The 72,089-nt window shown below is 41.5% G+C and overlaps 3 protein-coding genes across 3 annotated transcripts; 1 reads left to right on the top strand and 2 right to left on the bottom strand.

Moving 5' to 3' along the window:
- The first annotated feature begins 24,813 nt into the window (after window positions 1-24,813).
- Window positions 24,814-25,710, top strand: LOC148140429 (putative G protein-coupled receptor 139). Its single transcript, XM_087978721.1, has one exon. The coding sequence runs from the start codon at window positions 24,814-24,816 to the stop codon at window positions 25,708-25,710; it is 897 nt and encodes a 298-aa protein (XP_087834847.1).
- A 20,239-nt stretch (window positions 25,711-45,949) lies between these two features.
- On the bottom strand, window positions 45,950-48,846 carry LOC148140428 (uncharacterized). The gene is made up of 2 exons (XM_087978868.1): window positions 48,783-48,846; window positions 45,950-46,815 (listed from the first exon to the last, which is right to left on the bottom strand). Exons 1-2 carry the CDS (start codon window positions 48,844-48,846, stop codon window positions 45,950-45,952), a joined length of 930 nt encoding a protein of 309 aa, XP_087834994.1.
- Window positions 48,847-59,602: 10,756 nt separating this feature from the next.
- Window positions 59,603-62,537, bottom strand: LOC148140427 (uncharacterized). Its single transcript, XM_087978867.1, has 2 exons — window positions 62,474-62,537; window positions 59,603-60,468 (listed from the first exon to the last, which is right to left on the bottom strand). Exons 1-2 carry the CDS (start codon window positions 62,535-62,537, stop codon window positions 59,603-59,605), a joined length of 930 nt encoding a protein of 309 aa, XP_087834993.1.
- Window positions 62,538-72,089: the final 9,552 nt, after the last annotated feature.

Below are 72,089 nucleotides of genomic sequence, written 5' to 3'. Positions count from 1 at the left end.
CATGTACTTTAACTTTCAGTGAGAACTTATTTTCCTTTTGTAATTCTAGGTCTCTTATCTACAACAATTACTACTCTCTTTGTATTTTGTTTTGACGCAAAAGATCTCCAAACTTCCCCAGATAGTCTATTCCAATTGCCCACTCTCATTTCAACAAAGTAAACCTCATGACTTTCCCCCTGTCCCTTAGATCTGAAGAACAGTTTGCAACATCAACCTGTCAATGGCACTGAGAACCATTTGTTAACTCCAAAGTGAGCTGATCGGAACGTTCTGGCACAGAATAACTGGATAATTGTCCCCAAAGATTTTGTTTAAGTAAAGAAGTGCAATGTTTGAACAAGTTCCTGCTTTTCTACAGTGGACAGGTTCCTGTGTGTGCAAGTATATTGATTTTTTTTCAAAAGAAGTTGTAATGGCAGTGGTGCCATATTGTCTAAATTAAGAAAGGCAGGGGTTTGGCCAGTTCTCCCATTTCAGGTTTTTTTTCTAGTTTGGTTTAGTTGCAGCAGAGAAGCTGATGGTAGGTGCAGCAGAAGCTAGTACATGTTAAAGTTTCCATGCTGCAGCAGGTGATTCTTTACTGGCTTCTCTCTCAGAAATCTCTCCAGCCTGTAAGAATGTGTGTTTGATGATGGCTTTTACCAAAGGATGTGTCTATACGATGTAGTGGGAATTGGAACACCTGCTTGGATAAATAGTTATGTCAAGTCAGTTGGATTTTCAAACCTGATACTTCATCCGTTTCCAAATGCAGGGCTCCTGCCCGAAACGTCGATTTTGCTGCTCCTCGGATGCTGCCTGACCCACTCTAATCTTGACTCTAATCTCCAGCATCTGCAGTCCTCACTTGACACCTAGTGGAAAAATTTATTTTTCATTTATTTCCAATTAACATAATTGCAATTATCGCTTGCTAATATGTAAATAACAGTACAGCTGTAAAAAGGCACATCTCGTCAAAAACGTTTATCTGAAACCCATCAAAATAAGTGCACGATGAACTGGACCATTCAAATCATTGCGAAGTCAGCATATTGCCAATCCCTCGTTCGAGACAGAGAGAGATAGAAATAGAGACAACTGATGTTGAGCTTGATTTGAGGATCACCATACCTCAGGCAAGAGCAGAGAATGAGGAGTAGAAGTCTTTTATGGTAATCTCACTGGTTGTGTGAATTGAACTGACATGATAAGCCACATGTCCCAGTTATCCAGCCAACTGACCACCACTGAAGTTGCAAAACAACCAGTGAAACATTTTCACTTACTCCTTCCTATATTGACATTGGGCATTCTTGATTATTATTCAGCTCCAGGACATTTAAATAAATACTTTCCAGTCGACATTCAAAACTTCATAGAAATTGCAGCACAGAGGCGGGACCATTTGAACATATTGCGTGTGTTGAAGCTCTTGAAAATGTTGCCATGTTCAATCTCTCATCACTGTAGCCAAGTCTCTCCTTTCCAGATATTTGACCTTCTGAAAATTATTGTTCAATCAGCATCCACTGCCCTTTCCATGAAAACGTTCGCAATCACTACGTCAGCATCAGACACATTCAGCATTAAATAATAATAAAATACTGACACTATCCTGAGGAATTCCTGCAAAAATGTCCTGGAGCTGAGGTGCCCAATCTCTGGACACAAGAACTGCCTTCCTATTTGCCAGGTAGGACTTCAACTAACCGAGTGTTTCCCCCCTCTGCATCCTATTTAGTCAAGTTTAGATTGGGATGATCTGTGCAGAATACACAGGGAGTAGTGAGAGTTTATGTACATGTACATTATTTTCCCATCAAAGATGTAGAAGTCTTACAAAGATTACAGCAGTCATTCCAATTTGTTAAAAATTCTTTATTAAATTTCCAGAAGGAATCTCTAGCCTGCTGAAATGTACAACTTCCGATAAAATCCGTTCATGTCAACATTTCACAGAATTATGTGATTTCTCTTTGGTACAAGTACAACTGTAAGCCTTTAACCCATTATTAATGAAAAGATCTGTCTTCCCTCTCCTTAAATTGACTCAGGATCTAACACATATTCCACAGACTTAAGACCCTTTGGGGGAAGAAAATTCTTGTCATCTCAGTTTTAAATCTACTATCACTCAAACTAAAACAGTGACTTTTCATTCTACATTGCCCCACACGAAGAAAACATCCTCACTGTCTGTTTTCTGAATTATCAAGTCAACTATCAAAGATCAAAGAACTCACAGTTTTGGCAGATGCCTATGATGACCGTAACAAGTGGGGACTTGGTCATGTGGGAATTCACAAAGAGATTTGAGGGACAGAGAATATGGGGATGGAACAAGTTCTAGGGAGCAAATGGAAGGATGCAAAAGCCATAAATCTGGAAGTCCTGCACTTAGGATAATAAAAATAAAATAACACATCGGTTGAATTAATGCTAGACATACAAAAACTCATTGTTGGACTTTCAGTGGGACACTTATTGAAGTGCTGGAAAATCGAAGTAATCCTCAGGTAAAAGCGAATCTGAAAAGGAAATGGATATTTAATGAATACACGTGTTATATAGGGCACATTCTTCCTCACCCACTGATAAAATGATTCAGAAGAATGAAAGCTTTGTGTCTTTTATTTCAATGGAAGGCAACTTTCTTCATTCCTCAAACCAGGAGCACCTGAAACGATTGGAAAATATCAGACATGGGATGGCACAGTCCAGGAGTGATCCCACAACTGAAAAAGGAATGACCTGGAGTTTGGTGAAAAGAGGATGAAGAAGTAGAGAGGAGGAGCGATAAGGTGATTGTCACTGCTTCGGTTTTATACAGAAACGTGTTGATTTGAAGAGCTTTCAGGGTACAGGGCTGTTACTGAAATGTCAGAAAAAGGTGACTCATAAAGATGATATTAAAATTCTCATGGACAATGCTGAGGCGGTTCCACAGTGTCTGTTTGGGGCAGCTGGGACTGGCTTGCTTGGAAGCTGCTCTAAAATGAGGTTTGGTGACTAAATCATCAAATCTTAAGTCCTCAAAGATAAGACCGAGAATTGTACTGGACACAGTTCGGCAAGACTTTGTCCCTGAAATTTGTGTACCTCATGCTGAGTGGTTTGTCTGGCAGCTGTGACCGGTTAATGTGTTAGGTCAATCACTGCTGTATCTGTTTATTCATGTGTTAGCATACTTATGTTCACCACGATTTGCATGTGAATTTATATTGGATTTTGGTTTCGTTATGATTGTATTCATTTCATATTGTGTTCTTCAGTAACTTCAAATCTTTTCATTTTTTTGACGTCTGATTCATTTGTAATATTCGGTGATACTGGAGCTCTCTAGATTAGATTTATGATCATTTTGAATTCTGGGATTCAGTCTTTCATCAAACTCAGCCTATCTTTCTTGCTGATACCCATTGCTCCCTTCAGCCCATCTTGAAAACATTCAATGTTTTAGTCTCACACTCTTCCTGTGGCAGAGAGTTCCAGAGGCTCACCACTCTAGGTGAAGGATCTTCCCTTCATCTCAGTCCTAAATATTTTACTCTGTGTGCTCAGAGTGTGACCACAGGTTCATAACTCTCCTTTAATAGGAACATTCTTCTTATTCTTGCACTGTATGGTCTTTTAAGAACTGATGAGTTTTAAGTATAATTTTGGTGAATTATATAGATATAACACACTCTGTCATTGTTGTTACCTTTCATTAAGTGATCTAGTGTGTCTTCATAAGTTAGTACTGCCATCCTAGGAGTCAATCTAGTAAATTCTGATTATATTTCCTACATTTCCAAAGCATCCCTCATGAGATAAGGAGACCAGAACTGCACTTACTATTCCAGACGTGGTCTTACCAAAGTGCAAAATAATTGCAACACATTTTCCCTTCTGCACCAGTTCCAGTTTAATAACAGACGACATACAGCAGGGCTAACCAAATTGTATTCAGTACTCCAAATGTACCCTTGATAACGACCTGTTCAGCCTCAACAAACTGTCTCCACTCCAATACTTAATTTCTGAAAAATTAATGCAAACATGTGAAAATTCTTCTTCATCATCCAGTCGAGCGATGGTGCAACTTTGAAGAAATATGCACCTGGACCCATAGGACACTCTTTTCGACACCAATCGCCAGTTCCTTGCCATTAACCCTGCAAGTCCTTTCAAAGTCTGTGGCACAGACTGTGCACAAAGCTGCACAGATGCTCTGTTCGTTCTCAACTTTCCAATTGAATATTATCCTGCTCCAGTTCTCTAACTTGATGCACCAGTTCTCTAACTTAGTGCCCTGGCACCAATTATCCAATTATTGATGCCCTGTATCAATTCTCTCATTTCGCGGTTCCCTGGTACAATTTCCTTTTGCGTTAGTGGTGAGCTGAACGGAATCTCCAATTTACAAATATTAGTGATGCCCCAGCCCAATTGTCCCATCTAGCGGTGACCTACTCTAACTCTCCCATTCACTATTGACCTACCACAATTCTCCTTCTTAGTGCCACACTGCACCAATTCTCCCAATTCATCCTACTCTGCACCAATTCTCCACTTACTGCGACAATGCCCCATTTCTCCCATTAAGTGCGACACCACCCGAATTCTCCCACTTACTGCTTCACCAGCCCAATTCTCCCATTTATGGCTACATGGCTACAAGTCTCCCATTTAGTGCAACATGCCCCAATTTTACCATTTAGTGGTACCACTATAAATGCTGGAGGAAACATCACAGAAGCACTTCACAGGAGGATCCCAAGCACTGAGGATGTCACCTAGACAGGGGATGAAACGTCTGCAACACAAATTCCCAGCTCAGCGAACAGAACTGTCCCATTCAGTATTGACCTGCACCAATTCTCCTATTAACGCTACACTTCATCCATTCTATGATTTCATTCTATTCTGCTCCAATTTTTCCAGTTCGGGCTAAACTGCCCCAATTTTTACATTTAGTGCGAAACTGCCACAATTCTCCAACTCAGTGCCTCACCACCCCAGTTTCCCCACTTAGGGCTACACGCCCGAAGTACCGCTTTTAGTGCAACACTGCGCCAATTTTCACACTTAATGCTACATTGTTCAATTCTCCCATTCAGCGCAACACTGCCCCAACACTCCCATTCAGCGCAACACTGCCCCAAATCTTCCATTCAGTGCAACTCTGCCCCAACTCTCCCATTCAGTGCAACACTGCCCCAATTCTCCCATTCAGTGCTACTCTGCCCAAAGAGTCCCATTTAGAGTGAAACTGTACTAATTATCCCATTTAATGCTACACTGACCCACCTACCCCATTTAGTGCGACACTGCCCCACTTCTCCCATTTAGTGCTACACTACCACAATTTTCCCACTTAGCGTGACACTGTCTTAATTCTGCCATTTCGCGGGACAATGTCCCAGTTCTCCCATTCAGTTGCTACATTGAACCAAATCTCAGTATTGAGTATTGTCTTGCACAAATTCTGTCTTTTACTCTGATACACATCTTCAACACAATGGTGCTCAGCTCAATGATTTATTTTTCCATTTTGTGGTGCCCTACGTAGAGTAAAATTGTGCAAATTTCAAACATTCCTCCGGCTTACGGATTCTCAGACTGTATTCTCCCATTTACGTGTGCTGGTATTGTCACTCTGCAAGAATTCTCTTATTTACTGATGCCACGCACTAATTCTCCAATTCCCCGTTGTCCAACACCAACTCCCCCATTTCCTGATGTCATGAACCGGTTCTCCACTCAGTGTTGTCCTACACCAAATATTAGTGATGCCCGAGCACAATTGTCCCGTTTAGGGATGCCCTACTCTAAATCTCGCATTCAGTAATGACCTTCCTCAATTCTCCCATTTCGTGCTGCACTGCACCCATTCTCCCATTTCAACCTATTCTGAGCCAATTCTCCCATTTAATGCTGCACGACCCAATTATCCCTATGAGTTCTACTTTGCCCCAATTCCCGCATTTAGTGTCAGAATTCTCTAATTTTGGCGTCACCTATATCGAATTCCGAAAATTGATCCTGCACAAATCCCGCCTTTTGTGGTGAACTGTATCAACTGTCCCATTTACTTATTCCATGACACACACTTTCCACATAATGGTTCATTGCTCAATTTGTTTTCATTTCGTGGTGCCCTGCATCGAATCTCGACTTTACTGCTCCTTTGCAAAATGTCTCCGTCTTACGGATTCCATGCGTGAGTTCTCCCATTTCCGTGTGTTCTTATTACTACCCTGCACCAATTCTCTTATTTACTGATGCCATGAACCAATTCTCCAATTCACTTTTTCTCAACATCAATTTCACCGTTTCCTGATGTCCTGAACAAGTTCTCCACTCAGTGTTGCCCTGCACTAAATGCTAGTAATGGCCCAGCCCATTGTCCCATTTAGGGGTGCGCTACTCCAATTCTCCCATTCAGTATTTACCTGACCCAATTTTCCTGTTTAGTGCTACATTGCAGTCATTCTCCCCATCCACCCTATTCTGCACCAATGCTGCAATTTAGGGCTGGACTGCCTCAATTCCCCCATTTAGTGCCACAATGCCCAAATTCTCCCATTTAGAGCTAAACTGCACCATTTCTCCCAGTTATTGCTACACTGCCACACATCCTCTATTTAGTGCGACATTGCTCCAATTTTCCCATTTAGAGTGACACTGTTCTAATTCTCCTATTTTGTGCGCCTCTTAGACTCCACAATCGAAGTCTCCCATTTAATGCGACACTGGCCCAATTCTCCCATTTTGTGCTGTAATGCACCAATTCTCCCATTTGGGTGATACTGCCCCAGTTATCCCTTTTAGTGAGACACTGCGAAAATGTCCCGATTGAGTGCGAAATGGCAACAACCGTCAGTATTAAGTATTGTCTTGCTGATGTGTTCTCTGTTACTCTGGTATCCATCCTCAACGTTTCTTTTTTCATTTAATGGTGCCCTACATGGAGTGCTCATTTGCAACATTTCTCCGACTTACGGATACTATGCCTGTGTTCTTCCATTTATCTGTGCTGTTATTACCACCCTGCACACAATTTTTCTCATTTACTGATGCCATGTACCAGTTCTCCAATTTTCCAAAATGCAACAAAGTGGAGACTCAATACAGGGCACCACCAAATGAAAACAATTTCAGCAGGGCACCATTACGTGGAAAATGTGTGTCAGGGAATACCCAAATGGAAGAGCTGGTACAGTTCACCTCAAAAGATGGAATTTGTGCAGGATTATTATTGGGAATTTTATATATGTAACATTAAAATGAGAAAATTCTGACACTAACTGCGAGAATTGATGTAGATTAGGTTAAATTGGGAGAATGGGTGCAGTGTAGCACTAAATGGGAGAATTGGGGAATGTCAATCATGAATGTGAGAATGAGAGTAAGCCACACCGAAATGAAGCAATTGGGCTGGGGCATCACTAATATATGATGTAGGGCAACACTGAGTCAAAAACTTGTTCAGGACATCAGGAAATTGGGGAATTGGTGTTGGGCAACAGGGATTTGGAGAATTAGTGCATGGCATCAGTCAATGAGAAAATTGGTGCAGGGTGGTAATAAGAGCACAGATAAATTGGAGAACACAGGCATGGATTCCGTGAGATGGAGAAATCTTGCAAAGAAGCACCACTTTACTCCACGTAGCGCACCACTGAATGAAAAAAAAACATTGAGCAGGGCACCATTGTGTTGAAGATGTGTATCAGAGTAAAAGAGACAATGTGGGTAAAACAATATTGAATACTGAGACTTGATGCAATGTAGCACTAAATGGGATAATTGGGGCAGTGTCATGCAAAATGGGAGAATTGGAGCAATGTGGCACGAAATGGGAGACTTTGAACATGTCGCTATCAATGGGAGAATTGGGGTGGCGTAGCACGAAGTGGGTGAAGTCGGGTGTTATCGCACTAAATGGGAGAAATAGGGCAGTGTTGCACTAAATGGGACAATTGTTGCTGTCTCGCCCTACATGGGAGAATTGATGCAGAGTAGGATGAATTGGGAGAATTAGTGCAGTGTGGCACTAAATAGGAGAATTGGGGTAGGTTGATACTGAATGGGAGAATTAGACTAGGGCACCGCTAAATGGGACAATTGGGCTGGGGCATCACTAATATTCGGTATAGGACAACACTGAGTGGAGAACTTGTTCAGGACATCAGGAAATGAGGGAATTGGTGTAGAGCAACAGTGAATTGGAGAATTGATGTATGGTGTCAGTAAATAAGAGAATTGGTGCAGGGTGGTAATAAGAGCACATGTAAATAGGAGTACACATGCATGGTTTCCGTGAGTCAGAGAAATGTTGCAAAGGATCAGTAAAGTGGAGATTCGATGCAGGGCACCACTAAATGAGGCAATTTGTGCAGGGCACCATTATACAGAAAATGTGTGACAGGGAATAACTAAATGGGAGAGTTGGTACAATTCACCAAAAAAAGGAAGGATTTGTAGGTTCCATTATTTGCAAATTTGATATAGGTGACGCTAAAATTAGAGAATTCTGGCACTATACCACTAAGTGGGAGAATTGCTGGAGGGAAATACGAATTGGAAAAACTGGCACACAATGGAACTAAACTGGAGAGTTGGGACATGCCACCAGTAAATGGGAGAAATAGAGTAGGGCACTCCCAAGTTGCAGAATTGTTCTAGGCATCAGTAAATGGAAGAATAGGGGTATGAATAAATGGGAGAATTATTGGGCATCAGTAAATGGGAGATTTTGAACATTGTTCACATTCGAAGATTGCTGGGTTTGATAATATATGAAAGAATTGGATCAGAGCGTGGGAGGATGGGAGCACAGAATCAATGCAAAGGAGAAATGTTGGAACCATCTTTAAATTGGAGATTCTGTTCAGCTCACCACTAAAGGAAAAAAGGACATGCATTGTATCAGGGAACAACTAAATGAGAGAATTGATGCAGGGTATCAATAATTGATACCAGTGCCAGTAAATTAGAGAATTGGTGCATCAAGTTAGAGAACTGGAGCAGGATAATATTCAGTAGGAGAGTTGAGAACGAAAAGAGGATCTGTGCAAGAGTGGTAAATGGAGAAATGATGCAGGATGTGGAGCCCTAAATGGGAGAACAGGAGATGCCCGCACTACCAGCCCCAGGCTCCTCGCCTTAATTACTGTCTGTGTTCGAATTTGTGTGTTTAGTGATATCTGTTCACACTCTCCCTGAGGATGGAGACTTGTGTATAAATTGAGTGTATTTAAATGCGTTGCCTCATTTTGACTGTTTCTGCTTTCACCAAAAAATGGGACCACAGGCGCTTCCACTTGAAATTCTCTTTCCCATTCTTGCCGTCTTTGGAATTCCTGGTAAGTGATTCGATGCCGCTATGACATTTTTCTTGTGTGTTCTGATTTAATTTGGGTGTCTGCAATTTTCTCCAGTGTCCCCCAAATGGAACTCCTGCTTATTGCTGAGTTTTCCATCTCTTCATTACCATTGGTTTCAGCCTCAGTTGATCAGTCCAGTCCCAGATGACTGAGGGTTGGAAACAACTGTGTTTCACTTAAATAAATAAAACAACAAATGGCAAATGATTTAAATCAACGTTTTGCATCAATGTTTACGGTGGAGAATATTTCGAACATCTCATGAATGCTCAAGGATATGGTAGAGCAATCATGTCATTGCATCATCACTGGGAGAGGAGTATTCGAAAAACTAATGGGGCTCAAGGCAAAAAAGGTTTCTGACATTGACGACTTGCATCCCAGCAACCTAAAAGAGTTAGCTACAGAGATAGTAGATGCAAAGAACAAAGGCAATTTACAGCCCCCAGGCCCTCCAAGCTCTCCAAGCCTGTCGAAAGCTGTCAGTCCATTTCTGAGCATCTGTATCTCTCTGCTCCCCACATACTCATGAATTTGTCCTGACGCATCGTAAATGGATCTACCGTGCCTGCCTCTGCCACCTCTGCTGGCAACACGTTTCAAATGCCCACCACCCTCTGTGTGAAGCACGTACCTCATGTATCCCTCTTAAACTTTCCACCTCTCACCTTGAAAGTGTGACCTCTCCTTAGTGAATCCTTCACCCTGGGAAAAAGCTTGTCTCTATCCACTCTGTCTATGTCCTTCATGATTTCGTAAACCTCAACGTTACCTGTAATTCGCAAAAACATCTTGGCGTGTCCAGAAATGCCAGAGATTTAGAAAACTGACAACGTGACTCTCGTGTTGAAAAAGTTGAGGGAGGCAGAAAGTGAGTAAACATATGTATCGTTGAAAAAATATTGGAATGAATTAATAAGGTTGGGATAACAGCACATTTGTAAAACAAATATTTTATCAAGCAGAGTCAGCACAGCTTCATGAAAGGGAACTCGTGTCTAATGCATTGCTTGAAATTTCTGAGGATGTCTCAACCAGATTGGAAGGAGTGGAAACAGGAGATGCGTTGGATTTGGACAATGAAACAGCACTCAATGAAGTACCTCACAAACGGTTAAGTTATAAGATAACATTATACTGTATTGAAGGCAGCATAATAGTATGGATAGAGAAATGGCTGAGGGAAAGGAAACAATGAATGGGGTAAAGGATTCGTCGGGTTCTGCAGGGTTAGGAATTATACAAATATATTAAGTATGTGCAGGAAGGAAGTGAATGTTCTATGGCCAAATTTGCAGGCGATACCGAACATAAGTGAAAAAGGCAGATTAAGAGAAGAATACAAGCAGTTTACAGAAAAATGTTGATCAGTTAAGTAAGTGGGGAATATGTCAGAAACTGGAGTATAACGTAGATCAAAGTGAAGTTGATCATTTTGGAAGGGAGAACAAAGAACACAATTTTATTTAAACGGAGAAGAGTTCAAAGCATCTTGGTTTTACTTCAGAATACACAGGTAAAGCTTAGTGTGGAAGTCTACTCACTGGAATCTAGAAGAATTAAAGTTGATCTCATTGAGACATATCGGATTTCTAAGGCAATTGACAGGGTGAATGGTGAGAGAATGCTTTCCTCTCATCGGAGTGTGCTTTGGCTTCACCAGAAATTAGGACAACAAACATTTCGAATAGAGATGTTCAATTCCATCCTGAAAATCCTTGAAATTTTTGGGAAGTGCTTGAAAGATGTTGCGACATTTTCCTTGCCTGTTCTATTTTGAAATGTCCCAGAGGGGACAGTCTCAGCATAAAGGAGTGTCAACTTCATTCGGAGAGGAGGAGAAATTTCTTCTCGTGAGAGGATTGTGAATGTTTGGAACCCCTTGCCATAGCGAGAGGTGTGGGGGCAGAGTCCACATGTACTTTTCAGGCCTGACATAGAGATATTCTTGATGATAATTCCATACATATAAGACACCTCAGAAATACAACTTCTTTGACGAACGTTAGCCAAAGGAGAGGAATACAGATACCTATGATTTCGGAACAGAAATAGGCAATGTGGCCCTTTGACACCTTTCCAAATTTCAGTAGGAGTACTATTGATGAGAATAAGATCCAGACTTCTGCCTGCATTCCATAGCCTTTGAATGCCTTGTGTGATCAAAACAATTCAACTCAGTCCTTCCGACACAGTCCCACTACCTTCAGAGGAAGAGCATTCCAAATACGAAACACCCTCTAAGAGAATAGAAGTGTCCTTATCTCTATTTGATAAGTGGAACTACTTATTACTAAACTGTATCCCCAAGTGTCCCATGAAGAGGAGTATATTTCCAGTGATCTACATTATCCTGTCTGCTTAATAACTTACATGGATGAAGCATAACCTTTCTTCACAGCAACATATTTTAATCCCTGGAATAAGGTAAATGAACCTTCTCCAAGCTTCTAAAGCAGCAATATTTATTTGCTTGGAATAGGCAGGCCAAGGGGTGCAAAGTGACAGTGAGTTCTATTCTACTCCAGAATTCACCTTCAGAATACTTCTATGAGAGAGATAATGTATTGCCACTAAGATGTCAGTTTTGTTCATTGATGTACAAGTCTAGCATCAACAGGAAGCAGCCCACAATCTTGAAGAACCCTCCTTCTGAAATTCCAGGCCTTGTCTTTGCCCATTTCTGATCGGCATTTTGATACATGTGATAATTGGGATTCTATTTTTTCAGCAAACATGATGACAGTGTTGATTCTTTCACAAGGGAAGTGTGGCGTTTCCAAAGGAATAATTCACTACATGACTGCTATGGCAACAGGAGATCTGATGGTCCTTGTCTTCAATGTGATTGTGAGCCAGATCTTCAGGTATAATTTCCCGAGCTGGCTGCTGAACTGCACTCCTGCGTGCCGACTCAGTGCTCTCCTGCAACGTCTGAGCCTCCAGCTCACCATCTGGTTTACCATCGCCTTCACCTTTGAGCGTTTTGTAGCAATTTGCTGCAACAAGTTGAAGGCGAGATGTTGCACTGAACGAATAGCCAGCGTAGTCATGTCCATTGTGAGCACTCTTAACATTATGGTCAACATTCCCTTGCCTTTTCGCTATGAGCCCACTCACGCTCTGAAGAATGTACAGTGGGGCTGCCGCACAGTCACTGGTTATCTCAATTCACCGGCCTGGCCAGCTCATCGGTGCCTCATCAACATCTCAAACATGTTTCTTCCAATTCCCCTGATGCTGCTGTTGAATTCTCTCACTGCCCGGCAAGAGTGAGTGTCAATTGTCATCGAAGAATTAATGTCCTTTTGGGAAAAAAAATTCTTAATGCCAACATAGCCAGTGATGCCCATTTACCCCACTGAACAAAATACGAGATGCCAATTTTAATAGAGCGACTGACGTTGAACATTGTCCCTTTTTCTTGAAATTTTCGGTGCAATCCACAAAGGATTTGAATAAATTGAAGTGAGGTGGGGGAGGCGATGTACAGGGTATGCAGTAAATATGAAGATCAGGGTCAAGTGGTGCACTGGTAGTGCCCCTGACTCTGATCAATAAAATTTGTGCCAAGACCTATCTGTTTCAGAAGTGTGTTATAACACATGTGACCATCATGGTTCAAATATCAAAAATGGTGGGACTAATAGTGAACCAGTCATTAGTGAGACCACAACTGTAGAGTTTTCTATGGATTTCGGAGTCACATTGGCAGGTTAGGTTTAATTCTGACGGTGCAGAAGACATGCATTCAGATAATGCCAGGTAAAAAAAAATCCATGTAACTATGAACCAGAAACGGAAACAATGAGGTCATTTTCATTGTGTGCTGATAGAGGCAGTTAGAATGATAAAGGATTTGCGCAGAATGTACTGTAACAATTTTTGATGGTTCGAGATGTGGAAGAAATCGACTTAGAGATGTTCTGCTGAAAACAGAGGCAATTGATGACCTTTCACTATCCAAAAGTGCGGGATGGTTTTTCAGAATCACTGAAGGAAGCAGCGACCAGACCAGTTTTGAAGAATAGGCTGAGACAAACGAAATTCTTGACGAAGTGACATTGAAGGAATAGCAGTACATTTCCAGGTCAGGAAGGCATGTGCTTTGAAAAGAAATTTGCACTGATGGTATTCCCATGTATATGCTAGTGGAGTTCACAGGTTTGGCAAATGCTGCCCAAGGGGACTTACTAAGTTGTTGCGACCTATCTTATAGAGATTACACATAGCTGCATGTGCGTTTTGTTTTGTGTTTTATTCCTTTAGCAGCAAATTCCAAAATTCCATTTGGTTTCCTTGTTAAAACAAGGGAGATGCTCTGAACAGACCAATATCTGTGTCCCATTAAGCTACAGTTTCAAGAGAAAGAGCTTCATAACTTGCTTGATTATTGTCGGTCCTAAATGGCTTTCCCTTACTCTGAAACTCTATCCCTTGGTTCTGCGAGTGGTAACCTCTATCCTGTGAGAGTTCATAGAATTTTGTAAGCTGAAACAAGATTCCCTGTCATTTTCCCAAGCTTTAGAGGACGCAAGATTAGTGTCTTCAACGGGAGGGTTTTTGCCTGAAACGTTAATTTTCCCACTCCTCGGATGCTGCCTGACCTTCCGTGCTTTACCAGCACCACTCCAATCGAGACTCTGATCTCTGACATTTGCAGTACTCACTTTCGCCTATTGTGGAGGATACAATCCTGGTTTTTGCAAATCCTCCACACAGGAATTTGTAATATTCCAGAAAACAGTCTGGGGAATCAACCTGCGACCCTCTTTGGGAAGATATGTTATTTCTCCTTTGTTGAGAGTACCAAAATGGTACAAAGTATTCCAAGTGGTCTCGCCAATGTTCGACATTACTGATGCACAACTTCCTTATTCCTGCACGTCCATCATCTTATGTTAAAGTCCAACAAACCATTTGCCTTCCAAATTGTTTGTGGTGCCTGCATGCTAGTTTTCGGTGACTTACAAACAAGAGCACCTATTGCCCTTTAGACATCAGACTTTTGTAACCTTTGCCCTTTTTATAAATAATCCACACCTCGATCATTGCTAACAAAGTGGACAACCTCACACGAACTGAAATGACATTCTCTTCGGATATTGTTAGCTATTCATTCAGTCTGTGGAATTCCTTTCGCAGCCTCTTGATTATCCTGACAGCACACATCCCCACCTCGTATTCTGTGATCCACACAACTGTAAATATTAGGTCTGTTCCCAAATTGTGATGCAGAGATTATGAACAGCTCAGGCTCAAGCAATGGTACTTGTTATGCTCAACCAGTCACGGCCTGCTAACCTGAGAATGTCTGTGTTGTTTCTGCTGACCATTCCTAAATCCACCTCCTTCAACCAAGTGCTTCAATTTAGTTTAATTACCTCATCTGCGCAACTATAATCAAGTGCCTTTTTAAAATCAGAGGACATGTCAATTACTTTTTTAAAATTCATTCATTCTCAGGATATGAGTGTGACTGTCTAGGCCAGCATTTATTCTCCATCCCTAATTGCCCAGAGGACACTTATGCATCAACCCCATCTGGAATTGCATGTAGGCAGGAGACAGGTAAACCAGTCAGGTACTTCCCTAAAGGCCATTAGTGAATCACACAGCATCTTCTCACTATTGGCAAAGGATTCAATGTCATCAGTAGACTCCTAATTTCAGATTTTTAAATTCTCTCATCGGCTGTAGCAATATTTGAACCCAGGTCATCATAACTTTTTCTGTTTCTTTGGAATGATAGACCAGAAACTGTATCACGAAGGCATTGACTTCACCACCTCTATACTGCCAGCAACAGACTCAGATATCTCAAAAACTTTGCTGAACATTATTTCCATTTCATTGACCTCAGCCCAATCAGACCATCATTTTCTATCTGTCCAATTATACTTTTTTCAGAATATATTGTCGACCAGGATTTTCCCTACCAGTCATATCAGGCTAACAAGTTTGGCATTCTGTGTTTTCTCACTTCATTCTTTTTTCAACAAGGGTTCACATTTGCAATATTGTAAATCTGTATTCCAGAAACCAGTTTCCAAGATGATCAGCACTGTGTCCAGAAACTGTTTAGCCATCACTTTTGAAACACTGGGATGCATAATTTCAGATGTCGGAGATTTGTTAACCTTCTGCTTCATTGATTTGTACAGGAGTTTTTCTTAAATTGCTTTCAGTTCTTCATTCTCATTGATAGTTGGCATTTCTCTGAGATTTCTTGTAACATTTTCTGAGCAGCCAGACACACAGTAATTATTTTAATTCTAGCATTTCTCTGTTTGTTGTGATAAATAATCCCGTAACCAATTTTGTCTCTGCTAACCATTTACTTTTTATTACATGTTGAAGGTTTCACAACTTTATGTGTCCTGCTTTTTTAAATCAATATTCGACTCTTTTTTTTGCTTCCTTGGGCATTCTTTGCTCAATTCTGAAGTGCACCTAATCTTTAGGATTACAAGTTTTCATCACCTTTGTGATGTATTGATCAAATGCAATATTTGACTTAACTAGAAACAGAAACTGCTGGAGAAATTGAACAGGCCTAACTGCAACACTGGAAAGAGAAATAGATTTAATGTTTTCAGTTCAATTCTACTTTGTAATATTTAAATTCCTTTGCTTCTTTCACTGACCTCACTTTCCCTCTTGTGTCTTTTTACTTTAAAGGAATGCATACTTGCTCAAAGCCATATGTTAATGATGTTAGCACCAGATCTTGCTCTTCCATCAGCGTAGCTTTTAATTTAACTCTTGAATAGTCATTATTGTTAAATATAGCATTTTACAACAAGATTAATAGTTGACTCTTTCTCATCGTTTAATGTGAGGCGTAAAATTGGAAAATAAACCCTTCCTTGATTGATTCCTCAACAAACGGCTCAAGAAAATCCATCTCAGCATGTTCTGGAGAAGAAAGTAGCAGAGTGGTGGTAAAATCCTCAGACTAGTAACACTGGCTCCCATATTAATGTTCTGGGGTCTGCAATTCTTATCCAAAGATGGCAGATGTTACCATTTCAATTCAATAAATATCAACCTAATACCAACCTTGTCATCTTTGCTGTTATTTGTAAAATCCCATCTGGATCACTGGTATCCTTCAGGAACCTGATCTGGCATACCTGTGACTCTGGACTAACAGCAAAATGGCTGAATCTGCATTGGTCTATTAAACTGGTCAGTTCATGGGCAGTTATGGACAGGCAATAAATCTGAACCAGCAAGCAATCCAGAAAAGAAATAAAGCAAGGTTATGTCAATCATATTGGTATGCATCAACTTTTCCCAGGTTATATAACATTATAATCACCGAACAGGATTGCTTTTGCATTGTTAAATGCACTTCTCATTTCCTAATTAATATCCTTCCAAACAATCATTGAGAGTGTGTAGTCTATGAACATCTCCAATTAATTATTGTTGCCCTTTATATTGCTGTTGTATTCATACTCTTCATCTTGACACTCTGTTCCAAGATCCTCAGTTTCCACAATTAGTCACCCTGAAACCATGTCTCTATAAAGGCAATTATATCCTTCCCACTTATTCCATTTGTGCCACCAATTCACATTGTTTATTGGAAATATCACAATACTTCATTTAATTAAGTAGGCAACATATTTTCACGCCATTTGGTGACAGACCCTCCCTCAAGAAAGATGTTGATTGTTGCTCAAAAAAAGCAAAATGATGTTGAAGATGGAAAGCTTTTAGTTCTAGATTGATGTATGTATTATCAGATTGTCACCGTGGAGTGTAGGAAGGACTGCGGGAAGAAATTATTTCAAAGGATGCTTTGGTAAAGCCAATAATTAGTTTCGATGCTACCAGAATATTTGGGCTTCAGACTTACTGAAAGCCTTGACTGAGATATGGATGACAGAATGGAAATCAACTGAGGCATTGTCATGAGTCATGTGCAAAAGTGAACTGATACATAAATCCTTCCATTTCCAGGCTGACACTAACATTAAAGGTTTAATAAATGACTAAATAGTCCTCAGTTTCCTTTTCTGACAAACTCAGGGCAACAGAACGCACTGACCAGGTTTTTGTACGTAATACAAAAGTACTAATCATTGTAGAATAATCAACTCTAACCACAGGTAAACTGAATATGATGTACCGACTTGTGAGTTTATTGGTTGGAACTTTCAACTCCTTCTTAATCCTCTATGTTCACATACACAGACAAACAAAGAAGATTGCTCCTGGTTCAAGAAAGCAATGAGAATGCACAGTTCAATAGCACCAGTTCACAGGAACAAATGATGTGTCCCTTTCACTTTCCAAAACCATTAATTCTCTGAGCTACTTATTTTTAGATTTCCAAATAATGTTAACAAGTATTATCATTACCAACAAATAAAAATCAACTTTTTTTTTCTCAGTAATATCCTTTGTAGGTATTCAAACCTAATGAAGCATCTTCATTCTTTAATTTCTTATTCAACTTTTCGGGTCACAAGCAATTCCTTTCTGTAACCTATGCATATTCATCAGGTATGGTTCTCTCTCGAACGCCCTCTCTCTCATCAAGAGACACAAACACAAGTTAACACTGTTTAAAAAAAAAGCCTCAGATTTCCCAGCCCTATCTACTTGGACTATTAATACAGCTTAAAACTGCTTTCCACATTTAATGGCCTGGGGACGTTCAAATTTCTATGTCGTTTTGCCAGTGTGGATATTTTCTCTTCGATTTGAATCTCCTTCAGCTCCCTCATCTTCTACCTTGAGCTAGGTCGTAAATCTGATTTTAAGCACTTCAGCAAATACCTCACAAGGGAGCTTGTCTAATTACTTATCTTAAGTCACATGATTTCTCACAAATGTTGTTTTGACGAAATGCCAAAATACTGGTTTTCTGGCACTTAGTAAAAACAAGGCTCCTTCACAGAATGGAAATCAAAATCCCGCATAGCTCTACTTTCGAACTCAATGTTTCGAAATGTAAGTAATGCTTTGAAATTTTTTATCAAAGTCTCGTACACGTGTCAACCTTGATGTGAAGCAGTGTGCATTCATGGTCAGCCAATCTGTACCCAGAGCTGAACTCATTCAAGTCAAGTGCCTTAGATCTATTACTGAATTTCCTTCTTGTTTTCTGATTGATTGCACATGATTGTTGGAGGTAACGCTTGAATTCACAAAAACTCCAATAGTGCTAAGTTAAAAATCACACAACACCAGATTATAGACCGACAGATTTAATTGGAAGCACACTAGCTTTCGGAGCGACGCTCCTTCATCATGTGGTAGTGGAGGGCTCAATCCTAACACACAGAATTTATAGCAAAAATTTACATTGTCATGTAACTGAAATTATACATTGAAAAATTGATTGTCTGTTAAGCCTTTCATCTGTTAGAATACAGTGATAGTTTCACTTCTTTCATGTGTAAATCACAAAAACTTTTTTTTTAAAGTTGCTTTCTCGGGCTAGCTGTTAACAATGGTGATAGCTAGACAATATGTTGAAGCTAAGCCGAGAATGCAACTTTTAAAAAAATAGGTTTCAATCTTTAATCCAACTCTGTGTGCTGGAACTGAATGAAATCTGCATGGTTGCCTCAAAATCAGATTTCACTCATTCAGCAGGTATATAATCAGTCAACGTCAGTGACCGACTTGCTCCTGATGTTTCACTCAGCAGTTTGGGGAATACAATAAAATCGACTCCTTTTAAAATAAAAGATGCAAAGCCTGTATTGTTCTGGTTCATTTTATCAAGAGTTGAGGAGGAATGTGCCCTGCACTGCACAACTAATCTTTGAATAGCCATTTTCTTTCCAGATTCACCCCACCCTGAGGACAAGCCCACAACTGCAATTGGTATCTAAAGTCCTAAAGTCCAAAAAAGAGGTTTTCTATGTCTAATATTACTTCAATGGATGCATGTAGGAATGTCGAACATGCTTCCTCGAGCCGGACAGTGTGGAATGAAATGTCATCGTTTTTGGAAATGTGTTAGCAGATATAATACAGGGATGAAGTGAAATTTCTTACCACAAGAAGCATGAATCTGAGCAACGTGCGCTGGATGCTTCAACATTCACAGGAAAAAGACAGATTTTTAGTTATCAATATCTTAAATGGTATTTCATCTTGTACTTAAGACGAAATGAAAAATTCTGTGATATGGACGAGTTCTTTCAGAAGTTCATTCTAAATTTCAGCAATAAAGTGGCACCTTCCAGAATTTTGTGGCAGAAAAGAAAACCACTTGATTGGAAACAGGAGAGTGAGTGGGGATATGACAACTTGAAAGTTGTGCCGACAATTGCATTTAGTTTTAGCAATAACCCAAGTGTTGTGAAGCCATGCAAAGTGACTGCGGATGCCAGAAAAATTGATATGCTGTCATTTTACTGCAAGAATATGAGGTGGCGGTTGAGCTTGTGAACATGGACGCAAAACTCAGCCATTCAGCACTTTGAATTTGCTCTGCCATTGGCTGATTTGATTTGATTTGAACATGAAGTCTACGTTCCAGCATGTTCTTGATGATCTTCATCCCAGTGATAATCAAAAATATATCTACTTACAGGTTAAAAAAAACGTAAGAATTCTACATTACATTTTTTATGAGGCACGGCATTTCCAAACTTGCATTCCTTTCAGAGAAATCAGTTCTCACCATCACTGTCTAAATGAACCACACCTTATTTTGCAACCCTTGCTCTAATATTCGGATCAGGATAGGGTAGGGCTACTCTGTTATTTTTCCAAAAAAAAGGCTGTTTTTCAATAATGTCTGCAGCGTGCAAAGAGACACCGAGGCTTGTATTGTCTCTGTACAGGTTCGAAATGTGCACAATCAAATTTCTTAAGGTCTCATGGCCGAAATGAATTTTGACAGACTTACTCATATTGACGACAATCCTTTCGTGCTTTCTTTGCTTTCGGAAAACCTGTGTGTAAAATGAAATGAAGTTTCTGGGAGTTTAATAATGCAGCTGTATAATATAAAAGCCATTCATTTTGCTGGAAAGAATAACATTTTAATGGATATTTTGGTAAAAGCTAATGTGAATTAAACCAATGTGTTAAAACGTCCTGATTGAAGCAGCTTTAAGTGTAATATCACTGCTCTGGCAATCAATGTATTTCATTTCATTAACTTTGGTGAGCCATAGAAATCATGTCGAAAAGTTCTTTCGAATACTATGTCAAACTGCCTCTTAAGAATGCCTTTCCATTGTTCAACAGATGCATTAGATCACTAGAGAAAGAGAAGGGTAATATTAGAAAGTTACAACTGAGGGCTGACATGGCACTGTTGTACAATCTCTCACGCTGGGCTAGTTGGCCTGGTTCCAATTCTGTTTCTCCACTGCGCTCTCCTTGCACACGTTGATTTAAACGGCAGAAACGTGATGCTTTGTAGCTACCTGAAAGAATAACTTACTCTCCGCATCGAATTAAAGTTAAGCCAAAATAATTGGGTCTCTCGTGTTTCTCTCAGAGATTAGTGCCTCTGGAAGCTGGGAGTCATTGTCCCTGATTCTCTCTGGATCACAGAGCACACTTTAAATGCTGCACAGTGACTTGTTTGGTAGGAATAGTGTGTTTAATGAGATCTGCTCACTCCCTCACCAGAGGATTGGCTTCTATATAAGCCAAGTGCCTTTCAATGCTTTGCCTCATTTTGACTGCTTCCGCTTTCACCTGAAAATGGGATCACAGGCACTTCCGATGGAAATTCTCTTTCCCATTCTTGCAATCGTTGGAATTCCTGGTAAGTGGTTAAACGTTCTGTGACATTTTTATTGCTGGTTCTGCGTTGAATTTCGTTTCAGTAATTTGCAGCTGTACCCCACGATTTCATCTCCTGCATATTTGCTGCGTTTACCTGTTCTTCATTAACATCAGTTTCAATTTGAGTGCAGTTTGTCCTAACCCACCCTCTGGTTTGGAACCACTTGTGTTTAGCCTGAACAAAGAGGATTGCAATGAAATGAAATAGATTTAGCTACAGTAAACTGGATGGATAGATTCACAGAAATGCTTGCAATGGCAGACATTTAAGGGACTAATTCATGACTCTTGGCAAAAACAAAATATATCCCAGTAAGGAGGAAAGATTCCACAAGTGCGATAAACCCGACATGTTAAACAAAGGAAGGTCAGAGCATATTGAGTTGAAAGATAAAGCACACACAGATGCAGAAATCAGGCCTGCAAACTGAGGTAAATTCAGAAGTCAGCAAAGTAGGACTGAAGAGAGAGAGAAAATAAACTGAGAGCCAGCTACCAAGGAATATAAACACTGACTGTAAGAGCTTTTATAAATATGTAAAAAGGAAGAGAGTGATCAGAGTGAAACTGACTTGGGGAGATAATCACAAGGTACCAGGAACTGGCAGAGCGCTTATACAGATATTCTGCATCACACTTTACAGTGGATGGTACTTCGAACATGTCATTGATTCTAAAGAATATTGTGGAGAAACTGATGCTCACCTCAATCACTAAAGAAGGAGGATGAGACAACCTAATGATGTTAAAGACAAATAAGTTCCCTAGGCCTGATGGTTTGCAGCCTCGGATGAAAAAAAAGTATGTATATAAATAATGGATGCATGAGATGAGATTCCCTACAGTATGGAAAGAGGTTCTTTGACCCAACACGTCCACGCTGACCCTCCAAAGAGTAACTCATCCCCTTAAGTTTACCGCTGACTAATGCACCTAACACTATGGGCAATTGAGCATGGCCAATTCACTTGACCTTCATATCATTGGATTGAAAGAGGAGACCTGCATAGACACGGGGAGAATTTGCAAACGCCAGTCATGCAGTCTCCTGAAGTGGGATTTGAAACCAGGTCCCTGGCGCTGAGGTTGCAGTGCTAGCCTATGAGCCACCATGCCGCATTGTGTGTAATTTCCCAAAATCCTTGGAATTGGAATAGCACCAGAATTAGCGGTTTCATGCCAGCTGTATTCAAAAAGGCGGGGCGGGATGTGAGCAAAGAATAACTATCTGTATCGTTGAAAAAGTATTGGAATCAATTACTAAAGATGGTATAGCACTATATTTGAAAAATATTAATCTCATCCAGCAGACAGGACAGCTTTATGAAAGTGAAATTTTGTTTGACAAAATGATTTGATTGTTTTGAGGAAGATTCAACCAGAATAGATATAGAGGCAACTGTAGATGTGTTCTACTTGACGTTTCAGAATCCCCTCAACAAGGTAGCCACCGAAGGTTCAACCATTAAATAAGATCCCCATGCTATTGGAGGTCGTGCATTGTTATGGATGGAGAAGTGGCCACACGCCAGGATGTAATGATTGAGGATAAGGGTTTTTATTGAGTTTGGCGTTCTATGAACATTGGATTCCACGGGGATCTGGGACTGCAACTCTTTACAGTACACATTAATGGCTTGAAGGAAGAAAGTGAATGCATGATAGCCAAATTTGCAGATGACCCCAAACAGAAGTGGAAAGGCAGACTATGAGAGGAACGTCAGCAGTTTACAGCGTGATATTGATGGGGATTGCGGGCAAACAAGTTGGGAAATGGAGTCAAACATGCGATCAGGTGAAGATGTTCATTCTGGAAAGTAGGACAAGAGACAGAGTTTTATTTCATGATAAAATAAACTGCAGAAAACTGGAACACAAAGGGATACTTATGCATCGAGCATACAAAGCTAGCACACAGGTGCAGCCGGTAATCTGGAAGGAAATGGAATGTTAAGCCTAATTTCAAGAGTTGATTTGATTTGATTTATTTTAGTCGCATGTACCTGAGTACAGTAAAAAAAAGTTTGTTTTGCGAGCAGTACGGACAGATCATAGCAAAGAATACCATACAGATCATGGGTGTTCCGATGATCTGAAACATACAGGTTACAAATGCACAGGGATTTTGCAACACAAGATCAACATTAGCAAAGTCAACATTATTTGAAGTTAGAGAGACCATTCAGCACTCGAATATTCAGAAGCTTTTCCTGAACCTGTTTGTACGTGTATTCAAGTTGGAGTGTTAGAGTAGGGAAGTCTTACTGCTATTGTACACGGTATTGGTGAGACCAGATCAGGATTTCTGTGAGCAGTTTTGATTCTGTTATTGAAAGAAAGATAACATTTCATAAGAATCAGATCAAAGAGGGATTTTTAGGTCGATCACATATATGGAGGAAATGTACAATGACTAAAGGCTAAACGCTTTGGGAGTCCACTAAATGGATTTTAAAAGAACGAGAGGTGATCTCGTTTAGACATATCAGATTCTTTAGGGGCTTGTCGGGGTAAATGCTGTGAAGGTGTTTCCACTGATGGGAGAGTGCTTTAACTGTTCCTGCTTCCACCTGAAAATGGGATCAAAAGTACTTTCTGATGGAAATTGTCAATCTCATCCTTGTGATCCTTGAAATTCCTGTTAACTGGTGACGAGCTGTTGTGGCATTCTTGTCTGTTCTATTTTGGGGAGAGCCAAAAGGGCAGAGTCTCAAAAGAAAGGAGTGTCAATTTCAGACTGAGGTGAGGAGGAACGCTTTCTCTCCAGGGGTTGTGAGCACTGAGGGTGCTATGTAGGGAGAGTCCTTATGTATATTTAATGCTGAAGTCGACAGTTTATTGATGACAGTGGTAGACTTTTAACAAGGCAACTTTTTTGACGGCCATTAACCAGAGAAAAGGAATGCTGGAACACATGGATTAGGAGTAGAAATAGACCAATTGGTCGTTTGAACACCTTCTGACTTTCGGGAGGATACTGGCTGATCTGAATGAGCTGCATCCTCCTGCCTGCATTCCATGGGGGTCCACTCACTGGTGTATGCAAAATTTATCCAACTCAGTCTCATAGGCCCAGCCCTCACGACCTTTCGAGGAAGAGAATTTCACATCATCACCATTCTCTGAGAGAATACAAACTTCCTTATCTCTGTTTGAGAAGAGAAACTGCTCATCCTTAAACCCTGTCCCCTTCTTTATATCCTTCCCTCAAGAAGAAACTCGCTCCTGGTATTTTAATTTGTGCATTCCGATCAAGGTTTTAGATGTTTCAGTGAGATCACGACATTCTTCTGGACTCAAACTCATATAGGCATAACCTTTCTTCGCAAAACTAGACTTTAATCCCTGGAATGAGACAAATGAATCCTCTCTGAGCTGCTTCAAAAGCAATAAGATGTGTTTTCTTGAAACGGGAGGTTAAGTGGTGCAAAGTGTTAACCACTTTTATATTATTCCTGAAATCGTCTTGCCATTACTCTAACCTTATCCCTAACCTTAACCCAATTACGCCCAGGACAGAGACCATGGATTACAAATGAAATGTCATTGTTCTTCACAGTTGTACAAGTATATAATTACATACAGCATCCCACAGTCTTGACTGTCAATCGCTGACAGAGTGCCTCCAGCTGGGCGTTTTGACACATTTCACGATTGGATTTTCTTTATAGCGAACCTGATGACAGTGCTGATTCTTTCCCAAGGGAAGTGCGGCCTTTCTGAAGGAGTCACTCGTTACATGACTGCCATGGCAACGGGAGATCTGATGGTCCTTGTCTTCAACGTGATCGTGAGCCAGATCATCGGGGATTATTTCCCGGGATCGCTGCTGAAATACACTCCGGCCTGCCGACTCAATGTCTTCCTGCAAGGGTTCAGCATCCAACTCTCCATCTGGTTTACCATCGCCTTCACCTTTGATCGCTTTGTAGCAATTTGCTGCAATAAATTAAAGGCGTGTTATTGCACGAAAAGAACAGCCAATATCGTTCTTATCATCATGAGCGCTTTTAACATCATGGTCAACATCCCCTTGCCTTTTCGCTATGAGCCCACTCACGTTCTGAACAATGTACAGTGGGGCTGCCGTACAGTCGCCAGATACCTCACTTCACCAGCCTGGGCAGCTCACCGGTGGCTCACCAACATCTCAAACTTGTTTCTTCCTATTCCCCTGCTGCTGCTGTTGAACTCTCTCACTGCCCACCACATCCTAGTGGCCATCAGAGCTCGCCGGGCCCTGAAGAGCAGCAGAGGTGGTGCTGGGGAGATGGGCAGAGACCCCGAGCTGAAGAGCAGGAAGACCTCCATCATTCTGCTCTTTACCATCTCCGGCTGCTTCATGGTGCTGTCGGCACCCATCACTGTCATCCACATCTGTGTCGGTGTTTCTCAGCTTGTGGCATTCCAAGGTTCAAGCTCACTTTATGTGGCAATCAGGGTCGCGTTCCTGCTGCTGTGCACCAGCTCCTGCACAAACACCTATATTTATGCACTGACCCAGAGGAGATTCAGGGAGGAGATGAAAAATATGCTTAAATATCCCTCCTCGCTGCTCTGTAATGCACGTTACTAATTTACATTGACATGGTGAGGTGCTGATGTAATGATAAACTCACTGGGCCCACAATCCAGAAACCAACGCTAAAATCCTGGATGCCTCGTTTGAAATCACATCATTTGTGAAATTTCAATTCAATAAAAAGCTATATTTACTGTCTGGCCATTAGTGATTGTCAAGCCTGAAAGTTAATTGCCATTTCAGAACGAAGGGATGGAATTCTGGTACCTTTACCTGGTCTGCTTACCTGTGGAATCAGGTCCACGGTCATCTGGGTTACTCATAGCTGCCCTCTAGGCAATAGATGCCAACCTTACTGGTGATAACTGTCTCTCAAATGAACAAAACACATTTGTACCCCATCTATTTTTTGTAATTCTCAATGCAACTCATATGATCCTGAAAGCCTGGGCGAAGCCCAATCGATTTCAGAGTTGCAGAATAACACACGTACAGTCATGGAGATCAAGATTACGGAAACAGACCCTTCAGCCCAACGTGTCCATGCAAACCCGATATCCTAACCAAATCTAGTCCCATTTGCCTGCATTTTGCCCATATCCTTCTGAACCCTTCCGATTCATAGACATATCCAACTGCCTTTTAGATGCTGTTATTGTACCAGCCTCCACCACTTCCTCTGGCAGCTCATTCCATACAGGCACTGCCCTCTGTGAGAAAAAGTTGCACCTTAGGTCCCTTTTATATCTTTCCCCTCTCACCTCTAGTTAAGGACTCCCCCCAGGGAAAAGACCTTGTCTATTCACCCTATCCATGCCCCTCATGATTTTATAAACCTCTATGAATTCACCCCTCAGCTTCCAGCGAAAACAGCCCCAGTCTATTCAGCCTCTCCCTTTGGCTCAAATCTTCCAAACCTAGCAACATCCTTGTAAATCTTTTCTTAACATATGACCAATTCGGTTCAACTATCTGCAAATGATGGGATGTACAGTAAATTTAAACCAGATGTTAGCAAGACCACAATTTTCAAGTTTAATGTGGTTTTGGCAGTCACATTGACAGTTTGGGGGTAATACTGAATGCATCGAAGAGATAAACTGGGATAATACCAGATACAAATCCCTGTAACTGTGAAGCAGAAATGTAAGCGTTGGATTTATTTCTTTGGATATAATCCATCTACCAGGCCGACTGTCAAGGAAAGGCCGCTAGAATTTTCAAAGATCCATCCTACCCTGGCCACAACTTTTCCTATCGGAGAGAAGGTAGAGAAGTCTGAACACACGCATCAGTTGGTTTTGTAACTTTTTCTACCCTACTGTTGTTAGAATACTGAATGGACTCACAAACCCTTAACATTTCCCTGTACCTGTGTTTTTGTTTTTGCTGCTGTTTAACTATTACTTACTATCTGTGCTACTTACCTCTGTGATCTGCCTGTACCGCTTGCAAGACAAAGCTTTTCACTGTGCCTCGGTACACGCGACAATAAATTCAATTCAATTCTGAATGAAAGAGACTCAATTGATAGAGGCGGTTAGAATGATGAAAGGTTGGCTCTGAGAACGCAGTAACAAACATTTACAGGTCTACATGTAGTAGGCATCAAGTTCGCGATGAGATGCAAGGACTTGCTGGCTGAAAACAATGGAACTTGTTAACCCTTGGGTAACTGAAACTGTCAGATGTATTGTCAGAGTTGGTTGACGACGCAGCAACCAAATCAATATCAAAGAATGGATCAAGACTGACACCAGAGGAATTATTGACCAGTGACAGTGAAGGAATGGTTAATATTTCCAATGCAGGATGGTGGTGCTATGAATGGGAATTGGCAGTGGTGCTGTTTCTTGTATCTGCTCTCCTTGTCCTTTTAAATCGGAGAGACCACCACTTTGGAGGATGCTGTCCTCGGAGCCTTCTTCACTTGTTGCAGTGTGTCTTGAAGATAATACATGTTTGTGGGGTGTGAGCATTGGGGGTGGAGTTAATTAATTTTAATGGTTTTACGTGGCATGTCAATGCTTGCCACTTATCAGCCAAGCCCGAATCTTGACCCTATATTCTTACAAATGGAGTGGCAGATGGATTTTAATTTAGATAGACGTGTGGTATTGCATTTTTGTAAGACAGACCAGGGCAGGACTGAGACAGTTAATTTAGGCCCCCTGGCATTTAGTCTTGCAAAGAGAGATTTCCGGGTGCAGGTATGTAATTTCTCCAAAGTGGTGTCACAGGTATACAAAGTTGTGAAGAAGACATTAAGCATGCTTGCCTTCATTGGTCAGAACATTGCGTATTGGTGTTGGAATGTCATATTGAGACTGTTCTGGATATTGGCAAGGCTGCATTTGGAGACGACATACAATTCTTCTCGCACTTCCATTAGTAGTTTGTCATTAAACTGAAAATGGTACAGGAAAGATTTACAAGAATGGTACCAAGGCAAGAGGGTTTGATTTATAAGGAGATGCTGGATAAGCGTGGAAGTTTTTTTTTCCCTCAAGCGTATAGAGGTTTATAAAATCATGAAGCGCGTAGATAAAGTGAACAGCCAAGTTCTTTTTCCCAGATATGGGAGTCCAAATTTAGAGGTTTCAGGTTTAAGATGAGAGGGGGAACACTTAAAAGGGATCTGAGGGTGGTGTGCAGAGAGATCGAGCTGTTCAAGAAAGTGGAAGAGGTGAGTACAATTACAACCATTTGAGAGATGTTTGGACAGGTAGCTGAATACGAAATGTTTAGAGGTACATGGGCCAAATGCATGCCCGTGGGACGAGTCCAGTTTATGAAACTCGATCAGCATGGACATGTTGGTCCAAAGATTGTATTAATCTCTATGACTCGATGTATGCTTCAGATTCTGTGCAATTGTGAAAGGGACTGAGCATGGCTAATTGGCAAGGAACATCTCCAGTTTTCACCTCACTGTGGTGAGCAGGTAGTGATGAAAATGCTGAAGCTGCTGGATAATGATGAATCAATATTTTGTCCAATCGATTGCACAGAATTCTGAAGTTAGAGATTTGACTCTGTCCTGATTGCTGACTGAACCTCCTAGTCTCCTGCACATTCTCCCAAAGTATGGTGTTCCAATTCCTGGTGTGACTGAGGAGCATGGCCATAAACTGCAGGAGGATATCAGCAGGGCCAATGAGATGGGCAGAGCTGGTAGTGGAAATCTACCCAGAGAAGTGTTCTTTGTGAGACAAGGGTGACAAGGGATGTTTTTTCCAGTTGCAGTATTGAATAATGCAGCAATACGAATTATCAATCTCATAATGGATGATCCTTTGGGAAATAGTGATAATAATACAATGGCTAGGCCAGACCGACTCAAAACATTTCACGACAGTAGCTCAGACGCAAACTTTGCCAGTTGTTTTAAATAGGTGTAACACAGATATTCCAGAAGGGATACAGCTGGTCAAGCCACTTAGTTTTAAACACAGCAGAATTTATTACCGAATGAAACACAAAGAAAAGAGAGCAGAATACAGAATAACAACATCCCTGAAAACCCAACAGATTATCCCAACTTAGTGAATTTGTGCGACACTGCCCCAATTCTCCCATTTAATGCGATTCTGCTCCGATTCTCCCATTCAGTGCTACACTGTTCAGTTTATCCAATTAAGTGATACTCTCCCCAGATTCTCCCATTTACAGCTGAACTGCACCCATTCTGCCATTCTGATCCACACTGTCCCAATTCTCCCATTTAGCGCTACACAACCCCAATTCTCCCACTTAGTGTGACACTGCCCCAAGTCTCCCTTTTAATCTGACACTGCTCCAAATCTCCCATTAAGTCCTACACTGCACCCATTCTGCCATTTCATCCTGCGCAAACATTTTTTTTTTGTCAACTCATCTATAAAGTATTATACTGCTCCAGCTCCCTAATTGTGGACCAACTCTCTAATTTACTGGCACTGGCACCAATTCCCAATTATTGAAGACCTATTTCAATTTTCTAATTTAGTTGTTCACTGATACATTTTTTTCATTTATTAGTGAGCTGAATCCTGCCCCAGTTCTCCCACTTTATGGTACCTGCATAAATTCTCCAATTAGCGATGCCCTGCACCATTTCCTTCCATTTAGTTGTGGCCTGATACACTTCTGCCAAGCACTGGTGCCCTTCTGAATTATTTTCATTTAATGGTGCACTGAACCGAATCTCCAATTTAATGATGCTTGCAATATTTCTTCTTTTCACTGGTTCCCAGCCTCTGACCCCACACACCCCCCAATTTAGAAATGCTCTGCTCAATTTCCCTAATAGTTTGGAACACCCATATATTTTATAATGTGTAATGCCACTGTGGACCGAATTACCCATTTATTGATACCCACTAAATTTCCCATTCACTCAGACCCTCTGTACAAATTCTTCCATTACTGATGTTCTGAACAAATCTTCCACTCAAATTTGCCCAAGTGAAACATAATATTGACTGATTCGCTCGCCCAATTTAGGAGTGCACTACTCTAATTCTCCCATCCAGCACTGTCCTGCTCCAATACTCTAATTTAGTGCGAAACTGTACCAATTCTCCTATTATCTGACGTGCTGTTCCAAATTCTCATATTTAATTCAGCCTTTGCCCAGTTCTCCCACTTCGAGCTGCACTGCCCCAATTCTCCCAATTGGTGCTACACTGAACCAATTTTCCCATTATCTGATGCTCTGTTTCAAATTCCAGTGGTGCACGGAACTGAATCTCCGATTTACTGATGTTAACACCATTTCTTCAATTCTCTAATCTTAGCAATCCCATCTCCAAATCTCCAAATTATCCATCCTACACATATCCCGCTTTAGTGGTGAACTGCAGGAAATCTCCCATTTCCTGGTGCACTGTATTGAATCTCCACCACTAATCCTTTGCAACATTTGTCCTATTTACTGATCTACTCCCGGGTTCTCCCATGTGCAGCAATTCTCAAAGATATCAGCAACTGCACAAGGTTTATCATTTACTGATGCCCCGCATCAATTCTTCATTTCAGTGTTCCTTACAACCATTTCACCCAATTACTGATCTCCTGAACACGTTCTCCACTCAATGTTGCCCTATACCAATCCTTATTTGATTGATGCCCTCGCCAAATTAAGGCGTGCCCTACGCTAATTCAGACATTCTGCATTGTCCTGTTCCATTTCTCCCATTTAGTGGTACAACTGCCCCAAATCACGCATTAAGATCTAAACGACACAATTTTCCCCATTATTTGATGCTCTGTCCCAAATTCTCATATTTAGATACTACCTTGCCCAATTCTTCCATTTAGTAGTTACTTGCAATGATTCTTCAATTTAGTGAAGCGTTGCCAGCATTCTTAAATTTAGGTAAGTTGGACCAAAGTTTGTGTTTCTGCACTGTACATCTCTATGGCTCTATTCAGGTCTCCACTGCACCAATTCTCCCATTTGACAATCCTGCACAAATCCGGGAAATGGAACAATTCTCCCTTTTGACTATTATCTTGCCCCAGTTCTTCCACTTACAATTTAATGGCACCTGCATGAATTCTCCAATTATTGATGCCCTGAATTTCCTTCCATTTAGTTGATCCAGAGACATTTCTTCCAAGTGCTGGTGCCCTGCTGTATTGTTTTTATTTAGTGGTGCACTGAACTGAATCTCCAATTCTCTGATGTTTGCAACATTTCTTCTTCTTTTTACTGGTTCCCTGGCACTATCCCCAATTTAGAAATGCACTGCTCCAATTCTGTAATATGTTGGCACTCCCACCAATATAATGGCACTGTGCACCAAATCTCACAATTATAGTAGTTCTTGAATTATGGATGTCCTGATAAAATTTTCCACTTAGTATTGCCCAAGCCAACCATCACATTGACCGGTTTGCTCGCCTAATTTAGCGGTGTCCTCCTCTAATTTGTCCATCTAGAATAGTCGTGCCCCAATTATCTCATTTAGTGCTGTACTGCATCAATTCTCCCATTATCTGATGCCCTGTTCCAAATTCTCATATTTAGTTCAGCCTTTGTCCAATCCTCCCATTTCGTGCTCCACAGCCCCAATTCTCCCATTTACTGCTACACTGCACCAATTCTTCTATTATCTGATGCTCTGTTTCAAATTCCAGTGGTGCACGGAACTGAGTCTCCAATTTACTGAAGCTCACAACGTTTCTTCATTTTGTTGATCCCTGCCAGTATTTCCCAAATTAGACATGCACTGCTCCAAATCTCTAATATATTTGCTCTCCCACCAATGTTCTAATGTAATGGCACTGCGCACCGAATCTCCCATTTATTGATTCCTACTAATTTTCCAATTTCCTCATGCCCCTGTAGTAATTGTTCCATTTACTGACGCCCGAGACTGATTCTACAATTTAGGGGTGCCCCACTCCAAGTTTCCCATTTACCAGTGCCATGCCTCAGTTCTCTAATATAGTTCCACTGTGCACCGGTTTTTCCATTTAGTATTTTTCTGCAACAATTCTTTAATCTTGGGAAACTCTGCATCAAATCTCCAAATGTCCAGTCCTACACATATCCTCCCTTTAGTGGTGAACTGCAGGAATTCTCCCATTTCGTGGTGCATTGTATTGAATCTCCACCGTTAATCCTTTGCAACATTTGCCCTATTTACTGATTAAATGCCTGTGTTCTCCCATTTGCTCCAAATTTCGAAGTTATCAGCACCATGCACTAGGGTTCTCATTTACTGTTGCCCCGCATCAATTCTTCAATTCATTGTTCCTCATCACCATTTCCCCCAACTACTCTTGTCCTGAACAATTCTCCACTCAGTGTTGCCCTCTTATTGACTGTTGCCCTTGCCCAATTTAAGAATGCCCTACTCAAATTCTGCCAACCTGTGTTGTCCTGCTCCAATTCTCCCACTTAATGCTACACTGCAACAATTCGCCCATTATCTGATTGCTCTGTTCCAACTTATCATATATCGATTACCCCATGCCCAATTCTTCCAATTAGTAGTTACTTGCAATGATTCTCCAATTTAGATGAGTGCTACCAGCATTTTTAAATTTAGGCAAGTTGGACCGAAGATTGTACATCTGTATGGCTCTATTCAGGTCTCCACTGCACCAATTCTCCCAATTGACAATCCTGCACAAATCCGGGAAATGGACCAACTCTCCCTTTGAGCATTATCCTGCTTCAGTTCTCCCACTTAGACTTTAAGAGCATCTGCATGAATTCTCCAATTATTGATGCCCTGCATCATTTCCTCACATTTAGTTATTCCCCAACATCTTTAATCCAGGTACTGGTGCCATGATGAATTTTCTTCATTTAGTGGTGCAATGAACTGAATCTCCAATTTACTGATGCCTCCATCATTTCTCTTTTTTTATTGGTTCCCTGGTCCTATCCCCGAATTTAGAAATGTTGTGCTGCAATTCTGTAATGTATTGGCACTCCCACCATTGTATAATGTAATGGTCCTGTGCACCCAATCGCCCATTTATTGATTCCCACCAAATTTCCCATTTACTCATACCCTTATTCTAATACTTCCATTACTGACGTTCTGAAAAAGGTCTCCAATCAATGTTGCTCAAGCCAACCGTCATATTGACTGATTCCCTCGCCCAGTTTAAGGGGGCCCGACTCTAATTCTCCCATCCAGAATTATTCTGCTGCAATTCTCCCATTTAGCGCTCGACTGCACCAATTCTCCCATCATCTGTTGCCCTGTTCCAATTTCTCATATTAAGTTCAGCCTTTGCCCAATTCACACATTTAGTGATTCACTGCACCAATTCCCCCATTATCTGCTGCTCTGTCTCAAATTCCATTGGTGCACGGAACTGAGTCTCCAATTTACTGATGCTTACAACATTTCTTCTTTTTATTGATGCCCTGCCTGTGTTCCCCAATTTAGACATGCTCTGCTCTAAGTGTCTAAATATTGGCACTCCCACTAATTTTCTAATTTAATGGCACTGTGCACGGAATCTCCCATTTATTGACTCCCACTAATTCTCTTATTTTCTCATGCCCTTCTCCGAATACTTCAATTTACTGATTCCACCATTTAGCAGTGCCCTACACCAAGTCTCCCATTTACTCATGCCATGCCTGACTTCTCTAATATAGTTCCAGTGCGCACCAGTTTTTTTTTCCATTTAGTATTCCTCTGCAACAATTCTCTAATCTTGGCAATCCCTGCATCGAATCTCCAAATTACCAGTCCTACATATATCCCCTTTACTGTTGAACTGCAAGAACTCTCCCATTTCGTGGTGCACTCTATTCACTTTGCACCACTTCTCCTTTGCAACATTTGTCCCATTTACTGATTCACTGCCGCTGTTCTCCCACTTGCACCGAATCTCCCATTTATTGATTCCCACCAAATTTCCCATTCACCCATACCCCTACACAAATTCATCCATTATCGATGTCTCGAACAAGTTCCCCATTCAGTGTTGCCCAAGCCATTTAGTGGTCTGCAGCCAGAATTCTCCAATCTTGGCAATCCCTGCATCAAGTCTACAAATTACCGCTCCTACACATTTCCTTCCTTTAGAGGTTAACTGAACCAATTCTCCCATTTTGTGGTGCACTGTATTGACTCTCTATCACTAAACCTTAGCAACATTTGTCCTATTTACTGATTCGAGCGTTCTCCCATTTGCTCCATTTCTTGAAGTTATCAGCACCTTGCACCAGCTCTCTAATTTACTGATTCCCTGCAACAGTTCTTCAACTTATTGTTGCCCAGCACAATTTCCTGGACAATACCGATACTGGACAACACCAATACTGATGTCCTGGACAAGTTCTACAGTGTTGCCTGAACACCAATCCTCATATTGGCTGATGCCCTCTCCCAATTTATGGGTGTCCCGCTCTAATTCTCCCATCCAGTATTGTGCTGCCCCAAAACTCCCACTTAGTACTCCACTGCACCAAATCTGCCATTGAGTGCTGCACTGCACCAAGTTCTCCCATTTCGAGCTAAACGTCACAGATTCTCACATTATCTGATGTCCTTTTCCAAATTCCCATATTTAGATTTTCCCCTTGCACATTTCTTCCATTCTGTACTTCCTTGCAATGATTCTGCAATTTCGTGGTCTACAGCCAGAATTCTCTAATTTTGGCGATCCCTGCATCAAATCTCCAAATTACCGATCCTACCCATATCCTCCGTTCACTGGTGAAATGCAGGAACCCTCCCATTTCGTGCTGCACTATATTGAATCCACCACTGCTCCTTTTCAACGGTTGACCTATTTATTGCCAGTGTTCTCCCATTTGATCTAACTTTCGAAGTTATCAGCACCCCGCACCAGGTTTCTCATTTACTGATGTCCCGCAAGAATTCTTCAAGTCAGTGTTCCTGACCACCATTTCCGCCTATTACTGATGTCCTGAACAAGTTCTCCACTCAGTGTTGCCTTACACCAATCCTCATATTGACTGGTGCCCTCGCCCAATTTAGGGGTGCCCTAGTCTAATTCTGCCATCCTGTATTATCATTTCCCAATTCTTCCATTTAGTGCTAAACTGCACAAATTCTCCCATTATCCCCAATTTAGTGGAACGCTGCTAGAATTCTTAAATTTAGGTTTGGACAAGTTAGACAGAAGGGTGTGCTAAACATATCAATGGCTGTATTTTGGGCTGAGCTTCCCTGGACCAATTCTCCCATTTACCAATTCTGCACAAATCCCGAAAATACACCAATTCTCCCTTTTAGTATTATCCTGTCCCCGTTCTCCCAGTTAGAATTTAATGGCACCTGCCTGAATTCTGCAATTATTGATGCCCTGCATGACTTCCTTCCATTTAGTTGTTTCCTGATACAATTCTTCCACCTTTGGCTAGCCTGCTGATTTTTTTTTTCATTTAGTAGTGCACTTAACAGAATTTCCAATTTACTGATGCTTGCAACATTTCTCCTTTTTACTGGTTCCCTGCCCCAATTTCCCAATGTAGACATGCTGTGTTCCAATTCTCTAGTACATTGGCACACCCGTCAATTTTCTATTGCAATTGCATTTTGCACAGAATCTCCCATTTATTGATTCCCAACAAGTCTCCCATTTACTCATACCCCTGGACGAATTCTTCCATTTTCTGATGCTCCACTAATTTTCTCATTTACCGCTGCCATGCCTCAGTTCCCTAATTTATTTCTACTGTGCATCAGGTCTTCCATTTATTATTTCTCTGCAATCATTCGCCCATTTAGTGGTCTTCAGTCAGAATTCTCTAATCTGGGCAATTTCTGCATCAAATCTCCAGAATTACCGATCCTGTACATATCCTCCCTTCTGTATTGGACTGCAACAAATCTTCCATTTCATGGTGTACTGTATTGACTCTCCGCCATTAATCCTTTGCAACATTTGACCTATTTGATGATTCCCGTGTTCTCCCATTTGCTCCATTTCTCGAAGTTATTAGTACCCTGCAACAGGTCTCTCATTTACTGATGCCCCACACCAATTCTTCAATTTGGTCTTGCCCATTTCCCCCAATTTGTGATGTCCTGGTAGGTTCTCCACTCAGTGTTGCCTGACACCACTCCTCATATTTACTGATGCCCTCGCCCAATTTAGGGGTGCCCTATTCTAATTCTCCTATCTTGTCCTGCCCCAATTCTGCCATTTCGTGCTGAACTGCACCAATTCTGCCATTTAGAGCTACACTGCACCATTTTTCCCATTTTGTGTGAAACTGCCCAAATTCTTCGTTTTTCTGATGCCCTGTTTCAAATTCTCATATTTAGATTCTTCCATTTTGTAGTTCTTTTCAATGATTGTCCAATTTAATAGTCCGCTGTCAGAATTCTCTAATTTTGGCGATCCCTGCATCAAATCCCCAAATTGCCAATCTTGCGCATATCCTCCATTTAGTGGAGAACAGCGCCAACTCTTCAATTTCGTGGTGCCTGTAATGACTCTCCACCACTAATCCTTTGTCTTATTTACTGATTCACTGACCGTGTTCGCCCATTTGCTCCAATTCTCGAAGTTACTAGCAGCCTGAAACAGGTCTCACCTTTACTGGTGCCCAGCAGCAGTTCTCCAATTCAGTGTTGCAAAGCATCCTTTCCACCATTTACTGATGTCCTGAAGAAGTTCTCCACACTGAGTTGCCCTACAACAAGCCTCATATTGATTGGTGCCCTCGCCCAATTTAGGGGTGCCCTACACTAATTCTGCCAATCTGTATTGTCCTGTCCCAATTCTCTCATTTAGTGCTACACTGCCCCAAATCCCCCATTTAGTGTTGAATTGCACAAATTCTCCCATTATCTCCAATTTAGTGGAGCACTAGTAGAATTCTTAACATTAGGCTTGGACAAGTTGGATGGAAGGGTCTGTTTCTGTGCTGTACATCTCGGTGTCTCTATTTCGGGCTCAGCTTTACTGTACCAATTCTCCCATTTACCAATCCTGTACAAAACCCGGAAATGCACCAATTCTCCCTCTGAGTATGATCCTGCCCAGGCTCTCCCACTTAGAATGCAATGGATCCTGCATGAATTCTCCAATTATTGATGACCTGCATCAATTCCTTCCATTTATTTGTTCCCTGATACACCTCTACGTATGGCTGCTCTGCTGAGTTTTTTTTCATTTAGTGGTGCACTTAACTGAATTTCCAATTTACTAGTGCTTGCAACATTTCTCCGTTTTAATGGTTCCCTACCCCGAGTTTCCCAATATAGACATGCTCTGCTCCAATTGTCTAATACAGTGGCACTCCCATCAACTTTCTATTGTGATTGCACTCTGCTCAGAATCTCCCATTTATTGATTCCCAACAGGTCTCCCATTTACTTATACCCCTGGACAAATTCTTCCATTTCCTGATATCCGAGCCTGATTCTACCATTTAGAGGTGCTCTATGATAATTTTCCAATTATCTGCTGCCATGCCTCAGTTCCCTAATTTTCTGCTGTGCAACAATTCTTCCATTTAGAATGTTTCTTCAACAATTCTCCTATGTAGTGGCCTGCAGCTGGAATTCTCTAATCTTGACAATTACTGCATCAAATATCCAAAATTCCTGATCCTGCACATATCCTCCCTTTAGTGGTGAACTGATCCAATTTTCCATTTCACAGTGCAATGCATTGACTCTCTACCACTAATCCTTTGCAACATTTGTCCTAGTTACTGATTCCCATGTTTTCCCATTTGCTCCATTTCTCGAAGTTATTAGCATCCTGCATCAGGTTTCTCATTTGCTGTGGCCCGCACGAATTCTTCAATTCAATGTTGCCCAGCCCCATTTCCCCCAATTACTGATGTCCTGAACAAGTTCTCCACTCAGTGTTGCCCTATACCAAATCTAATATTGACTGATGTCCTCTCCCAATTTAGGGGTGCCCTCTCTAATTATCCCATCTAGTATTGTGCGGCCTCCATTCTCAGATTTAGTGCTACACTGTCTCAAATCTCAAATTTAGTTCTACACTGCACCAATTCTCCCATTATCTCCAAATTAGTGGAGCGCAGCCAGAATTCTTAAATTTAGGCATGGACACATTGGACCGAAGGGGCTATTTCCATGCTCGATTTAGGGCTCAGCTTCCCTGTATAAATTCTTCCATTTCCCAATCCTGCACAAATCCCGGGAATGCACCAATTCTCCCTTTGAGTATTATCGTGAACCAATTCTCCCCCTTTGAATGTAATGTCCCCTCCGTGAATTCTCCAATTATTGATGCCATCAATTCCTTCCATTTAGCTGTTCCCTGATACACCTCTTTCACGTACGACTGTCCTGCTTATTTTTTTTCATTTAGTGGTGAACTGAACTGAATCTTCCATTAACTGATGCTTGCAACATTTCTCCTTTTTACTGGTTCCCTGCCTCAATTCCCTAATTTAGACATGTTATACACCAATTCTCTAAAAAATTGACACTCGCGCCCATTTTGTATTGTAATGGCAATGTGCACCGAATCTCCTATTTATTGATTCCTGCCAAATCTCCAGTTTACTCATAACCTTAGATGAATTCTTCCATTTACTGATGCCAGAGCCCGATTCTACAATTTAGAGGTATTCAAAGTTTGGGAGAGGATTTGTAGCTCGGGTGTTCATTGTTGTGGTTCTGTTCGCCGAGCTGGGAATTTGAGTTGCTTATGTTTCGTCCCCTGTCTAGGTGATATCCTCAGTGCTTGGGAGCCTCCTGTGAAGCACTGAGGATGTCACCTAGACAGGGGATGAAACGTCTGCAACACAAATTCCCAGCTCGGCGAACAGAACCACAATGATTTAGAGGTACCCTACTCTAATTCTCTAATTTACTGGTGCCAAGTCTCAGTTCCCCAATTTTGTTGAACTGTGCACCAGTTCTTCCATTTAGAATTTCTCTAAAACAATTCTCCTATTTAGTGGTCTACAGCCAGAATTCCCTAATCTTGCCATGTCTGCATCAAATCTCCAGAATTACCGATCCATGGTTTGTTTCCATGCTGTACATCTCCATGGCTCAATTTAGGGCTTGCTCGCAGCACCAAGTCCCCCATTTACCAATCCTGCACAAATCCGGGAAATGGACCAACTCTCCCTTTGAATATTATCCTGCCCCAGTTCGCCCTCTTAGAATTAAATGGCACCTGCATGAATTCTCTAAATATTGATGCTCTGCATCTACTCCTTGCATTTCGTTATTTCCCGGTACACTAATTCCACGTCGGAGTGCCCTACTGAATTCTTCTTTTCATTTCGTGGTGCACTGAACTGAGTCTCCAATTTACTGATGCTTGCAACATTTCTGCCTTTTTTATTCCCTGGCCCTATTCTCCAGTTTAGACTTGCTGTGCCCCAATTCACTAAGATATTCTCTATGTGGGGCTCCACTTCCCTCCATCAATTCTCACATTTACCAATTCTGCACAAATCTGGGAACTGCACCAACTCTCCCCTTGAGTGTTGTCCTGCCCCTGTATTTCCACCTATGAATTTAATGTAATTTTCTAATGTAATGTCACTGTGCACCAAATCTCACATTTATTAATGCCCGCCATGTCTCCCATTGACACATACCTCTGTACTGATTCTTCCATTTACTGATACCTTAGCCCGATTCTACCATTTCGACGCGCCCTACTCTCGTTCTTCCACTTACTGGTGCGATGCTCAAATTCTCTTATTCAGTTCCACTGCGCATCAGTTCTTCCATTTAGTATTTCTCTGCAACAATTCTCCCATTTCGTGACCTGATGCCAGAATTCTCAAATTTTCCCTGCATCAAATATCCAAATTACTGACACTGCACATATCCGCCCTTTAGCGGTGAACTGCACCAACTGTCCCATTTCATGGTGCACTGTATTGAATCGCCAAAACGAATCCTTTTCAACATTTGTCCGAGTTACTGATTCACTGCCCGTGTTTTCCCATTTACTACAATTCTTGAAGTTATCAGCACCCTGCACCAGGGCTCTCGTGTACTGATGCCCCGCATCAATTCTCCAATTCAGTGCTTGTTAAGTACCATTTTCCCCTTTTACTGACGTCCTGAACAGGTTCTCCACTCAATGTTGGAGAATATTAGAGAATTGGCACAAAACATTTCAAAATTGGTGGAAATGCTGCTAAGCAACACCGAATTGAGGAATTGATGCGGGAATCAGTTAATGAGAGATAAGCTGCAGGGTGCTGACAACGTCCAGAATTGGAGCAAAGTGTGGAACACACAGTGAATTAGTAAATAGGGCAAATATTGCAAATTATTAGTGGTGGAGATTCAATACAGTGTAATACAAAATGGGAGAGTTGCTGCAGTTCACCAGAAAATGGAGGATATGTTCAGGATCGGTAATTTGTAGAATTGATACAGGGATCGCCAAGATTAGGTAATTCTGGCAGCAGACCACTAAATGGGAGATTTGTTGCAGAGAAATACTAAATGGAAGAACTGGTGCACAGTGGAACGAAAAACGAAAACTGAGGAATGGAACCAGTAAATGGGAGAATGAGAGTAGGGCACCCCTAAATGGTATAATTGGGTGAGCGCATCAGTAAATGGAAGAATTCACTTTGGAGTATGAATATTGGGAGAATTGGTGGGCATCAGTAAATGGAAGGTTTCGTGCATACGGCCATAACATTTGAAATTTGGTAATATATTGAGAGCCAATATATTCGAGAATTGGAGCAAAGCAGGTATAAATTGGCGAAAAGGGGCAGGGAATCAATAAAAAGAAGAAATGTTGCAACCATCAGTAAATTGGAGACTCACTTCAGTGCACCACTAAATTTTCAAAAATTAGCACGACACCTTTAAGTTGAGGAAGTGTATCAGTGCTGAAAATGTGTTGCTGGAAAAGCGCAGCAGGTCAGGCAGCATCCAAGGAGCAGGAGAATCGATGTTTCGGGCATGAGCCCTTCTTCAAAAATTAGGAAAGTGTGCCAAGCAGGCTAAGGTAAAAGGTAGGGAGGAGGGACTTGGGGGAAGGGTGTTGGGAATGCGATAGGTGGAAGGAGGTTAAGGAGAGAGTGATAGGTCGGAGTGGGAGTGGGGGCGGAGAGGTCAGGAAGAAGATAAGGGTTAGGAAGGTGGTGCTGAGTTCGAGGTTTGGGACTGAGACAAGGTGGGGGGAGAGGAAATGAGGAAACTGGAGAAATCTGAGTTCATCCCTTGTGGTTGGAGGGTTCCAAGGCGGAAGATGAGGCGCTCTTCCTCCAGTCGTCGTGTTGCTATGGTCTGGCGATGGAGGAGTCCAAGGACCTGCATGTAACGTGACTGAGGAGCGTCTGGGCAGAGGAAATGAGCTGGGGTGTGCAGTGAGAGAGGGACTCACTGAAATCTTTGTAGAGGAAGGAAAAGAGCTTCTTCAAGGAAGGCATCCTTGTAAGAGGATTGACAATAGGTTAAAATCTTCTAGGAGAAAGTGAGGACTGCAGATGCTGGAGATCAGAGCTGAAAATGTGTTGTTGGAAAAGCGCAGCAGGTCAGGCAGCATCCAAGGAGCAGGAGAATCGATAGTTCAGGCATGAGCCCTTCTTCAGGAATGAGGAAAGTGTGCTAAGCAGGCTAAGATAAAAGGTAGGGAGGAGGGACTTGGGGGAGGGGCGTTGGAAATGCGATAGGTGGAAGGAGGTTAAGGTGAGAGTGATAAGGTGAGGGTGAGAGGCCAGAGTCGGAGTGGAGGCGGAGAGGTCAGGAAGAAGATTGCAGGTTAGGAAGGTGGTGCTGAGTTCGAGGGTTGGGACTGAGACAAGGTGGGGGAGGAGAAATGAGGAAACTGGAGAAATCTGAGTTCATTGCTTGTGGTTAGAGGGTTCCTAGGCGGAAGATGAGGCGCTCTTCCTCCAGCTGTCGTGTTGCTATGGTCTACCGATGGAGGAGTCCAAGGACCTGCATGAAACATTGCTGAAGAGCTTTTGGGCAGAGGAGATGACCTGGGGTGTGCAGTGAGAGAGGGACTCACTGAAATCCTTGTAGAGGGAGGAAGAGAGCTTCTTCAAGGAAGGCATTCTTGTAAGAGGATTGGCAGTAGGTTAAAATCTTCTAGGTTGAAACTTTATTGCTGGAACAGCACAGCAGGTCAGGCAGCATCCAGGGAATAGGAGATTCGACGTTTCGGGCACAGGCCCTTCTTCAGGAATCTGCAGACCTCACTTTCTCCTCCTAAAATCTTCTAGGAGAAAGTGAGGACTGCAGATGCTGCAGAAGTGTATCAGGGAACATCTAAGTGGAAGGAATTGATGCAGGGCTTCAATAATTGGAGAATTCATGTAGGTGCCTTTAAATTCGAAGTGGGAGAACTGTGGCAGGATTATACTCGAAGGGAGAGCCTGGGCACCTCCTGGATTTGTGCAGGAGTGGTAAATGAGAGAATTGGTCCAGCGGAGACTACAATAGAACCATGGAGATGTACAGCATGGCAACAGGCCCTTTGTTCCAACATATCCATGTCTGAATTTATGAATTCTGGCAGCATCCACTAAATTAACCTGGCCAAAGAAACATTGACTACACAATTAGAAGACCCAAAGACACATACACCAAACACCACTGACTTCATCAGCAAGGACAGTATCATCAAGCTACTGGACCTCTCCTTACCACGCACTTCACTTTCAAAAACAAAATCTACAGACAAACCAATGGCATGCCCATGGGATTTCCAATATCAGGATTCTTAACAGAGGCAGCAATGCAGAGACTCGAACAAACAGCTCTGCCAACCATCCTACCCAAACTTTGGGTCCGCTATGTGGGTGACACCTTTGTCATCAGTAAATGCAACAAATTAGAGGAAACCTTCAAGACCAGCAATAATGCACTTACTGGCATAAAAGTCACTAAAGAGGAGGAAAACAACAATAAACTGCCATTCCTAGATGTCACAGTAGAGTGAAAAGCCAGCATCTACAGGAAAATAACACAAACAGGCCAGATATTGAATTCAGAAGCAACCATCGCAACATCCACAAATGAAGCTGCATCAGAACATTATTTCAATGAGCCATCACACACAGCAACACAGAGGAACTACTCAGAGTAGATGAAAATCACCTATACAGTGTATTCAAATAGAATGTATCCCCAATGAACACAGTTCGCCGATTTTTCAGCAACAACCCCAAACAAATAGACAAAACGCATTAATAAACCTTAGCCACTCTCCCCTCCATCAAAGACATCTCTGAAATGACTGCGAGACGACCGAAACACCTTGGCATCATGGTAGCCCACAAACCCACCAATACACTAAAACAGCCGCTAATTAACTTAAAAGATCCTATACAGACAGCAAGCAAAGCTAATGTAAGGCACAAAATACAATGCAATAACTGGGACAAACACCACATTGGACAGGCAGGCAGAGGATTAGCTGCCAGAATACATGAACTTCAACTGGCCACAAAACGACATGATCCTCTCAACACATCCATCCTAGGACAAGCCATGAAAGAAAACACACACGAGAATAGCATTCCAACCGGAACTCTAACAACCACCACATTGACTTGGACCCCATTTACCAGCCCCTGAGAAAAAGAACAGGAAATGACATCATCATATGAAATGACGCCACCACGAGAAATTACATCACCGACACAAGGAAACCCAGACGTATAATCAGAAAGCTGGAAACACCAGCAGTGTTTCATCCAGAGTTTCACTGAACATGTTACCTAGTATTGTGACAAAACGTCTGAAAATGAACCTTCCAGGTAAGTGAGCAAGTCTACGCCCAAGACCTCAACCTGAACTACAAATCTTCTCATTACTGTCTAAGATATATGAGTCTTATTCCGTGCTGTGCATCTTCATGACTGTATCACTGTCTGCCTCATGTCCTTGAGCAGCATTTACAGTAAGCTATGTGATTCCCACAGAAACAAAGCCAGTGTCTGTCAGGCGTTAGAACTCTGAGTTTAGAAATGGTGATGAGGGACCTGATTGCCTCAGCCTGATCTTAATGGCGTGTGGAACATAAGGTCATTCAAGAGGTAGATTCAAGTGGTCAACTATCACCATTGTAAATCACACTGTGCATTCAGACTGTTCTGGAGAATGTGACCGTTAAACTGAGGTCTTTTAGCCCAGGGAGAGGAATCTCACAACAGGGTCACATGAGCCTTCAAGTTGCATCTTTCCAATCTCATCCTTCTCTTCCTCCCACAGTTACTGAATTCAGCCAAAAATGAAGAAGCATTCTTAAGAGCCATTGTCATTTTCTATCAGAAAGGTCTTCACAACATGATTTCTTTGGTTCTACTTCTACTGAGAGTCATGACAGTTTACGAAAATGTATACTATTTTCCCACAAGATCTCCCTCAACGATATAGAAGTCCCTCGAAGATTCCTGTAGTCATTCCAATTTGTGAAAAAAAACATTCTTTATTAAATTTCCGGAAGGAGTCTCCACTGTTCTGTAATTTAGAACTTCCAAAAATCCACTCATGTCAACATTTTACAGAATTATGTATTTCATCTCAGGTACCACTAAAACTGTGGCCCTTTAACCCATTATTAATGAAGAAAATCTATCTCGCATCTACTTAAATTTACTCAGTGCCCAAAGAGCGAAATCATATTCCACAGATTTATGACCTTTTGCGGGAGAGAAATTCTGCTCATCTGCTATCACTTAATCAAAAACAGTGCACTCTCATTCTACATTGCCCTTCATTGTCCCCATTGAAACCACACATCACCGTGACTTGGAAATATATTGCCAATACTTCACTGTCACTGTGTCTAGAAGTCTCCTTGTCACAGACTAAGGCCATTGTTCAATATTGGCCTGGACGCTGCTTTCGTCAGTACCCATGAAAAAGCCATCTGTAGTTTTGATGGACATGGGTCACAATGTTGTTGTGTATTCATCCAGTAGTACTTCCATCTCCTCTCTACATCGGTCTCCAGTCCTCTGGACTTACTAACCATTGTTTCTATCCACTTGGTCCAACCCTTCAGCATTCTAACTGTTTGTATCAATTCAGAATGAAAAGTGTAGAATACCAGGTTAGAACCTCCCAAAACATTTCACGAAGGTCGCCGATACTCTAACTCTTCCAGTTGTTTTAGGCATCTCCTCTCTATTCCAGCTTTGATGCACCTGGTCAAACCACTTGGCTTCAAGTAAAACAATTTATTTACACACCACCGAATAAAACACAAATTGAAATATAATTGGACAACCGAACCAACACGACACTCCCCACAACTTAACAAAGGAGCTGTTCCAATTTTCTGCAACAACCCCAGAAAAACAGCACTTGGAAAGAAACGTTTAGTTCAAACTACAGGTTCTTATAGGAGAGATGTTAGAGAGAGGCATCAGAACCTCTGCCTTTCACAATCCCGTTTGAATAAAAGATACAAGGACAACAGAACCCTGTTAAGGCAGCAGTATCATCACGAAAGACACAGTAAAATATCAGTCACTTGATTAAAAATGACGTATTTTATTTTGTTCATTCGAGAATGTGGGCATCCCTGCCAAGGTTGGCATTTTCCCAAAGGGCAGATAAGACTCAATCCTGATGCTCTGAAATCGACATGGCTGTGGATCGGACATCACATATACAATGGACATGCTTAAAAGCCGTCAGAGGTTCTTGCCGAAAGACAATCAGTTTTTGAAGACAAATCATTTTCCCGCATGTTAATTATGAATGGCGACATAATCAACATTGTGCTCGCGCTATTTTCATAGAAAATTCATCATTTGCCACGTTGGAATTTCAACCAATGTCCCCAGGATATGAGTTTGGGTTTGAGAATGCTGGCCCGGTGAGGTTATCATTAAACCACCAACTCCCCCCATCAATATAAATTATTTTCATAACTTTCTGAGTAGAGCATAAGGAGATTTCAGCAAGTTCTTCACCACCTCTCTGAATCTCCTCTGGGTCAGTGCATAAATACAAGTGTTTGAGCAGGAGCTGGTGCACATCAGAAGGAACGCTGCCCTGATTGCCACATAGAGTGAGTTTGAAGCTTGGAACGACGTAATGTGGGTAAATCTGACGCAGATATGGATGACAGTGATGGGGCCTGACAGCACCATGAAGCAGCCAGAGATGATGAAGAGCAGAATGATGGAGGTCCTCCTGCTCTTCAGCTCGGGGTCTCTGCCCGTCTCGCCAGCACCATTGCTGCTGTCCTTCAGAGCCCGGCGAACTCTGCTGGCTGCTAGGATATGGCCAGCGGTGAGAGTGTTCAACAGCAGGAGCAGGGGAATAGGAAGAAACATGTTTGAGATGTTGGTGAGCCATTGGTGAGCTGCCCAGGCCGGTGAAGTGAGGTAAGCAGTGATGGTGCGGCAGCCCCACTGTACATTGTTCAGAACATGAGTGGGCTCATAGCGAAAAGGCAAGGGAATGTTGACGAGAATGCTAAGAGCACTCACGATGAATATGACCACGTTAGCCATTCTTTCAGTGCAAAACCTCCTCTTCAATTTGTTGCAGCAAATTGCTACAAAGCGGTCAAAGGTGAAGGCGATGGTAAACCAGATGGAGAGTTGGAGGCTGAACCCTTGCAGGAAGGCACTGAGTCGGCAGGCGGGGGTGTAGTTCAGCAGTGAATCCGGGAAATGATACTTGAAGATCTGGCTCACAATCACGTTGAAGACAAGGACCATCATATCTCCTGTTGCCATGGCAGTCATGTAGTGAGTGATTCCTTTGGAAAGGCCGCACTTCTCTTGGGAAAGAATCAGCACTGTCATCAGGTTCGCTGTAAGGAAAATCAAATCGTGAGATGTACCAAAACACCCAGAGATGTGCAGCGATAAGGCCTTGGGTTAGATAAGACTGATGTGCTGCTGGCAATGCTAGACTTGAACTTCAATGGAAAACACTGAAATCTCATTAGCAATACATTGTCTGTGTCATAAAAATAATCAAAGGGTAATTTCAGGACTGGTATATCACTTTGCACCGATTGCTCTCCTGATTTCAAGAAAACAAATAGCATTATTTTAGAAGTCACTCAGAGAAGGACCACTTGCCACATTCCTGCGATTAAGGTCTTGTTGGCTGAAGTGAGGTTATGCCCATCTCCATTCGAGTCTGGAAGAATATAAGGTGATTTCATTGAAACATATAAGATCTTGCGGGGACTAGACAAAGTGGAACACAAAAAGAGATATTTTCCTTTGACTACAGTGATGAAGACGAGGGGACACGGTATCAGAATTAACTGGTTCCTTTTTCAAACAAAGGTAAGAAATGTATTATTCTCCGAGAGAGTGGTTGGAGAGTGCAATTCTGTTCCCTTGAAGGTAATGGGATGTTGGCGTTTCAGATTGAGTTAGACAGATTTGATTCACAAACGAGTGGAAGGCTATGGTTTCCAGGCAGAATAACTGTCAGCCATTGATGACTCATTTTTATGATTACAAGGATGAGATCGAGAATTTCTGTTCCAATTGTTAATGATCCCATTTTCTGCTTAAGTAGAAACAGCCAAAGCACTCTCCCATGAGGGGAACATTGTCTTAGCATTTACCCTGTCAAGATCCTTAAGAATCTGATATGTCTCAATTGGATCACTGTTCATTCTTCTAAACTCCAGACAGTCGACGCCAAAACTGTTGAATTTATGACCATAAGACAGTCGTTCCATCCCTCTGATCATCCCAATTGTCCTCGTATGAATTGTGCCAGATGAAAATGTATTTCCTTTGTTACTGGACGAAATTGCTCACAGTGTTCCAAATCTATTCTCAGAGCTGCATGGAACTTGCAATAAGATGTCCCTACTGTTGTACTCCAACCCTCTTGAAATATGAGGCCAGAATTCCACACGCCTTCCTTATCACAACGTGTTCCTGTTTGCTAATTTTCTGTTTTTTGTATGTCCGAAGGCCCCATCTTCCTTTGTGTACCTGCTTCCACAAATTGCTTTTTCTCCCTTTTCAAATGAACAACTTGACATCTTCCCACATAAACACCATTTGCAAGATTTTGCCCATTTACTTTATCTATCAGTATCTGTCTGAAAAAAAAACGTTTGTATCCCTCTCAAAATGTGCCTTACCATACAGTTTACTATCGTCTGCAAAATTCCACTTGATGACATTAAGATTTTCTAAATGTTCTGCTATCCCATCGCAATTACCAGATTCCAATGCTTTTTTAATTGATCTAGCTACCCGCATTTTGCTGTCCTTCCTTTTGAATCGGAGTGATGCATTGACAGTTTTTTCATGCCTGTGCAACTTCTCCACAATAATAATGCAGACATTATTTCTGCACCTACCTATTTCAGAATGCAAGGTTGCAAATCATCAGAGGCAGGAACGTTATTTGCTATAAACCATATCAATTCGTGAAATACTCCTCTTTTAATGATGGTCTTCTGACTTACTCCCTCGACCTCATTCCTTGTAATTTTGGGATCTTCAAAGTTTCATCCAACGTCAAGACTGATGGAAAATAAACGTTTAACTCCTCTACCGTTTAATTTCGTTACTTCAAACATAGTTGTTTCCAATTCAATCAGCTCGGACAGGACAAACTGGACTCAAACCGAAATCAATGGTAATTAAAAGAAAGGAAAACTCAGCAGGAAGCAAGTGTTCAATTCGGAGTATATATGAAATTGCAAAGATTTAATTTAAAACAGAAGAGGTAAGCAAAATGTCACAGCGGCTTCTAATCGCTTACCTGGAATTCCAAAAATTGCAAGAACAGGAAAGAGAATTTCTATTAGAAGCGCCTGCACTCGCATTTTCAGGTGTAAGCAGACAAAGTCCAAATGAGTTAATGCACTGAAACACACTCAATTTATACACAAGCCAATCCTCCAGTGAAACAGTAAACAGATCTCATTAAACATGCTATTTCTAACGAACAAATTAACATCTCGCTTAACTGAGCAGCATTTACAGTGAGCTGTATTATCACCCGAGGACCAGGACCAGTTCTCTCAGGCTCCACAGCTCTTAATTCTCAGGAGGTCATTCAAGACCTGAATGCTTCAGCTCAACTTTTACCAGGCACGGAGTGTTGGTTAGTTCAAGAGGAGGATGCAAATCACCAAGATTTAGACTTTTAAATCAACCTGTGCTACGTCACGGCTCTGGACAAAGTCAGAGTTGAATCCAGGCCTTCTAACCCATCCAGAGTGATCCTACAAATGTGCGACGTGAGCCCTCAGTTACACATTTCTAGTCTCACCATAGTCTTTCTCTTTTTAGTTATTGCATTCTGTGAAAAATGAAAAGAAAATTTTATTCACAGCCATTTTCATTTTCGAACAGAAAGATTGTTTTAAACGTGATTTCTATGGTATTCACCGACAGCAGTGATAGCATATACAATATACAGTTATACATTACAATGGTTGACATATAACACTCAGTTTTCTTAAGTCTGTTTAGACTAGGAGATCTAAACTCACATTGTTAGCAACAAAATCGATTTAAAACGAAGTTTCTATTGGAATATTGTTCTCTCAGGCAAATAAATTATTATCATGCAAGACAGCTCCAGTTTTAAAGTCCCAAAAATTCATTTCGTTCCCCACAATATCTCACCAGAAGAAAAATAATGCTTTAAACATTCCTGTGTTCATTCAATGTTTTTTTTTTCCTGTGTTCAATACATTTCTGGAAGGAGCCACTGCAGTTCTGCACTTCAGATCAACTACTGATAAAATATATTCACGTCAACATATCACCGGATTTTGCATTTCGCCTTAGGGACTAAGAAAACCATAATCATTTCATCTATTACTAAATAACAATCTGCCAACATCATTCTTAAATTCACTCAATGTTCCAGCATCCATCACACATTCCATAGAATCATGACCGTTGCAGGAAGAAATTTCTCCTGATGTCTGTTTTAAATTTTCTACTACAAATCAGAAAGCAGTTACCTCTCCACCCAGATTTCTCCATGTGAGGAAACATCCGCCATATGTCGATTTTGTCAAGTGTCAAGTCAAGTCTCAAAGACCCAAGATGCTGGAGTTTTGGTGGAAGCCAATGATGTCTGATATTTGGACTTGGTCATGAGGGAATTCAGAAGGAGATTGGAGGGATAGAATACCTTGGGTTGGAAGGACCTTTCTGGAGCAAATGGGAGAATGCAAAAGTCATAAAGCTCCTGATCTTAAAATGATGTGAAGAAACTAACATATATCCATTGAAATGATGCTAGGAACAGAACCTCTCATTTTTGAACTTTCAGTGGGATATCGATCGTAGTGTTGAAATGTCTAAGGAATGCTCAGAAATCAGCGCATCTGGAAAGGAAATGGGTATTAAAACCATAATTGATACGGATTTGTTATTCTACCTCAACCCTTCATGAAGATATTCACAAGAATGAAGGCTTTGATTCTTTATTTCAAAAGGAGCTGATTGTCTTTATTTTTGAAATGAAGAACACCTGAAATGATAGAACAAAACCATTGGATATTGGATGGCACGGCTGGAGTGATCCAATAACGTCGATCGGAGTAACCTGGTGGCTTCAGGGAAGACGGGGAGGAAGAGGACACAAAGAGAAATATTGTGAGTGCGACAAGGTCCTCTACTCTCCAGGAATTGGTGATAATTACCAGTCTACACTTGAAAAGGTATGCCACTGTAAGGTCAGAGAAAGGTGACTCAGGCTGAACCACACCATTTCTATTCTCTTGATCAGCTCTAAGGGGTTTCCACCAGCAGTCCATTATTTTGGAAAACTCTGTGCTGGTTGAACTTGGTTTGTTTGGGAGATATTGTAAGGTGAGAATTGATGCCTTCATCCTAAAAGAAATGTCTCGAATTCTACTCGAGGTAGAGCTGTGGAGGATTTTGTCCCTCGTCGTGCCCCGAATGCTGAGTAGATTGTTTAGTGAATGGGTTGGATAAGTCATTGTTGTACCTGTTCTTTCACGTGTAAGCACAATTACATTAATCAGGATTTCCATTTGAATTCGTGCTATATTTTACTTCATTATGGGACAAAAAAAAGAAGTGTGATTTTGTTCACATTTCACGCTGCCTCATGCAGTAATTTCAATCCTTTTAAGTTGTTCTATGTCATTCATAACAATACATTTGATAATCCCGCATTTCACGAGATTAAAAGTGTGATTATTTCAAAATTCTGCCAATCAGAAGCCGTCCGTACCCCTTTCCTGCTTTCTTCCAAAACCCTTTGATCCCTTTAGTGCAAAGAACAAAATTAAATTCTTTTTGAAATCATTCAATGTTTTCGCCTAAACCTTTTCCTGTGGCAGGGAATAAAGAGGCGTTCTCCTCCTTTCGTAAAGAAATTTCTCCTTATCACGTCTAAAAAAGAAATTTTGTATCCTAAGACTGTTACCTCAGTGTCTGGATTTCCTATTCTTCCTATTCATGCCCTGACTAGTCCTCTTAGAATTTTAGAGTTTTGCATACAGTTTCATGGAATTTTATAGTTATAAGATCCTCCCTCATTCCTCTAAAACTCCAGTGAATATAATCCTTACTGTCTTCATCGTTCAGTCCTGTCATCCCAGAAGTGAAACAGATAAATTTGCGTTATAGTCCCTGCAAATACAAAACATGCTTCATCAGATGATGTCACCAAAACTGCACTGAAAGGTCCAGATGTGGTCTTACTGAAGCCCGAAGCAAGACACTCCTGTGCCATTACTCAAATGGTTTTGCTCTGCAGTCAACATTTCTTTTGCTTTCTTCAGTATCTGCTGCACCTGCATATTTATTGTCAGAGACAAGGACACCCAGGAATTGTTGCACCTCCTCATTTCCTAATCATTCTATTGATTATCAGACATAATCTCATTGTATGATGGAACGAATTCACCAGACTGAGTGGCTTATTTGTGCTTGATCATCTTATCGTCTTATCTTCTCCACATTCTGTAAAAGACAAACTAATGTTAAAACAAAATGCCATAGCTGCTGGAGATCTGAAATAAAAACAAAGTGCTGTAAAAGTCCAGGTCATCTGACAGCATCTCTGAAGAATAATCACTCTCAAACACACCCGACTGTAACCCCTGTCCTCACTATCCATACAACTAGCAGTGCATTCAAAGGATGATCCGTCACCAGTATACACATAGTTCCTCCCCTGTCATCGTTCCGAATGTACTAATCATATCAAATTCAGTCTTTGAGTCTCTCCTCCACTTAGATATTTTCACTTCACTAATACCCACTGAATGTATGTACGTTCTTTCATGTACTTTAGCTTTCAGTGAGAACTTATTTTCCTTTTGTAATTCTAGATCTCTTTTCTACAACAATTACTACTCTCTTTGTATTTTGTTTTGACGCAAAAGATCTCCAAACTTCCCCAGATACTCTATTCCAATTGCCCACTCTCATTTCAACAAAGTAAACCTCATGACTTTCCCCCTGTCCCTTAGATCTGAAGAACAGTTTGCAACATCAACCTGTCAATGGCACTGAGAACCATTTGTTCACTCCAAAGTGAGCTGATCGGAACGTTCTGGAACAGAATAACTGGATAATTGTCCCCAAAGATTTTGTTTAAATAAAGAAGTGCAATGTTTCAACAAGTTCCTGCTTTTCTACAGTGGACAGGATCCTGAGTGTGCAAGTGTATTGATTTTTTTTTCAAAAGAAGTTGTAATGGCAGTGGTGCCATATTGTCTACTTTAAGAAAGGCAGGGGTTTGGCCTGTTCTCCCATTTCAGGTTTTTTTTCTAGTTTGGTTTAGTTGCAGCAGAGAAACTGATGGTAGCTGCAGCAGAAGCTAGTACATGTTAAAGTTTCCATGCTGCAGCAGGTGATTCTTTACTGGCTTCTCTCTCAGAAATCTCTCCAGCCTGTAAGAATGTGTGTTTGAAGATGGCTTTTACCAAAGGATGTGTCGATACGATGTAGTAGGAAATGGAACACCTGCTTGGATAAATAGTTATGTCGAGTCAGTTGGATTTTCAAACCTGATCCTTCATCCGTTTCCAAATGCAGGGCTCCTGCCCGAAACGTCGATTTTGCTGCTCCTCGGATGCTGCCTGACCCACTCTAATCTTGACTCTAATCTCCAGCATCTGCAGTCCTCACTTGACGCCTAGTGGATTTTCAATGATTGAGTTATTCTAAATTCAGTTTCCTTTTGTTCATGCTTCAACTGTAGAGCTCAAATAAATTCTGTGCTGCTTAAAGCCGACTGATTTGACCAGCTGTATCTCTCCTGGATATCCACTCCACATCTGTCTTTAAAATAACAAAAAATGTTAGGGTCTAGGCTACATTCTTGAAATATTTTGAGGACGTCTTGCCTGGCCCATAACAATATGCAGCCTCCAGTAATCATTAATCCAAACTGAGAGTACTCACGCTCTGTTGGTTAAATTTTGTATTCATTGATTATCGGCCGGCTGTTCTCCAGATATTTCTGACTGTAGATCGTTTAATTACTTGTCCCTAAAACCTGACTATGTATGAGCCTCATGTGTCCCATCTACCTGTGTGACACCAAGAGGAGGACCTCCAGATTGTTCTACGACATCGTGAAATCATGTTTGATCACTGCGTTACCTCTCGCTGGGACCAATTGCAACGATGCTTCAGATAACACCATAATCGAAGGCACTTCACCAAAGTGTTAATCAGACAGAAAATGATGCTGCATTACATTCTAACTTGCAAAGAGGAACCTGAAATGCACCTTGACTTTTTTTTTAAAGTACACTTTCTGAGGACAAATCAAGAACTAATTGATTTGGAGGGAGAGCCAGGAATTCGCAAGTTTTGCTTTATTTTCAATGGTGATTAATGGCAGGCATTCATGCCCGGCATACAATGTGAAGTCGTATACGGTCAGTAAACATCAGAAACTGACGTGGAGGCGCTGGTGTTCGAATGCAATCGATAGATACAGAAGTGACACGACACCAGCTTATAGTCCAACAGGTTTATTCGATATCACAAGTTTTCGGAGCGCTGCAGCTTCGTCACTTCGCTTTGAAAGCTTAGCCCCCGAAGTGCACGCACGCTCCTAGTGCCTTGCCATGGAGCTGTTTCCCAGCCGCATTGGAGAGTGGGAGCTGCAACCTCCATTGCTCACCTGCAATCACTGAGGCTTTCGGAGACAAACGGGAGGCTACAAGAACATAGCAAGGCAGGCAGCATCAGGAGTTAGAGAAATCAACGTTTCGTGTGTAACCCTTGTTGAAAATTGGGTGGGGGCGTGTTTTCTCTGACAGAAGCAGCGAGTCTTTCTGCAGCCATCTTCAATGTTGACACTGTTTATATCTCAACAGACGCTGCTTGACTGACCGAGCAGTCAAGTATTTTCTGCTGTAGTTTTCAGCGTTTTGGCTTTGTATTTTAAGCAGGCATTCTCCCACATGTGGCAGACCTCTGTTATACACCATGCCCAACCACCTCAAAATATTTCAACAGTGCAGCCCAGACACTGAGCTTGACAGTTGTTTTAAGCATGTGTAAAGTGGATATTCCAGGAGAGATGCTGCTGGTCAACCAACTTAATATTAATTAATACAGTATTTATTTACAAGATTAATGCATGAAACACAAACAAAAGAGACAGAAGACCTAATAACTTACCCCGTCTGAAAACCCAACAAATTATCAAAACTTACAACAATCGGCACAAACACCTCATGGCACAAGAGGTAAAATCAAACACAGGGTTTTACAGGAGAGAATTCAGAGAGACAGGTTCAGCATGGGTCCAGCAGCTTCACAACTGGCTGACTGCTTGCAGTGAATAGCTGACTGACAAACACCAAATCAAACCAGAGAAAAGCTAAGCTGGGGGAAGACACCACTCTCCTTTCACTGGACAAATGCTTTATTTTTAAACTTGAAAGCCTGTGCTTGAGGCAGTATCTGTTAGCTATGATCAAATTGGCCCTAAAAATATTCAAACATAGACATTTCGGAGCCTTTTACGACCTCTCTGAAAGAAAACCAAGGTCAACATAATCTTGTTAAAGTAGCAGCATCATCTCTCCTCTCAGAATCTTTTAAGTCGCAATGAAAACAAGTCATCTTCGCTCTTGTAGCACTGCCAAAGCAGAATTGAAAGGTGGGGCGATTTCATGTGTGTCAAGTAACAGCAAGAGCAAAGAAGGCCGTGCCACATCCCACTTTTCTCCCGAGGGGCAATTACATATCACCAGGCTTTTTGGGATAAATCATTTAAGCCTCTTCTGGCATTAACATGATTATGGCTGATCATTGATCTCAGTCCCTTGTTTCCGCTCCCTCCACATACATTGTTACTCCTTCAACACTAAAAACTACGCCCAACTCCTTCTACAAATCATTTAATGTCATTATCGCAAATACTTCATACGGCAGAGAATTCCACAAGTTCACGACGGTGGGTGAAGAATTTTGGCCTCATCCCACTCCTGAATAGCCTGCTCTCTATCCTTAAACAGTTTCGAGACCTGCATCTATCCAAGTGTAAACTGAATGTCCTATCCTTCTCAGAAAAGGTTTTATCCTAATGTGGGATAAGCAATAAGTTTCAAGTAGAGTCGCTCATCACATAATGCTGGGGTTCTACGTGGTGCTCAGAAGTATTGTTTATATGGACTTTGTGGTCCAAAAACACAAAAAGTGGAACAGGCAGTGATGGCCAAGAGAGTATGGATGACTCTATTCTTGGAAAATTTGTTCATGCCCGATATTTACAAGCTACAGATTGTATATTTCAATTATAAGGACGTATCTGCCAAACACCAAACAAAATCATGGGATACAGCACCATCAGAGCTTCAGGAGTGATCCCACAACTTAAAAAGGAATGACCTGGAGGCTGCTGTAAAGAGGATGAAGAAGCAGAGACGAGTAGCAATATGGTGATTGTCACAGTTCCGGTGTTTAACAGGAACTTGTTGATTTGGCGAGCATTCATTGTACAGGGCTGTTACTTAAGTGTCAGATAAAAGTGACTCTGGTGGAACAACAAGAGTAAGATTCTCGTGAACAGTGCTGAGGAGGTTCCACGGCAGTCCATCATTTTGCAAAAATAACTGCGACTGTTTGGTGCATTTAAAACGGACTTGCTTGGGAGCTTCCCTAAAATGAAGATTTGTGGCTGAATCCTCAAAGAAAGGAACTTATATTGTACTGGACGCAATTGAGCAGGTTTTTGTCACAAACACGTTGTGTGCCTCATGCTGGTGGCCTGTCTGGCAGCGATGTCTGGTTAATGTTTGAGCTCAAATACTGGTTAATGAGCTCATGTCTGGTTAATGTTTGAGGTCAATTATTGCTTACCTGTTCTTTCATGTGAAAACACAATGATGTTGAGCACAATTTGCATGTGAATTCATGTTGGATTTTAGTTTCATTATGATTTTATTCATTTCACATTGTGCTCTTCAGTAACTTCAAATCTTTTGGGGTTTTTTTGACATCTGTTTCATTTTAACATTCGATGATACTGGACTCAGACTTTCATCCAACTCAGTACATCTTTCTCCTGATACCCTTTGCTCCCTTAACCCTCGGAATAAAATAAACTCCTTCTTGAAAGCACTCAATATTTTAGTCTCACCCTCTTCCTAAGGCAGAAAGTTGTGGAGGCTCACCACTCTCGGTGAAGGAACCTCTCTTCATCTCAGTCCTAAGTGCACAGAGTATGACCACAGGTTCATAACTCTCCTTTAATCGGATCATTCTTCGTACTCTTGCCCTGCTCAGTCTTTTTGGAATTTTTGAGTTTTAAGGTTAGTTTTAGAGAACTAAATTGGTCTAACATCCTCTCTCATTCTTCTAAACTTCAGTGAAAATATCCAATCTTCATAGGTCAGTCCTGCCAACCCAGGATTCAGTCTGGAAAATTTTCGTTATGTTTCCTCTATGCCAATAACTTTCTCATCAGATAAGGAGACCAAATCTGCACTTAATATCCCAGATGTGGTCTCACCAAAACCCGAAATAATCACAACAAGATTCCCCTTCTCCATTTCTCAAATGTTTTTGCTATTCAGACAACATTTATTTGCTTTCTTCATTACCTTCTTCACCTGCATGCTTACTTTCAGAGATTGGTGTACATGCGCACCCATGAATTGTTGCACCTCCTAACCTCCCAATGTATTGTCATTCAGGTAATATTCTGCCTTCCTGTTTTTGTTATTAAAGTGGAGACAGTCACATTTATCCTTCTGTCATGTTCATCTGCTGAGCATTTGGCCATGAAAACAAATTTTTCAAATTACGCTGAAACATCTGTGTATCCACATCTGTCCAAATGTCTTGCAAAATGGTGTCATTGTACTCAGCTCTCCAATTCCTCTGACTGTTCGTTCTATATGAACATCACCCTCTGTGTGAAAAATATACCCCTCAGGTCCCACGAAAATGTTTGCCTTTTTATCCTAATATCTATGCCCTTATGTTTTAAAATTCCATATCCTGGGGAAAAGACCTTGGCTATTCACTTTATCTATGCCCAGCCATGATTTTATAAACCTCTATGAGATCATCCCTATGGACCAAAGATTAAGAAGTGTCACGACATATCCAGCCGCTGCTAATCGTCTTTCCCTCCAATCTCAGTAATATCTTTACAATTGTTTTCTACGCCAATTCCAGTTCAATAACATCCTACCTATAGCAGGACTAACCGAATTGTATTCAGTACGCCAAATGTAGCTGTAATAATGATCTGCTCTGCCGCAACAAGATGTCCCAATTTTATACTCAATTTCTAACCAATGAAAGCAAGCATTCGAAACGTCTCCTTAATCACCCGTCTACCAATGTGCAACTTTGAAGAAACTATGCACCTGCCTCCCGAGGTCACTCTGCTGGACAACACTCAACAGTTCCCAACCATTAACCCTGCAATTCCTAACTTGGTCTGTGTCACATAAATGTATTAGCTCACATCTATCGAAAGTAGACCCCCTCTTCCGCTATATGCTCATATGTAGCAAGACACGCACAGTATTGATGCATCATCTAATGCCTTTAACATCCGATCCCTCTGCCAACGCACATATGCAGCAATGTGTACCCGACATAAGATGCAATTCAACAACTTATCCAGGCTCCTGGCATAACATCTTCCCAGCTTGTGATGTCTACCATTTAGATGGACATGACAGTATACACAATGGAACGCTACCACCGCTGGTCCCCATTCAAACCACACATCACCGTGACTTGGAAATATATTGCTAATACTTCACTGTCACTGTGTCAAGAAGTCTCCTTGTCACAGACTAAGGCCGTTGTTCAATATTGGCCTGGACGCTGCTGTCGTCAGTACCCATGAAAAAGCCATCTGTAGTTTTGATGGACATGGGTCACAAAGTTTTTGTGAATTCATCCAGTAGTACTTCCATCTCCTCTCTACATCGATCTCCAGTCCTCTGGACTTACTAACCATTGTATCTATCCACTTGGTCCAACCCTTCAGCGTTCTAACTGTTTATATCAATTCAGAATGAAAAAAGTAGAATATCAGGTTCGAACCTCCTAAAATATTTCACGAAGGTCGCCCATACTCTAACTCTTCCAGTTGTTTTAGGCAGATGTAAGGTACATATTCCAGCTTTGATGCACCTGGTAAAACCACTTGGCTTCAAATAAAACAATTTATTTACACACCACTGAATGAAACACAAATTGAAATATAATTGGACAACCGAACCAACACGACAAACCCCACAACTTAACAAAGGAGCGGTTCCAATTTGCTGCAACAACCCCATAAACACAGTCCTTGGAAAAAACGTTTAGTTCAAACTACAGGTTCTTACGGGAGAGATGTTAGAGAGAGGCATCTGTCGAATCAAGGAAGCCTTTTATTTTCCTCACAGCGTTCTTTGACCAGAATTGTGCAGCCTGTGTGCTGATACCTAAAACCAAACTAGAACAAAACCACCCTGAGCTGGTAGAACTGGCCACTCCCCTTTCATTGGACAAGTGTTTTTTTAAAACCAAAAGACCTTTTCCCTGATTATTGCTTGAGGCAGTATCTGTTAGCCATGATCAAAGTGGCCTAAACAGAGACAAATCAGAACCTCTGCCTTTCACAATCCCTTTTGGAAAAAAAAATACAAGGACAACAGGACCCTGTTAAGGCAGCAGTATCATCACGATAGACACAGTAAAATATCAGTCACTTGATTAATAATGACGTATTTTATTTTGTTCATTCCAGAACGTGGGCATCCCTGCCAAGGTTGGCATTTTCCCAAAGGGCAGCTAAGACTCAATCCTAATGCTCTGAGATCGACATGGCTGTGGATCGGACATCACATATACGATGGATATGCTTAAAAGCCGTCAGAGGTTCTTGCCGAAAGACAATCAGTTTTTGAAGACAATTAATTTTCCCGCATGTTAATCATGAATGGCGACATAATCAACATTGTGCTCGCGCTATTTGCATGGAAAATTCATCATTTGCCACGGTGGAATTTCAACCTCTGTCCCCAGGATATGAGTTTGGGTTTTAGAATGCTGGAGCAGTGAGGTTATAATTAAACTACCAACTCCCCCCATCAATATAAATTTTTTTCATAACTTTCTGAGCAGAACATAAGGAGATTTCAGCAAGTTCTTCACCTCCTCTCTGAATCTCCTCTGGGTCAGTGCATAAATACAAGTGTTTGTGCAGGAGCTGGTGCACATCAGCAGGAACGCTGCCCTGATTGCCACATAGAGTGAGTTTGAAACTTGGAGAGACGTAATGTGGGCAAAGCTGACGCAGATATGGATGACAGTGATGGGGGCTGACAGCACCATGAAGCAGCCAGAGATAGTGAAGAGCAGAATGATGGAGGTCCTCCTGCTCTTCAGCTCGGGGTCTCTGCCCATTTCCCCAGCACCACCTCTGCTGTCCTTCAGAGCCCGGCGAACTCTGCTGGCTGCTAGGATATGGCCAGCGGTGAGAGTGTTCAACAGCAGGAGCAGGGGAATAGGAAGAAACATGTTTGAGATGTTGGTGAGCCATCGGTGAGCTGCCCAGGCCGGTGAAGTGAGGTAACCGGTGACGGTGCGGCAGCCCCACTGTACATTGTTCAGAACATGAGTGGGCTCATAGCGAAAAGACAAGGGAATGTTGACCATGATGTTAAGAGAACTCACGATGAATATGACCACGTTAGCCATTCTTTCAGTGCAATACATCCCCTTCAATTTGTTGCAGCAAATTGCTACAAAGCGGTCAAAGGTGAAGGCGATGGTAAACCAGATGGAGAGTTGGATGCTGAACCCTTGCAGGAAGGCACTGAGTCGGCAGGCGGGGGTGTAGTTCAGCAGGGAATCCGGGAAATGATACTTGAAGATCTGGCTCACAATCACGTTGAAGACAAGGACCATCATATCTCCTGTTGCCATGGCAATCATGTAGTGAGTGATTCCTTTGGAAAGGCCGCAATTCCCTTGGGAAAGAATCAACACTGTCATCACGTTTGCTGTAAGGAAAATCAAATCGTGAGATGTATCCAAACACCCAGAGATGTGTAGCGATAAGGCCTTGGGTTAGACAAGACTGATGTGCTGCTGGCAATTTTAGACTTGAACTTCAATGGAAAACAGTGAAATCTCATTAGCAATACATTGTCTGTGTCATGGAAATAATCAAAGGGTAATTTCAGGACTGGTATATTCAATTGCTCATCACTTTGCACCGTTTGCTCTCCTGATTTCAAGGAAACAAATAGCATTATTTTAGAAGTCACTCAGAGAAGGACCATTGCCACATTCCTGCGATTAAGGTCTTGTTGGCTAAAGTGAGGTTATGCCCATCTCCATTCGAGTCTGGAAGAATATAAGGTGATCTCATTGAAACATATAAGATCTTGCAGGGACGAGACAAAGTGGAACACAAAAAGAGATATTTTCTTTCGACTACAGTGATTAAGACGAGGGGACACGGTATCAGAATAAACTGTTTCCTTTTTCAAACAAACGTTAGAAATGTATTATTCTCCGAGAGAGTGGTTGGAGAGTGCAATTCTGTTCCCTTGAAGGTAATGGGATGTTGGCGTATAAGATTGAGTTTGACAGATTTGGATACACAAAGGAGTGGAAGGCTATGGTTTCCAGGCAGAATAACTGTCAGCCATTGATGACTCATTTTAATGATTGCAAGGATGAGATCGAGAATTTCTGTTCCAATTGTTTATGATCCCATTTTCTGCTTAAGCAGGAACAGCCAAAGCACTCTCCCATGAGGGGAACATCGTCTTAGCATTTACCCTGTCAAGATCCTTAAGAATCTGATATGTCTCAATTGGATCACTGTTCATTCTTCTAAACTCCGGACAGTAGACTCCAAAACTGTTCAATTTATGACCATAAGACAGTCTTTCCATCCCTCTGATCATCCTGATTGTCCTCGTATGAATTGTGCCACAGGAAAATGTATTTCCTTTGTTACTGAACGAAATTGCTCACAGTGTTTCAAATCAATTCTCAGAGCTGCTTGGAACTTGCAGAAAGACGTCCCTATTGTTGCACTGCAACCCTCTTGAAATAAGAGTCCAGAATTCCACACGCCTTCCTTATCACAACGTGTTCCTGTTTGCTAATTATCTGTTTTTTTGTTTTTCTGAAGGCCCCATTTCCCTTTGTGTACCTGCTTCCTGATGCGTGTCACCATTTAAATAAAACTCTATTGCTTTTTCTCCCTTCTCAAATGAACAACTTGACATCTTCCCACATTATTCACCATTTGCAAGATTTTGCCCATTTACTTTTTCTATCAGTATCTCTCTGAAAAAAGCGTTTGTATCCCTCTCAAAATATACCTTTCCATACAGTTTGCTATCGTCTGCAATATTCCACTTGATGACATTAAGATTTTCTAAATGTTCAGCTATCCCATCGTAATTACCCGATTCCAATGCTTTTTTAATTGATCTAGCTACCCGCATTTTGCTATCCTTCCTTTTGAATAGGAGTGATGCATTGACAGTTTTTTCATGCCTGTGCAACTTCTCCACAATAATAATGCAGACATTATTTCTGCACCTACCTATTTCAGAATGCAAGGTTGCAAGTCATCAGAGGCAGGAACGTTATTTGCTATAAACCATATCAATTCGTGAAATACTCCTCTTTTAATGATGGTCTTCTGACTTACTCCCTCTACCTCATTCCTCGTATTATTGGGATGTTGAAAGTTTCATCCAACGTCAAGACTGATGGAAAATAAACGTTTAACTCCTCTACCGTTTAATTTCGTTACTTCAAACATAGTTGTTTCCAATTCAATCAGCTAGGACAGGACAAACTGGACTCAAACCGAAATCAATGGTAATTAAAAGAAAGGAAAACTCAGTAGGAAGCAAATGTACAATTCGGAGTGAATATCAAATTGCAAAGATTCAATTTAAAACAGAAGAGGTAAGCAAAATGACACAGCGGTTTCTAATCACTTACCTGGAATTCCAAAAATTGCAAGAACAGGAAAAAGAATTTCTATTAGAAGCGCCTGCACTCGCATTTTCAGGTGTAAGCAGACAAAGTCCAAATGAGTGAATGCACTGAAACACACTTAATTTATACACAAGCCAATCCTCCAGTGAAACAGTAAACAGATCTCATTAAACATGCTATTTCTAACGAACAAATTAACATCTCGCTTAACTGAGCAGCATTTTCAGTGAGTTGTATTATCCCCCGAGGATCAGGACCAGTTCTCTCAGGCTCCACAGCTCTTAATTCTCAGGAGGTCATTCAAGACCTGAATGCTTCAGCTCAACTTTTACCAGGCACGGAGAGGTGGTTAGTTCAAGAGGAGGATGCAAATCACCAAGTTTTAGACTTTTAAGTCAACCTGTGCTACGTCACGGCTCTGGACAAAGTCAGAGTTGAATCCAGGCCTTCTAACCCATCCAGAGTGATCCTACAAATGTGCGACGTGAGCCCTCAGTTACACATTTCTAGTCTCACCATAGTCTTTCTCTTTTTAGTTATTGCATTCTGTGAAAAATAAAAAAAAACTTTTTACAGCCATTTTCATTTTCGAACAGAAAGATTGTTTTAAACGTGATTTCGATGGTATTCATCGACAGCAGTGATAGCATATACAATATACAGTTATACATTACAATGGTTGACATATAAAACACATTTTACTTAAGTCTGTTTAGACTAGGAGATCTAAACTCACATTGTCAGCAACAAAATCGATTTAAAACGAAGTTTCTATTGGAATATTGTTCTCTCAGGCAAATAAATTATTTTTATGCAAGACAGCTCAAGTTTTAAAGTCCCAAAAATTCATTTCGTTCCCCACAATATCTCACCAGAAGAAAAATAATGCTTTAAACATTCCTGTGTTCATTCAATGTTTTTTTTTCGCTTTGTTCAATACATTTCTGGAAGGAGCCACAGCAGTTCTGCAGTTCAGAATCAACTACTGATAAAATATATTCACGTCAACATATCACCGGATTTTGCATTTCGCCTTAGTGACTGAGAAAACCATAATCATTTTATCTATTACTAAATAACGTTCTGCCAACATCATTCTTAAATTCACTCAATGTTCCAGCAACCAACACACATTCCATAGAATCATGACCGTTGCAGGAAGAAATTTCTCCTGATCTCTGTTTTAAATTTTTTCATGCAAATCAGAAAGCAGTTACCTCTCCACCCAGATTTCCCCATGTGAGGAAACATCCGCCATATGTCGATTTTGTCAAGTATCAAGTCAAGTCTCAAAGACCCAAGATGCTGGAGTTTTGGTGGAAGCCAATGATGTCTGGTATTTGGACTTGGTCATGAGGGGAATTCAGAAGGAGATTGGAGGGATAGAATACCTTGGGTTGGAAGGACCTTTCTGGAGTAAATGGGAGAATGCAAAAGTCATAAAGCTCCTGATCTTAAAATGATATGAAGAAACTAACATATATCCATTGAAATGATGCTAGGAACAGAACATCTCATTTTTGAACTTTCAGTGGGATATCGATCGTCGTGTTGAAATGTCTAAGGAATGCTCAGAAATCAGCGCATCTGGAAAGGAAATGGGGATTAAAACCATAATTGATACGGATTTGTTATTCTCCCTCAACTCTTGATAAAGATATTCACAAGAATGAAGGCTTTGATTCTTTATTTCAAAAGGAGCTGATTGTCTTTATTTTTCAAATGAAGAACACCTGAAATGATAGAAAAAAAACATTGGATATTGGATGGCACGGCTGGAGTGATCCAATAACGTCGAAAGGAGTAACCTGGTGTCTTCAGGAAAGACGGGAGGAAGAGGACACGAAGTGAGTGCGACAAGGTCCTCCACTTTCCAGGTATTGGTGATAATTCCCAGTCTCCAGTCGAAAAGGTCCGCCACTGTAAGGTCAGAGAAAGGTGACTCAGGCTGAACCACACCATTTATATTCTCTTGAACAGTTCTAAGGGGTTTCCACCAGCAGTCCGTTATTTTGGAAAACTCTGTGCTGATGAAACTTGGTTTGTTTGGGAGATGCCACAAGATGAGAATTGCTGCCTTCGTCCTCCAAGAAATGTCTAGAATTCTACTCGAGGTAGTTTAGAGCCGTGGAGGATCTTGTCGCTAGTTGTTGGGCCCCGAATGCTGAGTAGATTGCTACATTGTTCAATTCTCCCATTTCACGCAACACTGCCCCAACTCTCCCATTCAATGCAACACTGCCCCAAATCTTCGTTTCAGTGCAACATTTCCCCAACTCTCCCATTCAGTGCAACACTGCCCCAATTCTTGCATTCAGTGCAACACTGCCCCAACTCTCCCATTTAGTGCTACTCTGCCCATAGAGTCCCATTTAGAGTGAAACTGCACTAATTCTCCCCTTTAATGCTACACTGACCCACCTCGCCCATTTAGTGCTACACTGCCACAATTTTCCCACTTAGCGTGACACTGTCTTAATTCTGCCATTTCGCGGGACACTGTCCCAGTTCTCCCATTCAGTTGCGACATTGAACCAAATCTCAGTATTGAGTATTGTCTTGCACAAATTCTGTCTTTTACTCTGATACACATCTTCAACACAATGGTGCCCAGCTCAATGGTTTATTTTTCCATTTTGTGGTGCCCTACGTAGAGTAAAATGGTGCAACTTTCAAACATTCCTCCGGCTTACGGATCCTCAGACTGTATTCTCCCATTGACGTGTGCTGGTATTGTCACTCTGCAAGAATTCTCTTATTTACTGATGCCACGCACTAATTCTCCAATTCCCTGTTGTCCAACACCAACTAACCCATTTCCTGATGTCATGAACAGGTTCTCCACTCAGTGTTGCCCTACACTAAATATTAGTGATGCCTGAGCACAATTGTCCCGTTTAGGGATGCCCTACTCTAAATCTCGCATTCAGTAATGACCTTCCTCAATTCTCCCATTTCGTGCTGCACTGCACCCATTCTCCCATTTCAACCTATTCTGAGCCAATTCTCCCATTTAATGCTACACGACCCAATTACCCCTTTTAGTTCTACTTTGCCCCAATTCCCGCATTTAGTGTCAGAATTCTCTAATTTTGGCGTCACCGATATCGAATTCCAAAAACTGATTCTGCACAAATCCCGCCTTTTGTGGTGAACTGTATCAACTGTCCCATTTACTTATTCCATGACACACACTTTCCACATAATGGTGCCTTGCTCAATTGGTTTTCATTTCGTGGTGCCCTGCATCGAATCTCGACTTTACCGCTACTTTGCAAAATGTTTCCGTCTTACGATTCCATGCGTAAGTTCTCCCATTTGTGTGTGTTCTTATTACTACTCTGCACCAATTCTCTTATTTACTGATGCCATGAACCAATTCTCCAATTCACTTTTTCTCAACATCAATTTCACCGTTTCCTGATGTCCTGAACAAGTTCTCCACTCAGTGTTGCCCTGCACTAAATGCTAGTAATGGCCCAGCCCATTGTCCCATTTAGGGGTGTGCTACTCCAATTCTCCCATTCAGTATTTACTTACCCAATTTTCCTGTTTAGTGCTACATTGCAGTCATTCTCCCCATTCACCCTATTCTGCACCAAAGCTGCAATTTAGGGCTGGACTGCCTCAATTCTCCCATTCATTGCTACAATGCCCAACTTCTCCCATTTAGAGCTAAACTGCACCATTTCTCCCAGCTATTGCTACACTGCCCCACATCCTCTATTTAGTGCGAATTGCCAAATTTGTCCATTTAGAGTGACACTGTCCCAATTCTCCCATTTTGTGCGCCTCTTAGGCTCCACGACCGAAGTCTCCCATTTAGTGCGACACTGCCCCAATTCTCCCATTTTGTGCTGTAATGCACCAATTCTCCCATTTGGGTAATACTGCCCCAGTTATCCCTTTTAGTGAGACACTGCGCCAATCTCCCTATTTAGTGTGAAATTGCAACAACCGTCAGTATTAAGTATTGTCTTGCTGATATGCTCTCTTTTACTCTGGTATACATCCTCAACAAAATGATGCTCTGCTCAACGTTTCTTTTTCATTTAATGGTGCCCTACATGGACTGCTCATTTGCAACATTTCTCCGACTTACGGATACCATGCCTGTGTTCTTCCATTTATCTGTGCTGTTATTACCACCCTGCACCAATATTTCTCATTTACTGATGCCATGTATCAGTTCTCCAATTTTCCAATATGCAGCAAAGTGGAGATTCAATGCAGGGCACCACCAAATGAAAACAATTTCAGCAGGGCACCATTACGTGGAAAATGTGTGTCAGGGAATACCCAAATGGAAGAGCTGATACAGTTCACCTCAAAAGATGGAATTTGTGCAGGATCATTATTGGGAATTTTATATATGTAACATTAAAATGAGAAAATTCTGACACTAACTGCGAGAATTGATGTAGATTAGGATAAATTGGGAGAATGGGTGCAGTGTAGCACTAAATGGGAGAATTGGGGAATGTCAATCATGAATGGGAGAATGAGAGTAGGCCACACCGAAATGAAGCAATTGGGCTGGGGCATCACAAATATATGATGTAGGGCAACACTGAGTCAAGAACTTGTTCAGGACATCAGGAAATTGGGGAATTGGTGTTGGGCAACAGGGATTTGGAGAATTAGTGCATGGCATCAGTCAATGAGAAAATTGGTGCAGGGTGGTAATAAGAGCACAGATAAATTGGAGAACACAGGCATGGATTCGGTGAGATGGAGAAATCTTGCAAAGAAGCACCACTTTACTCCACGTAGCGCACCACTGAATGAAAATAAACATTGAGCAGGGCACCATTGTGTTGAAGATGTGTATCCGAGTAAAAGAGAGAATATGGGTAAAACAATATTGAATACTGATACTTGATGCAATGAAGCACTAAATGGGATAATTGGGGCAGTGTCATGCAAAATGGGAGAATTGGAGCAATGTGGCACGAAATGGGAGACTTTGAACATGTAGCTATAAATGGGAGAATTGGGGTGGCGTAGCACGAAGTGGGTGAAGTCGGGTGTTATCGCACTAAATGGGAGAAATGGGGCAGTGTTGCACTAAATGGGACAATTGTTGCTGTCTCGCCCTAAATGGGAGAATTGATGCAGAGTAGGATGAATTGGGAGAATTAGTGCAGTGTGGCGCTAAATAGGAGAATTGGGGTAGGTTGATACTGAATGGGAGAATTAGACTAGGGCACCACTAAATGGGACAATTGGGCTGGGGCATCACTAATATTTGGTATAGGACAACACTGAGTGGAGAACTTGTTCAGGACATCAGGAAATGAGGGAATTGGTGTAGAGCAACAGTGAATTGGAGAATTGGTACATGGTGTCAGTAAATAAGAGAATTGGTTCAGGGTGGTAATAACAGCTCATGTAAATGGGAGAACACATGCATGGATTCCGTGAGTCGGAGAAATGTTGCAAAGTATCAGTAAAGTGGAGATTCGATGCAGGGCACCACTAAATGAGGCAATTTGTGCAGGGCACCATTATACAGAAAATGTGTGACAGGGAATAACTAAATGGGAGAGTTGGTACAATTCACCAAAAAAGGAAGGATTTGTAGGTTCCATTATTTGCAAATTTGATATAGGTGACGCTAAAATTAGAGAATTCTGGCACTGGACCACTAAATGGGAGAATTGCTGCAGGGAAATACGAATTGGAAAAACTGGCGCACAGTGGAACTAAACTGGAGAGTTGGGACATACCACCAGTAAATGGGAGAATTAGAGTAGGGCACTCCCAAGTTGCAGAATTGTTCTAGGCATCAGTAAATGGAAGAATAGGAGTATGAATAAATGGGAGAATTATTGGGCATCAGTAAATGGGAGATTTTGAACATTGTTCACATTCGAAAATTGCTGGGTTTGATAATATATTAAAGAATTGGATCAGAGCGTGGGAGGATGGGAGCACAGAATCAATGCAAAGGAGAAATGTTGGAACCATCTTTAAATTGGAGATTCTGTTCAGCTCCCCACTAAAGGAAAAAAGTATATGCATTGTATCAGGGAACAACTAAATGAGAGAATTGATACGGGGTATGAATAATTGATGCCAGTGCCAGTAAATTAGAGAATTTGTGCATCAAGTTAGAGAACTGGAGCAGGATAATATTCAATAGGAGAGTTGAGAACGAAAAGAGGATCTGTGCAAGAGTGGTAAATGGAGAAATGACGCAGGGATGTGGAGCCCTAAATGGGAGAACTGTTGCACAAACTACAAAATGGAAGAACTGCACCGTGGATCTATATCAGTGAATTGGTTAATGGCACCACTAAATCAGAGAATTAGAGGAGGGTACCCCTATTCGGGAGAATTGAGCAAAGGCATCAGTAAATATGGCAAATGACGTGGGCAACATTGAATTGGAGAATTGGTGCAGGGCATCAGTAAATGAGGGAATTGGTTCAGGGTACCAATAAGAGCATTTGAACATTGGAGAATGTGGGCAGTGAATCAGTCGGTAGGGGAAACATTGCAAACGAGAAGTAAAATGGAGATATGACGTAGGTACCACAAAATGAAAAAAAAAGTCAAGCAGGGCATCATTGTGTTGAAGATGTGTATCAGAGTAAAAGAGAGAATTTGGGCAAAACAATACTCAATACTGAGAGTTGGTTCAGTGTCGCACAAAATTAGGGAATTGGTGCAGTGTCGCACTAAATGGGAGAATTGGGGCAGTGTCGCACTAAATGGGAGAATTGGGACAGTGTTGCACTAAATGGGAGAAGGTGGGCAGTGTAGTACTGAATGGGAGAGTAGAGACAGTGTCGCATCAAATGGGAGAATTTGACCTTGTCGCATTAAATGGTGCAGTGTAGCATCTAATGGGAAAGTTGGGGCTGTATAACACTAAATAAGAGCGCTATTTGTTGCAGAGAAATACTAAATGGAAAAAAATGGGTGGGCAGTGGAACTATGTTATCGAATTGAGGTATGGCACTAGTAAGCGGGAGACTTGGACTAGGACACCCCTAAATGGTAGAAACAGTCTAGGGCGTCAGTAAATGAAAGAATGAGGACAGGGGTATGAGGAAATGGGAGAATTAGTGAGAATCAATAAATGGGAGGTTCGGTGTGCAGTGTCATTGCATTAGAACATTGGTGGGATTGCCAATATATTAGAGAACTGGAGCAGAGCATGTATAAATTGAGAAATACTGGCAGGGACCAATAAAATGGAGAAATGTTGTAAGCTTCAGTATGTTGGAAATTCAGTTCAGTGCACCTTTGGAATTTGAAATAGAGCATCAGATAATGGGAGAACCGGTGCAGTGTCGCACTAAATGGGAGAGTTGGTGCAGTGTAGTACTAAATGAGAGAGTTTGCAGTGTAGCACTAAATGGGAGAGTTGGTGCAGTGTAGTACTAAATGAGAGAGTTGGTGCAGTGTAGCACTAAATGGGAGAGTTGGTGCAGTGTAGCACGAAATGGGAGAACTGAGCAAAGGCTTAACTAAATATGAGAATTTGGAACAGTGCATAAAATAAAGGGAGAATTGGTGCAGTATGGCATTAAATGGAAGTATTGGGGTAGGAAAATGCTAGATTGAGGAATTAGAGTGGGGGAGGGAATCAGTCAATATGATGGTTCGCTTGGGCAACATTGAGTGGAAAACTTGTTCAGCAATGGAAAAATTTGTATAGGGCTATGAGTGAATGGGAAATTTGGTGAGAATCAATAAATGGGAGATTCGGTCCACGTTATAAAATGCGTGGGAGTGCCAAAATATTAGAGAATTGGAACAGAGCATTCTTAGATTGGGGAATAGGCCAGGGAACCAATTAAAAAAAGAAATGTTGCAAACATCAGTTAATTGGAGATTCAGTTCAGTGCACCATTAAATGAAAACAATTCAGCAGGCCACCAGTGCTTGGCAGAAGTGTATCAGGCCACACCAAAATGGAAGGAAATGGTGCAGGGCATCGATAATTGGAGAATTCAAGCAGATGCCATAAAGTGGGAGAACTGGGGCAAGATTGTACTCAAAGAGACAGTTGATACATTTCCTGGATTTGTGCAGGATTGGTAAATGGGAGAATTGGTGCACCAGAGCCCTAGATAGGGCCATAGAGATGTACAGCACAGAAAAATCCCCGACAGTCCAACTTGTCCATGTCTTAATTTAAGAATTCTGGCAGTGCTCCAGTAAACTGGAGAACCATTGTAAGGAATTACTAAATGGAAGAATTGGACAAGAGATTATCTGAATATGATAATTTTGAACAGGGCATCAGATAATGGAAGAATTGCTGCACTGCAGCACGAAATGAGAGAATTGGTGCATGTAGTACTGTATGGCAGAATTAGAGTAGAATACCCCTAAACTGGGCGAGCGTATCAGTCAACATTGGGATTGGTTTAGGGCAACACTGAGTAGAGAACTTTTTCAGGACATCACTAAATGTTGGAAATGGTACATAGCAACACTGAATTGGAGAATTGGTGTGGGGCATCAGTAAATGTAAGACCTGTTGCAGGCTGCTGATAACTTCGAGAATTGGAGCAAATGTGATAACACGGGCAGTGAATCAGTAAGTCGCCCAAACGATACAAAGTATTATTGGTGGAGAGTCAAAACATGCAGCACGAAATGGGAGAGTTGGTGCCACTCACCACGAAAGGGAGGATATGTGCAAGATCAGCAATTTGGAGCTTTCATGCAGGGATCAGCAAAATTAGAGTATTCTGGCAGCAGACCACGAAATTGGTGAATCACTGCAAGGGACCACTAAATGTAAGAAATGTGCAAGGGCTTATCTAAATATGAGAAATTTTAACAGGGCACCAGATAGTTGGAGAATTTGTGCAGTCGAGCTTGAAATGGGAGAATTAGTGCAGCGTAGCACTAAATGGGAGAATTGGTGCACAGAAACACTAAATGGGAGAATTGGTGCAGAGAAGCACTAAATGGAAAAATTGGTGGGCAGTGGAACGAAATTAGAGAACTGAGGCATAGCACTAATAAATGGGAGAATTGGAGTAAGGCATCCCTAAATGGTAGAGTCAGTCTCGGCCGTCAATAAATGTATGAATTAGTACAGGGGTATGACAAAATGGGAGAATTAGTGGGAATGAACAAATGGGAGAATCATTGCACAGTACCATTACAATAGAAAATTGATGGGAGTGCCAACATATCGGAGACTTGAGCAGCACGTGTCTAACTTGAGGAATACTAGTAGGGAATGAATAAAAAGAAGAAATGTAGGAAAGATCAGTAAATTGCAGAGTCAGTTCAGTGCAGCACTGGAATTTGTAACAGGGCATTAGATAATCAGAGAATTGGTACAGTATAACACTATATGGGAGAATTAGGGCAAGACAATACTGGATGGGAGCATTAGAGTAGGGCACTGCTAAATTGTGCGAAGACATCAGTCAATATGAGGAGTATTGTAGGGCAACACTGTGTGGAAAACTTGTTCAGGACATCTGTAAATGGGGAAAATGGTGCTTAGCAACACTGAATTGGAGAATTAGTGCGGGGTTTCAGTAAATTTGAGACCTGTTGCAGGCCACTGATAACTTTGAGAACTGGAGCAAATGGGGAAAATGGTGCTTAGCAACACTGAATTGGAGAATTAGTGCGGGGT

This window comes from Chiloscyllium plagiosum, unplaced genomic scaffold (genome assembly GCF_037043375.1).
Source record: "Chiloscyllium plagiosum isolate Xiang-an unplaced genomic scaffold, Cpla_swu_hap1 HiC_scaffold_35, whole genome shotgun sequence".
In the NCBI taxonomy this organism is placed as follows: domain Eukaryota; kingdom Metazoa; phylum Chordata; class Chondrichthyes; order Orectolobiformes; family Hemiscylliidae; genus Chiloscyllium; species Chiloscyllium plagiosum.
The sequence above is the reverse complement of the archived record's forward strand: the minus strand, read 5'-3'. Positions and strand labels throughout refer to the sequence as shown.

Excerpts from the sequence above, each read along its gene's own strand:
- LOC148140429 (XM_087978721.1), top strand. The coding sequence starts at position 24,814 with ATGACAGTGCTGATTCTTTCCCAAGGGAAGTGCGGCCTTTCTGAAGGA.
- LOC148140428 (XM_087978868.1), bottom strand. The coding sequence starts at position 48,846 with ATGCGAGTGCAGGCGCTTCTAATAGAAATTCTCTTTCCTGTTCTTGCA. Across the intron at positions 46,816-48,782 it reads TGCAATTTTTGGAATTCCAG|AGAAGTGCGGCCTTTCCAAA; the intron begins GTAAGCGATTAG and ends TTCTTTCCCAAG.
- LOC148140427 (XM_087978867.1), bottom strand. The coding sequence starts at position 62,537 with ATGCGAGTGCAGGCGCTTCTAATAGAAATTCTTTTTCCTGTTCTTGCA. Across the intron at positions 60,469-62,473 it reads TGCAATTTTTGGAATTCCAG|GGAATTGCGGCCTTTCCAAA; the intron begins GTAAGTGATTAG and ends TTCTTTCCCAAG.